Source organism: Mytilus galloprovincialis, chromosome 7 (genome assembly GCF_965363235.1).
Source record: "Mytilus galloprovincialis chromosome 7, xbMytGall1.hap1.1, whole genome shotgun sequence".
NCBI classification, from domain to species: domain Eukaryota; kingdom Metazoa; phylum Mollusca; class Bivalvia; order Mytilida; family Mytilidae; genus Mytilus; species Mytilus galloprovincialis.
Genome location: NC_134844.1, coordinates 4,620,701 through 4,689,399, shown reverse-complemented (window position 1 = coordinate 4,689,399; position 68,699 = coordinate 4,620,701). Strand labels below are relative to the sequence as shown.

Genomic DNA, 68,699 nt, shown 5'->3' with positions numbered 1-68,699 from the left:
ACGACCGAATATAAACTTAAAATTCAAATGAAAGAATCACGAACTGTCATAGCCAATATGAAACTGATTCAAAGTTTTTAAATAAGGATTCTAAGCTAAACCAAATTAGTTTTGGGTCTGTTTTTCATTAAAAGTATTTTGAAATAAAATCTAATAGAATACTGATAAGTGCAAAGAAACAGTTGTTGATTGATTGGTTGATGCTTTTTTACTTTCTTGCTAACCGTCCTGTTGCAAATATTGTATGCACCAAATAAGTCCAAATCAGGAGTCAAAGATATCAGACACAAATCCTCTGACCAACTTCCATACCCCAGGATGGAAACTTCAAACCCATAGGATAATGTACTAAATACTTTAGGATCAAAGTATTACTGTACAAACAACGATTTTTGTTGCGCGCATTACCATTACATTTGCGCGCAAAAATCATTACGTTTGCGCGCAGCTTTTGATTACATTTGCGCGCATTTTTTGACAGGTAAACTCAGGTAAAATACAGATAATAATACTTATTTATTCATTCATTTGTTCAATTCAAGTAAACTCCTCCATTTGTGTATTCAAAAAAATGAACATGGGACTGTTTACGATGAACTGATATTTAATCGTGTTTACGGGTTTATTTTTTTACTTAAACTGCAATATTGATGACCCCTGTTTTAGTAATCTAAAATACAATGTAAACCAATATACCAATTTGCACCTGGGAAAATACATTGGTAAAGTTCAGACCAGTCTAGCGTACTAAAGTCTCTTGATATTTGTAGATTGGGTACAAATTAAAGTGTAACTTGATCTTCTTTTTCACATTTAATTTTGTGCATCGTTATGCAATGAAAAAGCAATCAAATGTCAAACGACTACATAGTAATTATTGTATGACATTTTGTGAGGTCAGAGGTCGTTTAAATATGTTATGTCTAATTAAGCACATTAGTTTAACATCTATCTCGACGTGACAGGTTATAAAAACGTGGGATCTTTCTCTTCCAAATTGGATGTTTTCACTGGAAAAAAAACTTTCAATATTCATAGTGACTCATAAATAAAAATATACAGTCTATGATACGTTTCATGTTTATTGTGACTTATAAATAAATGCATATATAGTCTTTAAAATGCAACTAAAGTAATCTGTTTTTTAGATTGATTTTGAACGTTTGTTTTGTCAGCGACAAGTCCGTCTTCAAACACTGCACCATGCTTGGTGAGACCCAAACATAACTTTATTAATCAGTCTTATAAAACTGCTTGGTAAGACCTAAACATAACTTTATTATTAATCAGTCCTAACACATAGCATGGTGAGACTCAAACATCACTTATCAATAAAAAAAAAAAAACACTTATATTTGTAAAATCCTATTCAAAGTAATCTACTTTCCAAAAATATTGTAACAAAAATGTATACATGTATTGATGGAATGATTGATACATGGAGTTGTTTAACTTGCTGCTGTAAGTCCAGTGGCAAATATTTGTAGCGCATCCATATTTGACGAGATAAAAGTCAACGAAACATACACTAATGAATTAGATTCTGCAAAGTGGGTCGACAAAAGTTAAGTGAGAGAAATTTGGATTGTGTATGTTGAATAAACGGCAGACATATTGCCTTTCATCAGACCACCAACCAACACCTCGGTAAGTTGTGGTAATGACGCTTAACGCCAAGTAACTGGCACTCTCCTTACATGAGGTTACAATATTTACAACCATTCTTTTCATTCACCAGATGTCATAAATGGAACTATGAAAAAGATTTTGACCATAAAACATGATATGAAGAATGACAATTCACCATTTAAGTTATAAAACCTTGTAATTGAAATAGTATTTATTTCTGTATTTACATTTGTCAGGGAAATATTTCTATAAAACTTAAATATTAATAACGAAAAATATCTCTAAACAAATGAGGAAGCTACTTTATTTTTACAAAACATGACACATAGAGATATTTTTATTTCAAGTCGTCAGCAAAATTTGTTAAAATTTCATGTAGATAATTCACTAGGATATATTAATTTTATTATAAACGACCTTTAACGTGAAATTTTACAAAGTTCACTTTCATACTTTTATACAATCATTCATAATTAAATGGTAAAAAGCACGCAAAATTGTTTTTATATGATTATTTTGTACCAGCTTGTCTTAAGAACCAAAATTTCTCTATTGAAATAAAAGTGAAAACGACTTATTAATTTCTATTTATTTCTTAAAACTGCCAATAGTTTAATTGAATTGAATTGAATATTTGCTGATTGAATCTTGTTTTTAAAAGTGTCAACCGTATATAATACGTCTGCGGCTTTATTTTACATCTTATAATTGATTATTGGGGATGTACGTCATCGTTCCTACCTCTTACTACTATTCTTACAGTAACAATGTACCTTTAACACAGACACTCATTCTGTATGTACTAATTTTAGGTCAATATTAAAATATTGGGATTTGCTCATTGTGGAAGGTCACACGGTGACATATAGTATTAAATTCTATGTCATTTGGTCTCAATTAGAAAGCTGCTGCAGTGCTATTCATGCCACATCTGATTTTTGCATCATTGATATTTCGACGAAAAAAATCTTAATGTTATACTCCTTGCAATAAAATTGAGAATGGAAATGGGGAATGTGTCAAAGAGACAACAACCCGACCAAATAAAAAACAAAAAACAACAGCAGAAGGTCACCAACAGGTCTTCAATGTAGCGAGAAATTCCCGCACCCGGAGGCGTCCTTCAGCTGGCCCCTAAACAAATATATACTAGTCCAGTGATAATGAACACCATACTAATTTCCAAATTGTACACAAGAAACTAAAATTAAAATAATACAAGACTAACAAAGGCCAGAGGCTCCTGACTTGGGACAGGCGCAAAAATGCCGTATAGCAATATAATAGTAAAGACTGGCGAATTTAATAAGGTTCGTGGTACAGAATCAACCAAATCGGCGTTCAAACGGTTGACTGGGATACACGTACCTCCCGTTCCGTCAATTAAACCCTCGGTCTTCTGTTTGCGTGTGCGGGATGTATAAATACAAGTGCCAACTCCGTTCAGCATGAGAACGAATATCAGCAAGTTTGGTACCAACTTTTTTTTTAACAAATTCTAACGTTAGTAGATGCAGTTGATGCAGAAACGACAGACGTAACAAAACAAATAAGACGAACAAAGGATTTTTTCTTATCTTTGAAAGACGTGTATAATAATCGCGAGAAATAAATTTAAAATGTACTCTTTATATATATTTCATTTCATATAACTTGTTTTCTTTCTTTTCTTCTCTCGAATCAGGCGGTGTTTGAATGCACCTACCCCCATCTAACAAGGGACAGTAGTGTAACAGTACAACATAAAAAAACTATTAAACAGCCAAAAAAGGCTTAACTCATTTTATTAATACCGGCGGAGGAAATGTATCTAACACAAATACCGTGAGGATGTGGCAGGGTACTTATACATCTCCACAACTAAAAGATGGTACTAAAAGTAAGTACTGATCTGAGTGTACTCGTAGTTTCTACAAATATCGGGACGAATTTACTTATGCATTTCTAAAATATGTATTTACTTTTGGTTTTAATTGACTGAAATTACATGATGAAAACGCATACCAGGCTTATAATTTTAACGTACAACGCGTTTTTCATCTTCATTGTATACGACTCGTCATTTGAACCTAAACAGTTGGAAAGCCGAATCAAAAACGTTGTTTAGGGCATAGGAAAGAGAAATTCCCAAAATCTTCGATTGTTCGAAATACCGACGACGAAGGCCATCTACATGTTTATGCCAGAGTGGGGTGTTAGAAAACCTCGAATGTATCGAATGAAAAAATATTACAATTAATAGGTAATCATTATTTGTGTTACTTTTTAATACCTATTATTTTGGTCAATACAATAACAGCAATCATACCACAGATGTCAAATTTAGAAGAAAAAAACATTTCAGACATATTTTAAAGATATTACAGGATTTGTAAACCATAAATTGACGAATGTCTTGGTTTTTTCTCACGGGTAATTTTATTAACCATTAAAATTGACGTCTATCTCAACTAATGTAATAATAAAACTGATTATATCGTTTGCAGGTGCGATCATAATCAATCGATATTTTAAAAAAATATAATAATTGAAAACATTTATACTTTATATTACTAACTAAAATTTAAACCAATTAAAATTAAAATCCATTAAGAGTTTGGTTGCAGCCCATTTATCGTCCTTTAATCATATACATAAAGTTTCTGGTTGCAGTTCACTTCTTTCTTTTAATTACTGGCACCATCAGGTACTACACAATTTTTATTACGCATGCCTCAAGTTAAACAGAATATTAAAAAAAAACTCTATCATCGAAATAAAGCGTTTTTCACTGTTGTTTGACTTATATTTTTATAGGTACTGTTTGCAATAGACTTGATAAACTCTTGAAATGATAGATTGGCAGTTGATTGCTTAACGTCCAGTTAAAATATTTCATGCATTTCCAAAATTAAAGAATATTCAAAACATATCAATTAGATAGACAAATGGGTCGAACCGATGAAGGTAGGGAAAGGGGGACTGCAACTGAAAAAGGCTGTTTGATAAGATTAGATAGTTAGCTTTGTAATATATAACTTACGGATCACTCAATTGTCAGAGTTCTTTTATGCACTGAGAGTGTACTACTCATTCAGCAGGAGGGAAAGAATTCAACGTCCTCATTCCGACTGAACGTGTAGCGTATTTATACATCATATACCATAAAACTACCATCCACTTAGACTGGTTCCCGATCCCAATATTCAGTATGTGACACATATACCATAAAACTACCATCCACTAAGACTGGTTTCCGATCCCAATATTCAGTATGTGACATATATACCATAAAACTACCATCCACTTAGACTGGTTCCCGATCCCAATATTCAGTATGTGACACATATACCATAAAACTACCATCCACTTAGACTGGTTCCCGATCCCAATATTCAGTATGTGACACATATACCAATATAACGTACAGCGTATGGCTATCAGCTAATACCTGGAACGTAGTACGGGTCTTTCTTTGTGACATGCAGTTCGGGTGAACAAATAGTATGTTATAACTGTTCTTTATCCATATAAAGCTGACTTCATACAGGAGCATCTTAGGAAGAAAGAGCAGAAAGTTGCACTCACATTTTAACTTCACTTTCTGTCATATATATGATGTTCTCTCACTTAATAATTCAGATGTTGATAATATCGGATTTGAGCAACACAGAGTGTGTCACATGTGGAGTTGGATCTGCTTACTCTGCCGGAGTACCTGAGATCACCCCCTTTTTGGTTGGATTATTTTTTATCAGTCTTAAGTTTTCTATGTTTTTTTTTTGTACTGTTGTTTGTCTTTTGTCTTTTTTTTTTTTGCCATTTCCCTGTCAGTTTATTTTCGACGTATGAATTTGAAAGCGACATTCTTTGAATAGATATCTTTTGCCTTTCTTTTATAATCCTTGGGATCATTAAAAATTAGTAAATATAATTTTTGTTTGATTTTTAATTGTAGTTTCTTTTATGTATTTCGGAGTTTAGTATGACCGTCCATTTTTACTGAACTAGTACACATATATTTGTGAAGGGGCCAGCTGAAGCACACCTCGGGGCGAGATTTCCTTGCTGTATTGAAGACCCATTGGTGGCCCTCGGCTGTTTTCCGCTCTTTGGTCGTGTTGTTTACTCTTTGACACATTCCCCATTTCCATTCACAATTTCATCTTGATAATCCTTGTTTCAATCCATCTGAGGTCATGTTTAGCATGTAGTGTGTCTGCCTTATTTGTGTTTATGCCAATGTTTGTGTTTAGCCAATGTTTGTCTCATTATATACTACTATTTTGTCTGTCAGTATTTATTTTTACTTTCATTCATGCCTGGATGTGCTTGATTTTTTCTCATGTGTGTCTGCCTGTTCTCTCTTGTATTGCGTGTGTATCTGCATGTCTGTTCTCGCTTTTATCTCATGAGTGTCTGACTACGCACTTTTCTCGCATGTGCGTCTGACTTAAAGTTTGGTTTTAATCCAATGTTGTTATTTGTATTAAGACCTGTTTAAAGTCACTTTTGTAAGCTACCGTCATATTACAATTTTACTCATTGCGTCTGATGCCTGCCGCTAGTTATTTTTTTAAAGGTTTCATTTCAGAAAAAAAATGTAATATGAATCCAGACCTATTTCTCTTTCTAATTCCCTCTTTCTAAATTTTTTTAATTACATCAAAATTGAAAGTCCTACCGTTTAATATATATAGTCAAAATATTGACACTCAAACACTATTTACATAAAATGTTTCAAGATTTGCATTGATTTCAGTGCAGTATGAGTATAACATATCGATATAGTTATTCTACAGTTAATATTGATAAACAATTAACTACATCAAAGTTAAATTAAATATCTTTTCAAAGTAGGTCAGTTGATATTGCTGTTTGAAAACGACGCTGCGGACGTCACTAACGACTTTGAAGTCCTTTTGATTGGTACAGCGTAAAAAATCACCAATGATCCGTTCAGAAATAATTTCCAATAATTAATATGATTGAATTACAATCTTTGCATGTCGTTTGTCGTTACCTTTGTACAATTTAATTTAGCTGGTTAAATTATTTTATTGTGTATCAATGCATGGAATAATGACACTATTTAAACGTTAGATGGACCATGTCGCTAAAAGACGGAAAACGGTCGTCTTTAATTTTACGACATCAATCTATGCATCGTATGAGAAGTTAATTCCTATCATCCTGCAGAATTCTTTATAATATTGAACAGATTGCTTATTAAATTTACCACCGAAAAGTTTCTTGAAACATCTGTTAGAAGATACACTTGTTTCACTGATCAATGGATACTCCGTGTAATTGATCCAGTAGAATGTTAACAAGACTACCCCACCCATCATGTGTTCTTCATTTTTACCTCTACATCTCAAGTTTAAACTTCTATAGCAGTAAATTACTAGTCTTTCGTATTGTGATTGTTTGAATTTGAAGTTCAGGAAGTCGTACTATTCTCAAATTAATTGTGTTTTTTGGTGGTTTTTTTTTTGCTTTTTACATATATATATAGATCTAAATTTGCTCTCTTTAATTTGGCTGTCAATTTTCTATATTGATTCCTTCACATTTCGATGTATGGGATTTTCTCACCTACGGGTTGACCCCTCGCATTCGATAGGGTAGTGGCCTAGGAGTATAAAAAGATGTTGTGTAATATAAATAGATATCTACAAGGTATATCCATTTTGCCATACAGAAGCATAGGCCTTATAGAATGTTTAGAATATAAAAGAAAGTATATTTACTATAACGCGCAGTTGCTTTGAACGTATTGAAGTACATGAATGCAATGGGCTATTGTATATCTTCTGATATATATATATGCTTACTAGGAAACACGTGTTGCAAGAGCTACAATTACAAAAAAATGTGCATATACTAGGCTTCTGAAAAATCTTATTTATTTCTCATTAATCTTGATTAATGAATATATCGTAACTGTAAAATACTTGACGCGTTTGTGTAATTTAGTCTGCATTTAAAAGAATAATAACCAATTAGATAGGAAGTGGGGAAAAGCTGAGAGTATAAATAGAACAAATATTTATCTCATGTATAACTTGCAAAGTAGCAGAAATCTCTATCCACAAACGAAATAAACCGACATATTTATTGCTGTAGATACCAAATGATCAATATAAAAGCTCTTCGCGCGAAAAGCACCTCCCAGCATAATTAATTAAGTGTATGTTCATAACGGGTCGATGCTGAGGCTAATGTTCTGTTTGCTAAACATTGGTACCGCATTGTCTATATAATTGCTCTTGTTGCACCATAGGGTGCATGAGCTTGTAAAATAAAGTTATCGTCAATAAAATAAAGTTATGGTCAATAAAATAAAGTTATCGTTAGTAAAATAAAGTTATCGTCAATAAAATAAAGTTATCGTCAACAAAATAAAGTTATCGTTAGTAAATTAAAGTTATCATTAGGAAAATTAAGTTATCGTTAGTAAGATAAAGTTATCGTTAGTAAAGTCATCGTTAGTAGAATAAAGTTATCCTCAATAAAATGAAGTTATCGTCAATAAAATAAAGTTATCGTAAGAAAATCAAAGTTATCGTTAGTAAGATAAAGTTATCGTTAGTAAAGTCATCGTTAGTAGAATAAAGTTATCGTTAGTAAAATAAAGTTATAATTTCTGGATTTATAATACTCGAAATAAGTTACACATCGTGTATCTCAGATGGAATAGAAAATGCTTACATGAACCTTTATGGAACATCAAGTTTTTCTTTTCGTTTTTGTTTTCTGAACTTTATGGCCACTGTGATTGTGTGGAAGGGTGAAATTTAAATGGTTTGTATGTATATAGTGTTCTTTCGACCATAATGTCATCTGTCTTTTTTTTTATTGCCGAAGCTAATTGTTAAAAATATTAATTTTTTCAGTTTCTTGTTAGAAGACCTAGTTGACATTTCAAATTTATTATATCTAAAACCTGTGATCATAATTTACAACACTTCTATTTTGTTTAATTAGCTTTCCTTCTGAAAGATAAATTATTTTCATTTATTACTTTATGGCATGCCCTTTAAAAAGTTTAAGCAATACGACATATATTTTATTAACAAAACAGATGAAGTTATTAGTGTTAAAACATCTACATTTTCAATAGAAATCCAATTTATCAATTAGACAACTACTACAAAACGAATATCAATAAACCGGAAACTCGTTTGTCATGTGACAATGACCCAGATTAAAATCTGTGTCGACCAAGTGTTTATGTAGACATCTGCAATTGCAGCGTAACCACCCGATTGACAAGATAATCGATAAATTTGACACGTGATTGCAATTTAAAACCTCGTATCATTTCAATCTACAGGACAATGTTTGTTTTGCGACCTTAGAGTTACCTTCCCAAACATAAATCTACACTGGACAATAGTATTGGTTGAACCGCTGATATCTAAGATTGGTACTAGTGCCTAATTCGGCTGTAAATCTCCTAAGAAACAATTATTGTACAGGTGTTATATTTAAAGAGGTTTCCAGTGCATAGTTTTCTGATTGAAGATGTAATGATAATACGTTATTTTATCCCTATATAAACGTTATGTAATAAGACGGGTTTCATTCAGTTATTAAGCTTATTGTGTTACAGAACAAATTATTATGAAGATGATAAATGTAATTTAACAACCGCAGAGTCGATTTAAGTAATGAACTGTAAAGAAGATCTTTCGTGGTTTATTCTTAACTCAGATACAAAGTTAATGTATTACTTGTGCATCAGTTGTTACTATGTAGCTAAGCCTTTAATACTAGGTCAATTCTATTTGCAAGGTGATTAAAAGGTCCAATGTTAATTCAAGAGTTAAAACATAATCTCGACTATCAGTTTCAAAGGAGTCAATACTCGTGAAAAGTTGGTAATGAAACCATTTCACTCGGTTATTTTTCAAAAAGTCAGAACATAAATGACTTAAAAATAAAAAGCCTACGCCTATTCAAAGGCTTAAAATTAAAAATTAAGGAAATAAAACCCTACAAACACATACATCGAGCGTGAACTAGAAAATCATTTAAAAACGCATCGAAAATAAATCACCAAAAACAGAAATAAACACGCACACATCCCCCATAATAAAACGATGAAACGCCACCAATAACAGTGCGAGAAACAACGGACAACCAAACACTCTTAAGGAAAAACTAAGCAAGGATAACCACACCTCATGTTTTCAGTACTTTTAATAAAAGAAACATTGTCGTGGAACATATATGCATCAACAGAAATTTATTTGCCTTTAGCTTTTCCTTTAATTTACTGATGTCCAAATACTTTTCCATTGCAATGTATGTGGTATATCATTGGGAAACAAACATTTCTACATTTTACATTGATATTTCCATTTTTTCTTTTAAATTTTGAAAATCTTTCAATCATCGAAAACGTCCTCGAAGAAATGAAGTCTGATCAGTATTAAAATCGAAAAATTAACTCACAGTGTGGTATAGTCAAAACTGTAAAGTGAGAAAATGTCGTTTTACGAGACGACCTTTTTGGTTATTTGTAGTATTTTAGTAGTCACATCATGTTTAAACAAAACTATTTATATTCTTACTAACAGTGTACTGCATACATGATATTACACATCTTAAAATATTTGTTACGGGTACATTTTACATTGTTAAAATATTTGTACCGAGTTCCTGTGTCTTTACTTGATTTAGGTATAATATGACACATACTACAATATGAAGCGTCAACATTTAATGTGTGCTACAAATAAGACAATTGGATTTAAATCACGACTTCTGAAGTATATGACATCTTCCGTTAATAGGTTATATATAATTGAATGTATTAATCAGGTGCGTGGCAAACACTTCCGCCGGAAGTACATGTAATACGAACGAGGATGACGAAGTTGGAGTTTCCTTATCCTGGTATAACTTTTCATGAGGAGTGATTGAACAAACAATTTAACCTTGGTGACTAAAATAAAATCATCAATTTCATTCGACAAAAATGAGATGAAGACCGCAGCAAAAACATTTTTGCGGCAGTACATGTATGTTGGCGTTTGTTTTTGTGGCCTCTGTTTTAGTTTGTAACCGTGATTTATTTTTTCGCTAAATCGATTTATGACTATTGAAAGTCGGGTAAACTGCATTACTGTTGCCTTTATTAAACAGTATAACAAAATACATCTGAGGGTATTTTTGTTTGTATCAATGGAAAAAAAAAAACAGTTTTAAAAGCAAATTTCTCTTCAACTTTGTCATATTTCATTTTTCGCCTTTCGTCTGTTTTGATTTGAGCGCCTCCTTGGAGTCTTCGGTAAAAGAGACTGGGTACATATATATTTTTTTTTATTAAATATGAACCTGGTACATTTGATGCAAACATCCAATTATTAAGTACTTAGTATCTTTATGATGGTATACATGGTTTAAGTTATAACTGTGTTACATACATGTATGTTACGAATTGGAAGACTGAAATACTCATACATAAAATGTATTTCATGATTACATTTATTACAATCAGTTATCTCTTTATATCAGAGTATATCTCGTAAATCGACATTGCCATCCTTATTTGGTGAAAAGTATCGTAGACTTAAAATAGAAAAATATGAACAACTGCTTTTTCATGTACACCTTTATGTGTGTGTACCTTTCACAGAATAGAAGGTTATTGCGTATATCTTTCTCTAAGTAGAATATAAAAATGAAGATTTGGTATGATTGCCAATGAGACAAATCTCCACCATAGACCAACTGACACAAAAAAATAACAGATATAGGTCACCGTATGGTCTTCAACAATGAGCAAAGACGATACCGCATAGTCAGCTATAAAAGGCCCCGACAACAAATATGTAAAACAAATCAAAAGAGAAAAAAAAACGGACTAATTAATGTACAAAACAATGAACGAAAAACAAATATGTATCACAGCAACAAACGACAACCACTGAATTACAGGTTCCTGACTAGTGACGGGCACATACATACAGAATGTGGTGGAATTAAACATGTAAGCGGGATCCCAACACCCTCTCTAACCTGGGACAGTGGTGTAACAGAACAACATAAGAACCAACTTTAAAAATCAGTTGGAAAAGCTTAACTCGTGAGATGGATACATATAGAAATACATCTAACAAAAACAAAGAGCGCCCGTGGCCAGGTACTTGTACATCCAAAAAAAAAACCAACACAAAGTACAAATCTGAGAGTACTCGCAGTTACTGACAGCTTGTCTAAGCTAATAATAACTAATTATGAAAATTCATCATCTAAAACTAACTAAATCTAAGTTACAAATCAGTTCACATCCAACAACCAATAGATTTAGTGTAAAAACGTTTATAAACAGTCTGAGAAAAACATGAGCTTGTGCAATGCCAAGATACGGGAATCGACAGATTATCGATCTACGAAGAAGGTTATCACATATACCCTTCTCTGACTAGAAGGTTATTGTATGTACCTTTCTCCCACTAGAAGGTTATCGCGTTTATCTTTCTCTGTTTGGAAGGTCATCATGTGTAACTTTCTCCGATAAGAAGGTTGATGACTCGTATGTATGTGTCTACTATATGCCATTTATAGTACGACTCTTGTCATTGTGTTATGCTGGGATCTCCGTACCTGACAATACTCTACATATCAATGGCAGTAGCACAATTAATTAATATATAATATATTACATGCAAAAAAAGTATAATCCAATTAAAACAGTCATAGCATTGTCATTCACGTAAAATACAGACTTTTAAAGCTGGCTATCACTTGTCTAGTACACAATTAATCACAATAAATAGATGTAAACTAATTTTCTAACATTCATGCGTATCAAATAATGACAACTACATCATCTTAAATTATCTGTCTATTAAGCATAAATTATGTTGTTTTACATGTAACAAATAAATTATCTCACAAAAACTTTGGACTTCTATCTATACGATCACACTTATAGATTTTAGACAGGTGCGCGTCTTGTTATCAGTTACTGTTGTCATAATTATAAATAAGTACTTGTTATGTCATCATAATTCATATTTAAGATTCTTACTTTGATAAAGCAGTTAAAAGTACATACTGGCTAGGGATCAAAACCACATGACATACATCGAAGCAACGTGAAACACAACGTACGTATATGCTGGCTAGAGATCAAATCCAGACATAAACGTGAAACTTATGGTCAGGAAATCTGTAGTTAGGAGTGAAAAAATTGTAATTAATAAGCTTACTGAAAGTTAATCTGACGGATAGAAAGAGAAAGGTGTTATACATTTATCTTAAATTAATTGGCTATGGTTATATCTGTTACATATGGTATAACCGAATTATACAAACATATGTTTTTAAATGTGTTGTGAAAAATCGCCAATACGTAGGAATTTGTGTTTTAATAGTACAAAATGTTATTGAAAAATTTCGAATTGTTGCCACATTCGCCCTATATTATAAGGGTACAATGTAATGTAATCTTTGATTGACTGTTTCTTATTATTATTTTAATGGACTATTATAAAAAATGAAGATATTGTATCAAATGATTTATCATCAAGCTGAAATTTTGTTCTCCTGTATCATCAATTCTTTTCTAAACAATATACACCCTATATGTAGCTAGCGTGTCTTAACTCATTTGACATTATATATGAGAAGTCTAAAGACCGATGGGGATATATGCCGATATTAGGCGCCAGGGAAACAGAGGGGACAAAAATAATTGTAATAGTTTATATAATAGCATCCCAGCAATTTGCTGTAAGACATTTAAAACCAATGTTTTTGAATAATCTTATTTGTACGTCGTGTTGTCTACATGAAATCATAGTCAGACACGCAATCTCTATATAATATCACACAGACAACGTTCTCGTCAATTTCTAACAATGTCGATATCAATTATGAACTCAATCATTGTTTTCTATTGTCGAGAAGTTCTCAAATTCAGGATACATACATGTATACGTATAGGTTGTTTCGGATTTATAGAACAACCCAATCTGATTATAAAGTACATGTATCTTATATCAGCGTTTCGCTTACATGGAAAGCAATACTTGTATGTAGAGTGTTGACATTGGATTTGTATTTCAAACAGATTAAATACTACAATTCCTTGATGAGGAACACTGATAAACATGCAAGGTCTTTTTGAAAATGCATTGTATTATGTAATGCAAGCAGTTGACTTTTCATCTTGTCTGTTATTTTTCTAAATTTTGTTATAATAGAAATTTTATGTTACAGTTTATTATCAACTAAACAATACTGATTTGAAACATAGACTAAGTTCTCTTCCTGTACTATTTTTTTTCTTCATAATGTTCCTTTTGTCATTCCCCTTATGGCCTCAGTAACCGAGTTGTCTAAGTAGTCGAAAACTACTATATCACTAACCGGTCAACACTGATGTTGTGAGTTCGAATCCCGCACGTGGAAGATGCGCTCGACTGCAATATTAATTGAATAGGATTGCCATTTTTCAATCCGAAGTTCGATAGTTCTCCGTGATTTACTCCACTCACAAAAAAAAAACTGACCGCCACCAAATAGCACAATAATACTGAAAGTTGTGTTAAACACCAATCAATCAAACATTCCACTAACCGATTGTAAGGGGAAGTGTAAGATCTTGAAAAACTATTTCAAACTGCATCACGTTCAAATGTATTCATCAAGTCAATCACCCTCTTGGTTACTGTTTTTCCGACGTAGTCGTTATAGTTTCGGTTTGTGCTCTTTGAACTTAAGTACGCTTAACTATGGCAACAGAATACGCATGCTCGAAAATCCTTTCTGTGATTGGACAAAATGTTGTCATGGTGGGTGATTTGGTTGTGTTTGAAAAAACCGTCTCGTTAATTATATCGTGATGGAAAGCAAGTGAAAAACTATAAATATTTGAACTAGATCTTACAAAGATTTATATTTTTATTAAAATAATTGTTTCTCCAATACCTCTTTGCATCCGTGACAGCTGTTTATTCGGGGAAATTATATAATTTTTAATGTAAACTTTGTTGTACGAACGTACATGACTTTTAGAACGCACCTACGCATGTGAGATTTCCGAGGGGTTTTGGTGAATGTAAACAGAAAGAAACGAGGACCGAGAATACTGAATACAAACAGAGAAAACGTTATTTAAATGGTATCTTTGTGCTTCTGAAGGTTATCGAAATGATAGTTTTAAACATATACTCAAATTTAAATACGTCGGATATCTTTTTTAAAGATAGTTCTTGTTAACTGTATATTGTAGATGTTGTGTCTTTCGGAAATCCTAATGAAACGATGGTAGATCTTTGGAAGTCTTTTGGTCATATGTTGTTGTTTTTTTTGTTGTTATGTTGCTGTCTCACTGGAATCTAATGAGACATAGATTGTAGATGCTGAAGTTGAGTATCTTTTTCTTTTTAATTAATTTTTAGTTTACCATTTATTTATCTGTGTGCTATTATGTGTCTTGGTTGTATGACTTGGTCTTAATTAGTATTTAAGCATCCAGTCCAGTTATCGGGTTTTTGACTTTGGGTGTTCCTGGTGCACGTGGGTTCATATTTGCGATTCGGACGCAAGAGGTTTTTTATTATTTTGTTGTTTTCCTTGTTTTTATATTGTTTTCTACTTTGTATGTAACCAAGAGAAAGTACATACTATATATTGTATGTACTATCAATTACAAAAACCTTTTTGTTGACATCTTTGTCAAATGTACAATTAAATACAACTTTTTTTATTGGTGTCTTCGTTACATTTATTTGTATGAATTTTTAGTCAGTTGACGTAAGTCGTATGTCTGAAATGTATTTTTACACAATTTTAGCTGCTTTCTCCAAATTATTGTCACATTAACCAGTACTAGTAATTGGGTTGCTCACCAAATGTTATCACTAAAACGTAACTGTATACAACTGCCATACAGGTGGAAGGTTTAGCTAATTATAAAACCAGGTTCCACCCACCATTTTCTCCGGGAAATGTTCGTACCAAGTTAGGAGTATGACATTTATTCCACTCGTTCTGTTAGTTCATAAAGTTTCAAATTCGATTTTGTTATTTTTATGGACTTTTTATGGACTTTCCCTGTTTGAATTTGAGTTCGGTATTCTTGTCAATACTTCTATACTTTAATAATGACCAAGAGGTAGAGCATATGTACACATCTACAGGTCATCGTACAACCTTCAACTTAAAAGAGCTTCCCAGACATTTTCATATATGTTGGGAAGTGGGGTTTTTTTTTTCGTGTGTGTCGTTGAACTGCAATCTCGTTAAAGTAAAGAGGTTTCCAGGAGGTGTGCTTTAGTTGGCAGAAGATATTACCAGAAGCAGAAATGGCTTTATATGAGTCGATTTAATATAATGACATTGATAAAGAACACGCAGACGAAATTCAAGTCTACATGCTTCGTGAATCACAAGTAAAAATGAAAACACATGTTAATAAATTCTAATTTTAATAAATAAATCATTCATTTTGAATGTTAACAGATGTAAAAAAAATAATATTTACAAATACTGTTTTTCATATAAAAATATTGTAACAAAATACAACAAATGAGACAACAAAATAGAACAATGCTAGCGCTATCACAATATACATACAAAAAGATCATAACAGAATGTCAAAAAGGGGCATTTTAGAATGTAAGTTGTCTCGACAACCGTGTACGTAGTTGAGTTTTTATTTTTGTGTTTTTTTTTTTAATAGTTCTATGTATTATTGCCGAATTCAAAACTTTCAATTTCACCTTTTGAGTGTGTTTACCTTTTGATTGAACGATTTGGAATATAGAAGTTTATTTTCGGTGTAATCATTTGTGAAAAAAAGCAATAAAGAATATTTAAGAGAACCTAAACATTGTCTGGTATATATATTGACATTCATCACTTGTATATACAAAATAAATTATAGTCCACGATGATATATGTACACATGCTTATTGACTTGACAATTATATGTTTTTTGATTAATAGCACGTCTCTTTCCAAATTAGAAATAGAGACGAAGAGCATACATGTATTTACAAAATGGGAAACTTGTCTCGCTCTCGCTCTCACTATGTATAATGTTGTTTTCACGCTTTGAAATGAACCATTGCACATAACGAACATGTCGCTGAAATCGTCATTGTTTTGCATAGCACTACACTGTGACATTGTAAACTAATTATCACATATGATTTCTGATTCTGCTCCTCGCGTTGTCAGGTAAATGCATTGCATGGATAAATGCTACACGAGTTCAACCAGAAAATGACTTTCCATGTCCTTTCTCAAGCTTGAAGTAACTCAATAAATGCTTGAATGGAATGTCCGATAATTACCAAATTCTGTTTACCATGCAGAACTTCTCAGTGGATTTCTTTGTGTTGCATTTTTGCGTATAAATCATTAGCGTGTGGTAGGTTAAGTTGTGAACATACAAGTTTATTTTTCTTGTCAATATGACATTTTTTATTGTACTCCTGCATCACAGTACTAACCCAGTCTGATATCTTCCACAACGGAATGAATTTAGCTTGATTTATATCATGGGACAATGATGGTTGTAAACCTATACCGGCTAGTTGTAAATTGTTCTGGTGTCCAACATACAGAGGTGATCCATTCAATAACATATCTGTTTTCTGTTTTGGTTTCTTTAAATAGGAACACAGATAGTCAGTTTCTTTACACGACCGCACTAACTTTCCTTTTCGTATTTTTAGTTTTGATTTGGCGCCTTTTCTTATTCGTGCTGTGACAGTAAATCTTGGAATTATTTTTGTAATGGTTTTAAATTGCCGTTGTGTAAGAAAACACGGAATTGTTCCATCAAAGTCATTAATTTTATCTGGTCCCAACTGCAGTAAAGCAATGTCGTAATTCTGCATTTTCAGAGATAGTAATGGATGTTTGATTACGCTCATTACTTTGGCCTTAAGTTTGCCATGGCCTATTTTTACGATTATTTCATTAACTGGTACATGATCTAGAGCTGTTGCTCCAACTAGCGCCCAGTTTTCAGCTACGAGAATGCCATTGGAAACAGGAGCGTTTCTCCAGTCGTAAACTGTCACGTGCTTATTTATCAACTTTCGATTCATTGCTCTGAAAAAATAAAATAAGAAGAATGGGTTAGTCCTAACGTCTGTGAATTTAATAATGTCACATAACTTACAATCATGTACAAAGTTATTTGCTTATGCTTTAAAATGTTAGTTTGATTTAAAGTGATAAATCATTTTGAACAGGAAAACACTCTTGTCAGATATTTTGATATCTTTAAGTTTTTAGTGAAGGTTTCGCCGTTTCTATAGCGAAGGACACATAAGATAAGGGAACATCTGCATGTTTCTCGTTGGACTCTGAGTAACTTTAAGTACCTGAATGTTCCTCAAAGATAACTAACACAATATAAAAACATTGAAAACAGCGGAGATGTCTACACCCTTATAGCGTACAGAGACTAGAACTAAATAATGAATTGATAGATTATTGTTTTTATTTTTCATTCCTAAATGCCCAGCGGCATTCATTTAATGCATATTCAGAACAAGATAAGCAATTAAAACCATAGGTAAATGTAAATTCTGTAAGGTACAGTGACCGGAATAAAAGGTGTAAATTTGCCACAGGAAAGAAGGATATGTTAGATAGGGCCAGAAAATTTGTCTTGAAAGAGGTCATCTACGGACTCTAACACGACACCTACAAATTCCTTAGAGATTGCAAATAATCTTCGACGTGCAGTGAGCGTAGAAATCTCTGTACACGAGCCGTTGGATTCAGCTTCCCTTTTTATTTTTAAATACGTGGCTGCGTATATATAAATCTCGCGCACAGCCAAATAGTCATCCAAGTTTAGCAAATGTTTTACTGTCGTAAGTCCACGGATAAACATAGTTCTATATCCAAGGCAACAATTTGGGTTTCTTAATAAAGGAAGATGACAATACATATCCGAGAGGAGTAAACTAGAAGTGGTATATCAAAATTTGTCATTTGAATAAAGTTATTTAAACAGTTAGACGAAACAACGTAACTATGTCCCTTAGACAGATAATATGCATGCAGATACCAATACAAGAAATCTTAACAGTTCATAAATATATAGTTAGCGATCAGTCATTTTAACATTTTACAAACTTACAAGCGTTTGGTTTAATAATAACGGTCTTTCACGTTTAGTCTTATAAAATTACATAAAGACATAATTAAAATAGAACTTGGTTTCATATTTCAAACTATATTTAATATTAGTCATTAAAGTACAGTATGATGTCCTAGTGACTGAAATTAATTGTATCACATGCTACAATGATTCTTTACCTAAGAATTTGAAATAAATTGCATGCATTTCGGTATAATAATTGTCTTATACTGTTTACTCGAATTTTTACTATTGTATGTAAGCTGGAAAAAAATCCCTACTGCTTTTCAAAACCGTCTTCTGTTATATTTAGAGTATCAAATTGAATATGTTTTAACATTAATTTGCGAAGATGTGATTGGAAGAAGACAGCAGTCCAACAAAAATAAAGTAAATTGTGTCAAATACGGAATGTATGGAGTGAATATCGACCAGGCAGTCCACATCACAGTTATAATTTATAGGTTGTATTTTAATTCCCTAGTTAATAGGTTAAACATACTTATTTTAAATGCATCCTTGCGCTTGACCAGGTCGGTGACCTTACAAAAGTATGATTAGACTTAATGATTAAGCTTAGTAGTCCTGGTAGTGCATTTCACACCTATATAACTATATAACGTCTAGTTGACGTTTGCAGTTCGACCAAACTTTAAATTTTCAAATATAGGTTGATTGTTGATTATTTTTGTTCTTGTTTTGTCTATAAGTGACGTCATACATTTCGATTGTTCAACAGGTGCTGTCTGCCTCCTTATACATCGATTTGATAGTTAGTTAGTTGTTTCGATAGCGTTCGACCCACCTTCGTACGAACAGATTAGCAAGAAGATGGAGTTTAAAGTTTGTATTTTAATTCACAGGTAAATAGGTTAAAAGTACTTATTTAAAATTAAAATTGACGTCTTACGCCTGATCAGGTCGGTGACCTTACAAAATACTAATTAGACTTAATGGACCGACCTAATCGTACGTAAACGGCTGTTTAAACAATGTATGTCACAGTTTTCTTGGTCAAACAAATTATCAAACTGAAAACAACATTACTAATTTGTCACCGAAGCAGAAAATAGTAATATGCCATAAAAGTATTACAACTTAAATACACAAAATAATAAAATACTAAGGAAAGATAAATATGGGTTTAATAAGGAGCTTCAATGTAGTATACTTGGTCATTTATTTTCATGGATCAACAGAATGTCAACCAAAATTCCAAAATAGATATATAATGAACTATATTGTAAAAAACAATGAAACAAGACCAAAAGCAAACCAAATAGTATAACAATGAAACAAGACCCAAACCAGACCAAATAGTATAACAATGAAACAACAACCAAAACCAACAACTAAACAACAACCAAAGCAAACAGTACAAAAATAAACAACAACCAAAATAATAGTGCAACAATGAAACAACAGCAACAAAAAAACAATACAATTAAACAACAACCAAGCAAACAGTACAAAAATGAAACAACCAAAGCAAACAGTACAAAAATTAAACAACAACCAAAATAAATAGTACAACAATGAAACAACAGCTTGAAAAAAAACCAATACAATAAAACAACAAACAAAATAAATAAACAGTAAAACAAACAAACATATAATACAACAATGAAACAACAACCGAACCACACAAAACACCAATAAAACAACTAAAAAAAAATCAAACAATACAACAATGCAACAAAAACTAAAACAAACAGTACAGCAATGGAACAACAACCGAAACAAACAGTACAGCAATGGAACAACAACCAAAACAAACAGTACAGCAATGGAACAACAACCAAAACAAACAGTACAGCAATGGAACAACAACCAAAACAAACAATACAGCAATGAAACAACAACCAAAACAAACAGTACAACAATGGAACAACAACCACAACAAACAGTACAGCAATGAAAATGGCAACTTATCCAAGGATTTCAGGAGGAATGTGGATTATTTATTGTTACTATGCTAAATAGAAACTTACTTTTTATCATTGAACGTCTTTTTGTTGAATGGTCCATCACTGCACGTGACATCTACTCGTGCTCTGTCGTTACTTTGTTGTTTACACGTGAAATCTTTGGTGGTAAGATCTGAAATCTGTAAAATAGTTGTCTGTTATACTATATTCAAAAAACGTTACTTACATTGTACTACAGTTTAATTAGAAATTCAATACACGGATAAAAAAAAAACACCATGTTTAAAACAAAATTTTGATACTTTGCACGTGTGTGGTAACAATAAGAGGTATTTTTTTGTTAAGAAATATATATACATATGCTAGAACGTATTTATATGTAAGAAATATTACGTATATTAAGTTCAACTAATCTTTGTCTACTAAGGGCCATAATTTGCTGGCACATAATGTCAATGAATCAAAAGAAGAAAAAAACAATGGCATGTTTAAAATATGATAATAATAAAAACAACGTATACCTTCCATCCATGGAGTTTTGATGGAGTCTTACACATGGCTTCGTCTAACATGTCGAATTTCACCCGTTTATTAATGGAGGGATCCATTATCCAGCCAAGGTTACAATCACACTTCCATGGATTCCCTTGGATAGACATTAAGGATGACGATCCCAGCAGGTTCACTACTCGCTTACTCATCGTCTGCAGATTATTATGGGATAGGACTAAGTCTTTCAGTCTTAAAAACAAGTTAGCTTTCACGTCCACCCAGAAGATTTGGTTATTACTCAAATCAAGTGTAGCAATCTGAGGCAAATGTTCCAGGATTGTAAAATTAAAACTAATCAGCATATTATGTTGTACGTCAATTTCTACGGCGTTTGGACAACCTTTGAATGCATCTTTATCAATTGATCGAATTTGGTTTTTACCAATGTCTAGTTCTTCTAAATTGTCAAGTCCGATAAACATGTTGCCGCTTATTTGTTTCACTTTGTTTTCTGAAATATCTAAATCTATTAAGTGTTTAAGGTTATGGAAAATGCCATTATTTAGGTTCTTAATCTTGTTCTTACGTAAAGAAAGTGAGGCGAGTTTAGTGAATTCCACAAAAGCCATGCTATGCATTCGTCTGAGTTTGTTATTTTCTACATTTAACACTTTCAGATTCGGAATACCTCGGAAAGTAAATGCGGATAATCTCTTGAGATTATTGTTAGCCAGGTTAAGTGAGGAGAGTTTTGATAAATGATCTTTCTCATTGAAATTAAATGCCTCATTTTCTATAACGCTGACGAAATTGTCATTTATTTTTAATTCTTTTATCTCCTTTAATCCTGTAAATATACCCTTGACGATCTTCTGTAATTTGTTATGTGATATGTCTAGATATTGAAGTTGTCGTAGGGGTGAGAAGACTCTCTGTTCTATTCCTCCTATGTCGTTCCTAGAAACATCTAATCGGATAAGAGTTTCAATCTTTTCAAACGTTTTGTTCCCGAGATTTGTTAGTCTATTCGAGGAAAGGTATAATTCCCGTAGTGCATTTAAGTCGAGAAGATTTGCTTTCGACACTTCCGGTAGATCATTTGTTGACAAGTCTAAAACCTTCAAATCCTGTAAATTTCTAAACGCACCTGCATGAATTAGACTTATATGGTTCGCAGATAACAGTAAGTCCTGTAAGTTCATCAAGTTCATAAAGGAATCCGGGTATAACTGTGTTATTTCGTTACCTCTTATTGACAAGCTCTGAAGGGCGTATAAATTCTTAAACCACCTCGGTCTGATCATCCATAGCCGGTTACCATCAAGTAACAGCTCTTTCAAAGCCATGTTCTGATCAAACACCTCGTCATAGAAATCAGATATGTTGTTCCTGGACAAATCAAGTTTTTCTAGTTTTGTCATGGAAGAAAACAATTCTTTTTGTACGGATCTGAGCTTATTTCCATTTAGATATAGAGCCTTCATATCGACAAGGTATGTAAATACAGTAGATGGGAGGAAGCGGATCTTATTATCACTAAGTTTCAATTCCTGTAGTTGACTGAGTCCGTTAAAAACAGCAGCCGACAAATGTTGAACATTATTGTTTTGAATGGATAATATATTCAGGTTTCTTAATCCATGGAAAATGAATGGGTACAGAACGCCAATATTGTTCCCAGATAAGATTAATTCTCGAAGCAATGCATTTGCACGGAACGCATGTCTGTCGATATATCGGAGCTGGGTATCTGATATCGTCTTCGATTGCTGATCTCGTGGGGAATCGCGCTGTCTTGATTGCTCGGCCACGTGACTGCTATCCCCGTAGATGACCATCTTAGTGACGTCTGAAACAAAAAGTTACACATATTATAGACAGTGATTAATTTGGTGCCATCAATATTATAGACAGTGATTGATGCCACACATATTATAGACAAGGATTGATGCCACCAATATTATAGACAGTGATTGGTGCCACACATATTATAGACAAGGATTGGTGCCACCAATATTATAGACAGTGATTGATGCCACACATATTATAGACAAGGATTGATGCCACCAATATTATAGACAGTGATTGGTGCCACCAATATTATAGACATTGATTGATGCCACACATATTATAGACTAGGATTCATGCCACCAATATTATAGACTAGGATTCATGCTTTGAATACAAAAGGAGCAAATATAGTAGCCGGGATTGATACATTGAAAGCTTATTTAGTGACCAATATAAAAAATACATGACAGAATGTGTTTAACGTAGTGTAAAATAAGGATATCTGATATGATCGGAAATGAGACAACTATCCATTAGAGTCAAATCGAGTGGATGTAAAAATATTAAAGCCGACTGTGTGACCTTTCGCAATGAGTAAAATAAGAATCAACTAAAGTTCAGCGTAAAACAAACAAACGACTAGGGAACATATTTTAATTGGTGTTCTTTATTTTAAAAGGCTAGTCAGTTATTTTTCTACTTATATGCTATGAATTGATACTATTTAGTGAATCAAAAATCATATTATGGTGTATTCGCATTACATATCTAATTGTTTGTGGATCTGCTGCTGTATTAATACAATTAATATGAATTTATTTGTAAAACCTTATTTTTCTATTTCAGTGATACAATTAAAGTACATTTATAGAGATTTTAAAGTACAGAACTCTATTCAGTTGTTTGTATCGTTAAAATAAATTGTTTTGTCATATTTATCGCCACCTTTATTTAGGATGTCAACTTTTTTGTATGATAAGAGTAAATAGATATGAATAAGCTCTATAATCGGTTATATCTTTGTGGGAACATCCAATCATAGCATGCTTCACAAACAATCAACGGCATTAATATGATCTGTCTAAGTACCAAGGCTTCTGAAACATGATACCAACAACGATAACGGCCAAATAATCGCTTGAATGACAATTTTTATACGGTAGTTTCATTCATAAAAATGTATATCAATAGTATGTAAATTTTCATTCATAAATTAGTTTTTGTACAATATGTGTGACAAAGTACGTTAAGATTGTCGTGATAACTATTAAAGGGGTAGATTTGTAATGTGTAACAAAATGGAATTCGAAATCCTATTTCACGATTTAATTTGTTTTCTAACATATATCATTATTAATGTTGCTTTTCGAGAGAACATTATTTTTTAATGATAGAAAACTTTAATTAAACCAGGTTTTATGGTCGGTTTCTTATCATTTTATTGGGATATAAAGAAAAATAAGTTTTACTAATATTAATTTCATTTCAATATTTTCTTCTCATATTTCAAAATGACATAAAAATGTCCTTGTCTATATTTTAAAGAGTCTTTTATAGTCCTAAAAGGCAACACTCCAGTTCAGAAAACAATCTATGTCAAATGATATCCAGTTTTATAGCTAAAGAAATAAAATCCAGACAGTTTATGCATATTTTTGGAAGCTCGTCAAAGGCTTGCATGGAGGATAGAGAATGCGCCGGACATTAATTTTCTCCATGTTAAAGTGTCCTCATATTTTACAGTTTAACTGTCATTTAGATGAGAGCTGACACCAATTTCTCCCTGGCAGCTCAATATGTGTCAGCTTCTGTAAGGTAAACCTTCTACCTGCCACCTTAATCCTATTGTTAAAAGTCAAAATGTCTAAAGTAACCCTTAAAGGTTAAAGTATTTCTTTCTCTTTAAGCTGTCATTTAATTAATCCGCCTATCTTAATATGAATAATTGTAAATTAATTTTCAAATAATTCTATTATATATGCTCTTGTAATTCCATCTGAAATATGTGTAAAACATTGACCAGAGGTGTATTGGTTTTAATTTTATATGATCATGTATTAGTCCCGGATGAAATTCATATATCTTAATATACTAACTTAGTTAAAATCTAACTTGGGGCTCATAAATAATTCTTAATTAATTATTAAATGAAACAACAATACTAATCCTAATGGATTAATTTACGATGTCAGTATAGGTGTTGAAATCCTTAAAGTCAGCGCATATAAAACAAAACTGATTCCATGATATCAATTAGATTTGTATATTTCTATTTTGCTCTGTACTTTGATTTTAATGTTTTAGTGGCCTTCCAAAGAATTAAAACTATACTACATATAATAATTATCTTTTATTTAGTTATAATATTGTGAGGTTGTGGACTGTAAACTTACAGACATACAGTCAATAGTTTTAAGTTTTTTATCAGATATATTTCCATATCTACACTAGATACCCTATATATCAAGGTTGGTGTTTTTAAGATGAAGTGACGGTAGTATGTATACACTTGGCATATCGTTTTATTTTGAATTCTGGTTATATTCCGTCTCATTGTAAATAAGTTGTCAATGATAATTAATAACATGCACCTATACATTGTACCAATCTTAAAACAGGGGAGATGTCAATGTATTGCTGCCTATAAGATTACTTCACCAAAGACAAATGTTGAAATATAAGTGCCTGTCCAAAGTCCGGAACCTGTAATTATATGGTTGTCGTTTGTTTATGTGTTACATATTGTTTTTCGTTCATTTTTTTTATATAAATAAGACCGTTAGTTTTCTCGTTTGAATTGTTTTACATTGTCATTTCGGGGCCTTTTATAGCTGACTATGCGGTTTGGGATTTGCTCAGTGTTGAAAGCCGTACAGTGACCTATAGTTGTTAATTTCTGTGTCATTTTGGTCTCTTGTGGAGAGTTGTCTCATTGGCGATCATACCATCTCTTCTTTTTATATATTCTTATAACTCTTTTTCTAACTATTACAAATACAAATTGCACTAAAAAAACCACTCAGAAGCAATCGTAAGGCTGATTAAAATCATTACGAGAATATCAAAAAAATATATTGCTAATTAAAACGGCTAAATATGTAAAAATACGATGCTCGGTGTTAACATATATAATTAAGATAAGTTCCGAAAACCGCAGTCTGGTCGTGGCATCAAAGTTGGCACCCGTAATAAAAAAAAACAAATTACCCGTCTCCTCATTTTTAACTTTCTTTCTTTTGTTGTTATATTTCATATATTTACTTTTTAAATCGGTTAATACAGGGGTATAAACATTGTATTGTAAAACGTGTCACAGAGGGGCTTAGTACACACAATGCAGGATTTTAGTTGAAAAGATTTGGTGAAAATCATACTGAGCCCTGCACTGACATCTTTTGTTTACGATCAACACCTCGCAAGAAAAAGGTTGGCTCTCGAGATGTTAAACCTCAAGGTATATATGCCATGTGACCTAGCTGATCTAGAATTCAACGAAACCCATGCAAGGTCGTCATACCTCGTATACATTTTATCGGAACGAAATATTTTTACGTAGAAGTTGTATTTTGAATTTTTTCTACATAGGAAGGTTGACTTTAATTTCCTATGTCTAGTATAATAGTCTAAATACAAATCCGTGATTCATCGTCGTCTGTACTGAATGTGTCCTTGTTATAACTTATTATGTACAATGTAGTCAAACCAAACGTTCACTTTTTAGAAATTGTTAAACAATAAAGTTGCGACATCTTGTAGTCAAAACTGTGGAAACAATGAATTTTCTGTAGTTCAGAAGATATATCTGAAATCAAATATATTTTCATCTTTAAAAAGTCTTCAATTTCATGGTTCCTTACAACTTTGATTTTGTTGTGTCGGTGAATGTAATCGTTGTGTCGGTGAATGTAATCGTTGTGTCGGTGAATAATGTAATCGTTGAGTCGGTGAATGTAATTGTTGTGTCAGTGAATGTAATCGTTGTGTGGGTGAATGTAATCGTTGTGTCGGTGAATGTAATCGTTGTGCCGCCTCTCTTGATACGTATATATTAACTCGGATAGTGTGTTCCTTTAGCAGGAGTTCCAATTTTATCTTTCGTCCCACCATAATTACAAATCATCGAATTTCACCCAAAATTTATCAATTTCAAAGTCACCAGACAGTCATAAAGACCAACACTGACCAACATCCGGTTTTATATGAGAGTCATATCGCTCAATCTTACTATTTGTTTTAATAATCGTATGTATTCTAACTAGTTTTATATAGAAATTGTTTTACAGTCTCTCATAATTCTTAATAGAATGGTACTTGTATATTGTCTGTTTTATATTGTGTATATACTCTGTATGTACTGTATATTTATGTATTGTCTGTTTTATATTGTGTATATACTCTGTATGTACTGTATATTTATGTATTGTCTGTTTTAGATTGTGTATATACTCTGTATGTACTGTATATTTATGTATTGTCTGTTTTATATTGTGTATATACTCTGTATGTATATTTATGTATTGCAAGTAGTGAGACTTTAATAAAATATTGAATCTGAATCTGTCTTATTATTCTGATAATAACTTTGTCCCTTTCTTTACGCAACAGTTGTGTCAGTCCTTGCACGATCTATGATGTCTAATTGCATCCTTTTATATTCAAATTGTTTTGTTGTAAGGTGTTTAGGGAATTATCTAATTAATTTGAAACTTGTAAGTTTTTTTGTTTCGAGTATTGATATTGAGCTGTTGCGAGGAACGATCAATATTGATTAAGACAAGATCATATAAGTCATACTTTTAGTTCGTTTGTCTAAGGCAATGACACTGGGAAGAAATATTTTCCCTTCGTTTCATTTAGAATTATTTATACTTTAGGTGCCAGGATATTCATTCTATCATACTAACTTTTGTCAGATTATTTATTTTCGCTTTTTGTCACATAAGTTATTTCATTTATAAAATTCCAACTCCTCCCATGAAGCCATGCATCCGTTTACCGTAATAATTATTACCAATTATAGACCTTCGCTGTTACACCATGCCGACGGGTATAGCAGACGCTACTTTTCTTAAAGTTTGTGTTTCATTATAAAAATGGCGTTTTAATTTCACGATCTTATAAACTTATTATTTGATTCAGTTAATTTGCTTAGCCATTAATACAATATTTTTCCAATGGTAATGATTGTTCATCAACAAGCTTTTACTTTATTAAATGAAATTATTTTTTTCTTTGTAATTTTAGTGATTAAAAAAATCATTTAATTTATAAGAGGCATTAATTTACGGTTTAAGAGGTCAAGTTTTCATTCCTTAGCTATGAAAGGATTATATTTATGATATAGATTGTCAAGATCAAGTGGTTGGTGAGATTTAAGATGTCGTGTTGGGAACGGAACAAAGCCCGCTCTCCATTTAATGTGGTATTGTTTATAGAAAGACTAAGCTGCGTAAACAGTTAACCGCCGAGACCTTCAAGCTGTTGATACTGCCGAGACGAGGCCGAGACATTAAAACGTCGTCCTTCTTGTTTTGTCCTCTTTTGAAAACAACAACTCTCCTGAACAATGCTTAGTGATTCATGTATTGTCTGAATGAACAGACTAATATTCAAATTAAAGGTCAACAAGAGGTTAAAAGAGATTCTGGACTTCAAACTGGACAACTCACTTTTTGTCAGTGTATTGTAACAAACGAATGTCGAATTGATATGGGTTTTTTAGAGGGCACTTTTTGTCTGTTCGGGTTTTAGACGGCGCTTTTTTGTCTGTATGAATTGTTGAAATGTTACAATTTGTTAGACATATATACATTTCCTAAGAAGTTTTTTAACAAAGAAAAGTCATCTGATGTATACGAAGTAAAACAATTTTAAGTGTCCCTCCTACATGTTTTATTTTAATAGTGAGTTCCTGCTTCAAAAGTTGCACCGTGTACCAACGTAGCTTTTTAAACTGAACCAAACGGATAAATACTTGACGGGCTAACTTTGTTGATTACGCATCTGTCAAAAATAATGATAATCAGAGACGGATGTAGAGGGGGCCCGCCCCCTCCTCTTTTCTGGAAAATATTGGTTGCTTATATAGAGAATCACTGTAGCATGACCTAAGCGGGTCCCTCATAGGCAGTCAGTAGGCCCCCACTTATGAAAATTTCTGGATCCGCCACTGATAATGTTTCTGTAGACATGTAAAAAAGTAAATAAAGTACCTTATTTCAATCTGAACCTTACAATGTATAATTAATATGTTATTCATTACAACAAAATAAGTTAATATGAAGCATTTTAAAATTGATATGCTACATGTACCTTGCTTTGCATACCAATACATGTAAGATGTCTGATTTTTGTTTATTTTTGTCTAAAACATTTCATTACATACATGTATCAAGATTGGTGAATTATTATAATTACACCTACGCCTACGCTCCTATATATCTCCTTAATACATTATAATTATAGGTTAAAAAGATCTTGGTATAAGTAGTAACAACAGGATATTTACACTTTCAAGAGGTCTCGGTTATATAGAAAGGAAACATTCGTCAAACATAGGACTTAGACATGGATTTAGTTCTCTCACCTGTAGACAGGGATTAATTGTGTCTTACCTGTACAGGTGCAAATTAACGACATGCTTATTGTTTGAAACGGATTCTGTCAGTTAATATAAAACAAAGAACTGACCCATCAAATCTACGTGTAGACCTTAGGAGACCAATGAAATGTAATTTTATACCAAACCACGTTGACTTATCACTTGTAGGTGACTTTAAATGACACTTTTATGTAAAAGAATTAAGTTCTTTGTATATATCAGTTTACCCGTTGAACTATTGAAACCCCCTGCTTTCTGTTTGAGTTTTATCCATAACTTTATACCCTAAACAATACATCAATCCAGAATGAAATTGTCACGGTTGTGCGCTGCGGTTAACTTAAATTTGTGGTTTTAAGTACGATTAGTTTATAAAATCAACACTATAGTTAGGATGATCGATGACTATGCCTCACATAGAGTGCGGTGCTTTATATTCACTTAAATTGACAAAATTAATGTCATAGATCTTACAAATTACCGCAATGATTACACAAATGATTATTAGTATTTTACAACATGTAGCCACAATATGTGTTTACAACATGTTGCCTCAATATGAGGTCTGAGGAGGTGAAGTCATGTGTTGTTTTTTTGTTTTTTTTTATTATTAAAAAGAGAATACATGAGTGGCGGATGAAAGATTCGAAAAAAGAACGGTCGTAAGATGGTAAAATAGCAACGAGCGTATGGAGGGAGGCACTTTTCTCTCTCTATTGTATGCCCCAACAAATGTTAAGAGGGAAATCTTCCTCATTCGTGAAAAAAATATAATCATTTACGGTCACGCCATATCATAGGCAGTGCCTTAACTTTTATACACACGATGAACCTTCGCCATTATAGTACAATTTGTTTAGTAACTTCCTTATAAGCAGTAACTTGCTATTTCAGACTAATTTATATCGTGAACTTTCCTAAGTTTTAGATAATCCCCGTTGATAACCTTTATACAATAAATCTGACCCTTTAATTGACTATATTTACACCAAGTTTTCCTAATTCGATGGTGTATATCAATTTAAAAAGAAAGAAGCTTTCCAAATGTCGGACCCCATGCACACTAAAAAATCACAAATTATTATTTACATAGCGGAAGCCTATATTTTACAAACGAAAACAAACTAGATGTCAATGTTAATTTGTCATGCAGGTCTATGCTTACAGCCATAGCAGGGGGCCATATTTAGATACGTTTTCTCACTGATTATCTGATAAATGTATCACACTTTACTCTCCGTTGTTCAATTTACAATGCGATTATGCAATAAAATGTTTGTACAATAATTGAAGTTTGAATTAAATTGTCATAAAAAAAGAATGATTCATGCATAATGTTGTAGGTTTTTTCTAACGTTCGGTTGACACTATTTTTTTTTAAACTGTAAATGCTAATACTTTATCCTGTTTATAATCATGTCAGTTTCATGTTAAAAACCACTTTACACCAGTTATTATATGAACACTCTTTTTTTTTTTGAAGTCGATGTTTATTATAATAATTTATTAAGTGTTTTCGAATGGTAAATTTTATAAAATTTAGTCTGCAATAATTGATTCAGACCAATTTATTCTGCAATAATTGATGAAGAATAATTTGTAAGATACAGTTACTGATTGCCGAGAACCTGCACCGTTCCTTAGCCTTGACATACAACCTGATACCATCTAATAAAAATACCACAAATCATCAATAATGATGCACTTCCTCATCTCCAAGTACAATTTACCTCCCTTGAAGAAGTTAAGTATATTGCCCTTAGAATAATAAGTGTTGCTTTTGTTTGTGTGCTTGTATATATAAAAAGAAGATGTGGTATGACTGCCAATGAGACAACTCTCCACAAGAGACCAAATGGCACAGTTTTTTACTTGCTTTTCGATACCGAAAGTACTCTGTCATCGAACCTTTCGTTGTGTCTATTGTCTTTTTGTTCGTTTTTTTTTTTAGCTTCGTGTCGATGAGGAGTGAAAGCCATTTGGAACTATTTTTACTTTTTTTTGTTATGCTGTGTTGTTATATCACTGTCTCATGATGAGGATTGAGCCTCAATACACGTTTAACCCTTTAACATTCTATATAAGCATGTCTCATGACTGATTTTGTTTCACAATTGAAGGACAAAATGATTTGTTCATGCGCGTTCACAATAATAGTGTTTTACAATAATCTAATCAAGAACCCATTAAGGGCATCATTTTACAACAATATGATTGGCTAATACCATACTATAACGTTATGAACAGGATCAGAGCCTAACACAGCATGTGTCTTGCATTACTACATGTATTATATCAAATATATAAAAGAGACATACGTTCAGGTTGCCGGTGTTTGAACTTTCTAATATATTTTCGAAAATTAGCATAGATCTATATGAAAATTAGCATAGATTTATAGGAAAATTAGCATAGATCTATAGGAAAATTAGCATAGATTTATAGGAAAATTAGCATAGATCTATTAGGAAAATTAGCATAGATCTATTAGGAAAATTTTAATATTGACACACTTTATACATATTTTTTCCCAAAAGTAAAGTTTATTTTAACAAGTTAATTGGCGGAAATGGCTGGACCAGTCAAACACAATAATGATCAATAGAATATATTGGCAGCGCACATTATACTGTAATTTAGAATGAATTTAATTGCAATAAATGGTTATAAACATATAAAGGTCATGACCTAACTGTTTGATCTAATAAATGATGTTGTTTATGCAATGAAAATGACAACCAATTACGAAATGTTGCAAAAGATTTGTACACGAACACCATTTGCCAATGAACACTGCGGGGCTACAAGATAGCTGTTGAAGAATGTAGGTTTTTGGCAGTGTTGAGACTTTGATTTACTGTACGTTAACAGTTTCACTTTGTTTAATTGTCATTTCACAGATTCGATTAGTTGCTAGCTACATGTCGTTCAATCAAGTTGAATCATTTCATTACTTTGAATATTACAAACAAGTTATCTGACTGAACGTAACTCTTAAGAATCGCAGATACTTTGTAACGATATGGCAGTTGCGAATAAAGAAGTCATTTTTATACCAGGGGGAAAATAAAACATTTACAAGCAAGACTTTGCATTTATTTCGTTATTTTATTATTGCGTTCTAATTTTTCTGATAAAATCCCCCTCCCCTCGGAAGGTGTATTTAGCGATCATGTATAAGAATGTAAAACGTTGAAGGGAATGTCTTCTGTAGAATGACTGGCATTGTTAGTATTATAAATGATGAAATGTTGTAGGTATGTTATATAATCATGTAGTAATTATAAGTGACAAAACTGTATAATATAACTGCATACTCTATGTAACAAATCTACACTTTTGTTTTCATCAGTAGCTTGCTAATTCACATTTTTTTTTTTTTTTTTTAGTTCGAACGTAATAAGGCTTAATATATAGCCCACTGATACTTGATTAAGGAAATTCGAAATGAAAAGAGTTTATATATATACTTCTAAGACACGACACAAACAACGTTATCCTTTAATGTAATGGGGTTTTTTTCTGTTTTTTTTTTTAAATGTTGTACGTATGAACGTATATTAGAATAGAAAACAAAGAGAGAAAAAAAAAAGAAACGATCTCAGCGGTTATCATAAATGATTGTTTATTAAAATGATTCAAAGCATTTATGTGGCAGTTATTAGTTGTTGAATATAAAAAAAAAAAATTATCCTAATGGGAATATAATTATTATGGGTTACTTATACTTGAACTCAATAACTACATTTAAGTTGTCTTTGTGAAAAATGTGATTACAGACGATTTCAGTTCTGTTAACAACGTTTCCCACAGATTTACCTTCAATGAGGACATAAAAAGCCCAAAATGTGGTAAAATGCGTATAGAAACAGCAATCAAACAGGCTTATTTTTATCAATGGCAGCTATAGGAATGGCAACTATATATGAATCAAATACTTGCATGGCAGTTTTTACTAAAGAAAAAGCAGTTCAATTAAATAAAAGACAAGAATACATATTAAAATGAAATTTCTGTTTTTTCTTACCTTTTGGAAGTGGTGTTGGAAGCTGACGTAGACCCTGACAGATCATACTACGTCCTGTGGTCTCTGAGCCAGAATCCTGCTGATAATTTATATCTAAAGATGTCTTGGTATACCAGGGTTCATCACTTGCCCAGTCTGAAAACAAATCCCGTGGGCCTCTAGAATTTAATGTTACACACTGACACTGTGAAGGACAATCCCCCCAGTCGCTATCCCGGGTATAACGTCTAGGGTAGGTACTGTATCCGAAGACAATAGGTATGATAAGCGCTAAAATGCAACGTTGTAATTCCATTTTAAATATACAGTTTAAATTTATGGCCATGAAAAATGCAGACTATATTAATTACATCTAATTTAATTCCCAGTTAATATGCAAATAATTTATATGTTATCAATAAAGTATACACATCTTCCCATATCGACACTGAGAAGGCTGATACAACATTAATTTCTGTCTAGTTAGACCCTCTCATATATATCGGAAGCGAACCTTGTTCCGAATGTCAATCATACTATCAAGCGCACGCTTGATCGAGTCCAGTATATATATTTTACCTAACGTAGGCGACAACCACTCTTCGTATAGTTCATTCATAGATTTAAAGAAATATATCTGCAATGTTTTTACCTGTGTAGTTTTAAAAACACGGCAGATTTAAAATATTTTTTTTATCAAATAGGTCGAGATATAAGTGTCCTTATTGAAATTAGTGGTCGACAATGAACGAGTAAATATCCCGTAACATTGAGAAACTTAATATTTACTTAAACGATCAAACACAATCTTATTTAAAACATGACCGATATTTTTTTCTATGAATGTATTTTACATAGATTTTATGAATGAATTACAGTTTATATACAGTTTATTACAGTGGGGTTTACAAGCTTACGAAGATTTTTCAACATATAAATCATTAGTTTTATCAAGGGTACTAAGATAAAAGTATATAGTGTTATCAGCCTTTTATGGACAATTCTAAACCACATTTTATTTTGAAGGTAGATTACCTACACATCCCAGGAAAATTATATATAAAAATGTTTTACGTTGTAAAAATTAATCCAAGTGCACACTTGAGTATAAGAATAAGACATTTTGTTAAAAAATCGAATTGGCGAAATTTCTTAGGACAGCATTGCGTTTTATTCTGCATTTGTGTAGTCTCGAATTGTTTAAAGTCTGTTAAGCCCCAGTCCCACTAGACCACGATCGCACCACGCTCACCGCGATCTAAAATAAATTCAGATCGTGGTGAGGTCGCAGTATGAGCGGCATGAAAATGTAAATTTTCGTTTCAATCACGTTGATTCTACGTCCTCGTTACGATTCTACAACGATCCCGCTACGATTTAGGTTGGTCCCTTTCGTAATACATTCAGTATGCCTTCGGAATATACAAATATTAAGTATTGTCAAGAATTTCAATAACGGCCGGGAAACAGACTAGCTACGATTATACCACGTTCTCACTACGCTTATTCTGCGACCTCACTACGATTATCACGATCTTTCTACGCTCATCACGTCCTCACTACGACCATACCACGATTCATCCGATTGCAACACGATCTTACCACGCTTCTACTGCGATTATAGCACGCGCTTACCACGATCATACTACGAGCATAACACGTTCATACCGCGATATTACTTCGCTCCCAGCAAAAACGTCAATATCGTGTTCCATATATATAAATACTGTATCATTCCTTCTATTTCTCATTGATACGTAGAGTTCCTCGAAAACAACCCAGTCATGCTACCAAAATCTACGTAAATGTAAGGGTAGAGGTAGAGACAGAGGGAGATCTGATAGTAACGAATCTTGATCCAGAAGATATATGTCGGACCGACCAATACAACCTGAATCACAACTTATTGCTGTTCCATCAAGATCAAATGACGATGCTTCAGTGAACGATAGTAGGGATGACACAGATGTGTCAAGAATGATTGAGCCGTTGGCGATAAAGGACAAGAGGTCCAAATAACATACAGACAAACAAAACCTGGAGAGCTTTTATAAATTTTATATGACAATGACAATGAGCATGATGATCGTAGTATGATCGTAAGAACAGCGTGATGAGGACGGCATGGGCGTTCTAAAATCGTACTATGGTCTTGAACAGCGTGGTATAAGCGTGGTATAAACGTGGTATAGTCATCGTTGAAGCGTGCTTGTGTCGCGGTAAGAACGTGATAGTCGTAGTAAAGTCGCTGTGAGATCGTAGCACAGTCTCCCCGAATAGAATCGCGCTTTTGCTACGCTGTCGCTACGATGGTACAGTGACCTTTGCGATCTTACCACGACCTTACTGCGCTCTCACTACGCTTCTACTACGACCGGATTTCTCCACGACCGCACCACAATTGTTTTGAACATGTTCAAAGTTGGCCAAGCTCTCACGATCACGAAGACCTTACCACGACCGTACTACGACCTTACTGCGATCTGCATGCACGATCGCACTACGATCGTCAAAATTTTCATTTTTTTTAACAGATCGTAGTGCGACCGTGGCCTAGTGGGACTGCGGTATTACACAGTCATGTGTTGACAACGACATTTCTATTTTTGTTTGATAAATTGTTGTTTTCTTTTTGTTTCATTAAGATTCGGTCTGTTGCTGTATAATACTATTGTATACGATGAGCTGACAAAAAAGATCAATTACACTCTAGTGATAACGCGTAAAACGAATTTTGATTTCCATTTTCCCTTTTGCTGGCTTATTTAGTTTCTACTATTTAGTGTGAATCGACTTTAAGATTTTACTTAAGAACTATTTTATTGTTTAGTTTAAACATATTTATTTATAGTGGTTGGGACACAATTAAGTTATTTGTTTAGGGGACAGCTGCATGATGTCTCCGGGTGCGGGAGTATTGCTGCAGTCAAGACCCATTGGGTGCCTTTATTTGTTGTCTGCTCTATGATTGGGTTGTTGTCTCTTTGACACATTCCCCATTCCCCATTTCCATTTTCAATTTTATTACAACTTGTTTTAATCCCTTTTCACTTTGCGGGTGCGAGTGCTGCCTTGTAGCAGCATTAGCCGCTCTTTTTCGAAAACTGATGTTTAGAAACAGTATTTGCATAGTAAAGTGTTTTATATTTTAAAGCGTTTTTAGCTTTCTTGTTGGCGTTTGCTCCACGTCTTATTTGTTAATATTTGGGTGTTGCAATGCCATTTACGCAAACAATGATCAGTATAAATAAATAAAATTGAGAATGGAAATGGGGAATGTGTCAAAGAGACAACAACCCGACCATAGAAAAAACAACAGTTATTTTAAATGTTTATTGATTTAACACAATAAGATGGTGGGGGTGAACGTGACATCGGAAATGGAATCAAATTCGTCCTCTTCGTTGATACACCCATTCCCAAGCACTGAATCCATGTCAAACATCTTCATGTTGGTATATCTAATTCTATGTATTTGTATGTTTAAGTATAGATAAGTGCATCTTTAAGCATATATTTTCTGACTAATAACAGAAGAGCTGGGTGTTCTCTCACCTCTTCTGCTATTATAGAACAAGAACAGGAAGTAAGATGAAAGGCTTTGATATGATTCTAGTACGAAACAACCAACGCCTTCTATTTATTCAAACTACAAAAGTGTCAACAAACGCATTTATATGCAAATACATGTAGTTCTAATTTTTTTTTTACGAATCTGCTTTATATACTAATTGTTACATATCACCTTATGCCAATCAGTCGCTGAGTACTATATGGGTAAGTATCACATGACCTCATCCTGTACAATAGGATAGTATGACACTATAGACGACAGTATGTCCTTACATTCAATACGATACAGAAAATGTAGCTAGTACTAGAACCGAACAAGGTAAACAAATCCAGAAGTGTAGATCTAAATAGTGGACAGACTGTGGATAGCACAGTGTCGAACAAACTGTAGATAGAACAGTGTCGAACAGACTGTGGATAGAACAGTGTCGAAAAGACTGTGGATAGAACAGTGTCGAACAGACTGAGGATAGAACAGTGTCGAACAGACTGTGGATAGAACAGTGTCGAACAGACTGTGGATAGTCCAGTGTCGAACAGACTGGATATAACCGTGTCGAACAGACTGTGGATAGAACCGTGTCGAGCATACTGTGGATAGAACAGTGTCGAACAGACTGTGGATAGAACGGTGTCGAACAGACTGTGTTACAAAACCGTTGGTTTTCCCGTTTGAAGGGTTTTACACTAGTGATTTTGAGGCCCTTCATAGCTTGCTGTTCGGTGCGAAGGCAGTACTTGCCTATTATGGCTTTTCTTTTACAAATTGTGACTTGGATAGAGAGTTGTCTCATTTACACTCATACTACATCTTCTTATGATATCTAGACATGTTAATTGTGATCACGTTTTTACTAACTCCGAATTGCGTTTAAAAAAATCTAGTAAACTGTAATTTGGAAATTTCCGTAATGACAAAAGATAAAGTAGGAGATAATTGAAATGAAAAACAAAGTACTTAAATCTCTTGAGTGGGAACATATTGGTCTACAATGTTTAAACAGGGATAAAGTCTACATGTTCAATCTATATATCTTTATCATTTCCATTTGGTTTAAAATACTGTTTAGTACAAAAAGACTTCCTGTAATTTAAGAACTGCATTATCGTGTTTATAAGTTATCTAGCACGTGACAATAAAGAATGGCTGCCACTCCCACTCAGCGTTTTTTGTTAGAGGAACTTTTCTATTTGAATCCATTTAATGGGTGAAGCCTTTTTCAACTGGTTTTTATAGTTTTTTCTTATCTTGTTCTGTTACACTACTGTCCCAGGTTAAGGGGAAGATTGAGGACCGCTAACATGTTTAACCCCGCCACTTTCTGTATGTGCCTGTTCCAAAGCAGGAGCCTGTAAATCGGTGATTTTCGTTTATTGCCGTGTTATATATTTGTTTTCTTGTTTGAATTGTTTTACATTTGTCATTTCGGGACCTTTTATAGCTGACTATCCGGTTTTGGCTTTGCAAATTGTTTAGGATATATCTGAGTGTGAAAAAAACACACACACACAGGATATATATCGCAACATTAAACGTCAGTACAATAAGAAGAAGAAAATCTTAATTACAAATAAGCAGGATATGGGGTAATCATGTAATCTCAATTCTCACATAATATTTGGTGGTAAAAAAATACAAGATTATGGACATTTGATTTTCAGGAGGAAAGGAGGGTGGAAAGGAATATGGTGACTTGTTAAGAACTGAAAATAGTTCCTCTTAAAAAGAAACATGATGAGAATGACCATTATCCCTATAAAACGCATAATATATAATTGTGTAGAAGTGCGAATCAACGTCTGCTAAGCATTAGTTAATAAACGTACTTCCATGAACAAAAACACTCCTCTAAAGCTAGGATTCCGGACTGTTTAGTGATTGAAACCTGTCTATTGTTGAAGACCGTGTGTTGACCTCTTATTGTCATTTGCGTTTGTTGTTTGGTGACTATTGCATTGACGTACACTTCACACCTTCTTGAAAGATTAACTTTATTTTATATGCTTTTAAACAACCTGTGATATTTGTCAACAATGTTAATCCTAATGCATTCTCCTAAATCAGTAAAATGGTTTACCCAAGAGCATGATTAAATTAGGATTTAATCTAGAAGTGGGTTTACAGAATAGAAAATAAAGGAAGTACAATTAAAAGATCCTAGAACACACCCGCGAAATCGCGGTCATTTAGAGCTTAGTTGAAAGTATGTAAACTGTTGTTGAGAGAAATTTTGTAAAAGATTTTATGTCTAGAGAATATTAGGAAAGGTATCAAAATTCATAGGTACTTGGAGACAGGTCAATTTTTTAAAGCCCTCTCCCTTTTTTCCAAAGTCCGTTTTTTTAAATTTTGTTTTCTGTTAAATTCTATTATTTTCGCGTTTCTATATACTGTGAACATACGTATACTATAAATATAGTGTATTTGCCATAAACTATCGGCAATTTCAAGTTTCGTCACCACTGCGATCACTGCTGTATTATATAGAGAGTCTATTGTCCTGTCCCAAAATACTCTTATGAAAAGTATTTGAAATTTTAAAACCGGATGTCTTGTATGACTTAAACGTTAGTCTGATGACGAAAACAATATCCGGACGCCTTTATTTTCGTTTTTCTCCCAAAATAACATAAACTTAATAGTCATAAGAATAGATTACAAATGCGACTATGCATGGTACCTATAGAACACAGAGGCATGATGATTAATTTATTGTGGAAGGAATAGAAGCGACACACACAATGAGGTCTTCTCGTTTAATAGTATAGATTTATTGTGGAAGGAAGAGAAGCGACACACACAATGAGGTCTTCTCGTTTAATAGAATAGATACAGAAATTTATAGTTTGTACCCCCATCCAGATCCTCAAAATTGCCCATGAAACCACATATGTGTATATTTGTACCATATTTCTAAAATGTGACAGGTCTGCAAGTGTTGCATGCAGACAGGAGCCAAGGACAAATAACTCTACTTAAAGTAAGAGGTGTATATGAGATTCAAGGACACAAGCGTATGGAAATATTCAATAATACAGCATTGCGATATTTGCTGTAAACTATTAATTTTATAACGATAGACTTTTTTACTCAAGCATCATAGGACTACATAATCAAGTTAGTTTAAATATTTGTTTTTTAAAGCTCACATAAAAGTATTGCAAACATTAATGGCTGCACTCATATTTTGGTGCTTAAATTAACGTATACAAGTAGATGTAAAGAGTATACGTCAATATCACACAGTTCACATTACAAATCCAGAGTATGAATGAATATTCGCTGGGTTGACATTTGTGATTTATGCAGAATATTTTTTTTTAATTTTTCAATGAAAGTTTGTGGGGCTGTTAAAGTCCCAACTTGTAAATCACCGAATTTATCGGGTATAAGATAAAACATACAATGTTATCTGAATTGCGTAAGAATTTAAAGGATGAATTCAGTAACTAACAGGAAAGTTGATAAGTCATAGATTATTATGTATTGTCATATTTGAAAGAAAACAAATTAAATTGTCTTTCAAATTTGTACAATATAATACCGACATATGGTATTTGTCATAAGTGACTGATGCGACAAAAACTAAATAGATTGGCGTGTAAAAACGATTGGCCTAAAAAAATGCACATATAAATGATATGATCCTGCACTTTAATATACACATCTAACAAGTTCCAAATTATATGCACTTGTTTTCACATAAAGACAATAGGGTCTAACATGTGTTTTTGTCTCCCTGGTTTAACTGTTTGTCCCCAGGCAGCTTATTTGTTATAATCAGCTATAATTGACAAAATCATAAGGATTCAAATATTATTATTTGCAATTCACGCTGAAAGCAACATGAAGTCAGCAGTCTGAATTCAGTGGTTGTCGTTTGTTGCTGTGATGTATGTTTGTTTTTCGTTCATTATTTTGTATGTATATATTAGGCCGTTAGTTTTCTCGTTTGTATTTTTTACATTTGTCATTTCGGGGCCTTTTGTGGTTGACTATGCGGTATACGCTTTGCTCATTGTTGAAGGTCGTACGGTGTCTACAGCTGTTGATTTCTGTGTCATTTTGTCTATTGTGGCGAGTTTCTCATTGGCAATCATCATAATTATATACCATATCATCTGCTTATATAAGTGTGGAGGGATGGCAGATCTTCAGGAGTATGATTTCACTGTATACATTCCTAATGGCCGTTGAAGTCCGTACCTTGACCTATAATTGTTTACTTTTGTAAATTGTTACTTGGATGGAGAGTTGTCTCATTGGCACTTATACCACATCTTCCTATATCTATTAAATAAAAAAAGAATATATTGGGTAGACAGCAACAAAACAATTACAAAAATCAAACAATTAAACTAAAGGTTTACATTTTGTTTTATGTACAACAGTTACTATGATTGAACATTATCATTACGACTTGTCAAGCATGGAATCGTCCATATTATAGTATTGAATTACAGTCATACCTGTTGTGAAGCCGGTCACCATTGGGACCAGAGCTTACTTTTGAATTGAAATTCATGTGTATTAATACAGCTTGAACACAAGCGTAGTATATGTGTGACATTTAAAGCAGATTTAGCTGTATTATCGAGATTTAAAATTGGTACCAATTTTACAAAAAGAACAACACGAAAGGCTAATGACAACTACTGAAAATGTAAAACGAATGAAGGACAGTTTTGATTTAATTTTCAATTCTCCTGATTTTAATATAAATCACCGAAATAACAACGGGTAAAAAGAAAAGTATTAAATATAAGCAGTTCAGAAAATCAACACAGCTGAAGATTGAACCGATTTGAAGATTAAGCAGTTAAAGGAGACATTCCATAACAAACAAGGCCAAAAAAAGTACAAAAGTAGCACAACCAAGAAGAAAGGTAGAACAGGCGTGGTTAAAGCTTCTACAATAATTATATAAAATGGATTCCCAACAAACAAAGTACATATAAGATACTACATATAAGGGGTTATATTGTGACCTTATTTATGACGTACTTGGTACTTGTATTAAAAGACACTATGAAAGATAAAGAGCTTTAAGGACATAAGAGGTTATCTATCATGATATATAATAAAGAAACTCTCACGTTCAAAGTAACTTTATATGAACAGTGATTTACATTGTATTTACTTGTCATATCATTGATAAAATACTTCGGAAACCATCCTTACTACTCGGAACAAGGCTTATTATACATACCCTTCAACTTTTTTCAGTTGATCCGATTCAAAATTGACAGATTGTACAATTACTAGTGGTTAAAAATATCCTTTTAATATCGTAAAAAAGAAATTATATATTCACGAGCACATTATCACCAAGGTGTAAAATATATATTATTACATCAAATATAAATACGGGATAGGTCTTGTTCCTTGTAAGTATATTTGTTACATACTATTGAAGAAAATGCCCATTTATCCTACGACAATATTTAATAATATATAACCTTGCATGAATATTATATAATACAAATGATCCGTATTCAACTCCTACAACTTTTCATGGCTTCACAAGTATTATACGGTTCATCTTTATCTTGGGCTTATATTGTGGTGAAAATAAGGAGATGGTGCAGGATTTCCATTGAGATTAGTTTTCATGAGAGACAAAGTGACGTATTAAAAAGTCACCTTTAACAATGAGCAAAATTCATACCTCATAAAAAGCATAAAAGGTTTCGACATGACAAGTGCAAAACTTTTTTTGTGCGCACACATTTTAATTACTTGTATACTGATGAGTTTCTATTGTCCTTTTGGTGTCTTCTACCTCGTGGTTAATCTCTATTGGAACTATCAGACCTAAATCTATATTGGAACTATCAGACCTAATCTCTATTGGAACTATCAAACCTAAATCTCTATTGGAACTATCAAACCTTAATCTCTATTGGAACTATCAGACCTTAATCTCTATTGGAACTATCAAACCTAAATCTCTATTGGAACTATCAAACCTAAATCTCTATTGGAACTATCAGACCTAAATCTCTATTGGAACTATCAAACCTAAATCTCTATTGGAACTATCAGACCTAAATCTCTATTGGAACTATCAGACCTAAATCTCTATTGGAACTATCAGACCTAAATCTCTATTGGAACTATCAAACCTAAATCTCTATTGGAACTATCAGACCTAAATCTCTATTGGAACTATCAAACCTAAATCTCTATTGGAACTATCAGACCTAAATCTCTATTGGAACTATCAGACCTAAATCTCTATTGGAACTATCAAACCTAAATCTCTATTGGAACTATCAGACCTAAATCTCTATTGGAACTATCAGACCTTAATCTCTATTGGAACTATCAGACCTAAATCTCTATTGGAACTATCAGACCTTAATCTCTATTGGAACTATCAGACCTAAATCTCTATCAGACCTAAATCTCTATTGGAACTATCAGACCTTAATCTCTATTGGAACTATCAAACCTAAATCTCTATTGGAACTATCAGACCTAAATCTCTATTGGAACTATCAGACCTAAATCTCTATTGGAACTATCAGACCTAATCTCTATTGGAACTATCAAACCTAAATCTCTATTGGAACTATCAAACCTAAATCTCTATTGGAACTATCAGACCTAAATCTTTATTGGAACTATCAGACCTAAATCTCTATTGGAACTATCAGACCTAAACGTTTATTTCTTAATCTCTATTGGAACTATCAAACCTAAACGTTTAGTTTTTACCTCGTTGTTAATCTCTATTGGAACTATCAGACCTAAACGTTTAGTTTTTGCCTCGTTGTTAATCTTTATTGGAACTATCAGACCTAAACGTTTAGTTTTTGCCTCGTTGTTAATCTCTATTGGAACTATCAAACCTAAACGTTTAGTTTTTGCCTCGTTGTTAATCTCTATTGGAATTATCAGACCTAAACGTTTAGTTTTTGCCTCGTTGTTAATCTCTATTGGAACTATCAGACCTAAACGTTTAGTTTTTTACCTCGTTGTTAATCTCTATTGGAACTATCAGACCTAAACGTTTAGTTTTTGCCTCGTTGTTAATCTCTATTGGAACTATCAGACCTAAACGTTTAGTTTTTACCTCGTTAATCTCTATTGGAACTATCAGACCTAAACGTTTAGTTTTTACCTCGTTGTTAGTCTCTATTGGAACTATCAGACCTAAACGTTTAGTTTTTACCTCGTTGTTAATCTCTATTGGAACGATCAGACCTAAATCTCTATTGGAACTATCAGACCTAAATCTCTATTGGAACTATCAAACCTAAATCTCTATTGGAACTATCAGACCTAAATCTCTATTGTAACTATCAGACCTAAATCTCTATTGGAACTATCAAACCTAAATCTCTATTGGAACTATCAGACCTAAATCTCTATTGGAACTATCAAACCTAAATCTCTATTGGAACTATCAGACCTAAATCTCTATTGGAACTATCAGACCTAAATCTCTATTGGAACTATCAGACCTAAACGTTTAGTTCTTAATCTCTATTGGAACTATCAAACCTAAACGTTTAGTTTTTACCTCGTTGTTAATCTCTATTGGAACTATCAGACCTAAACGTTTAGTTTTTGCCTCGTTGTTAATCTCTATTGGAACTATCAGACGTAAACGTTTAGTTTTTGCCTCGTTGTTAATCTCTATTGGAACTATCAGACCTAAACGTTTAGTTTTTGCCTCGTTGTTAATCTCTATTGGAACTATAAGACCTAAACGTTTAGTTTTTGCCTCGTTGTTAATCTCTATTGGAACTATCAGACCTAAACGTTTAGTTTTTTTACCTCGTTGTTAATCTCTATTGGAACTATCAGACCTAAACGTTTAGTGTTTGCCTCGTTGTTAATCTCTATTGGAACTATCAGACCTAAACGTTTAGTTTTTACCTCGTTGTTAATCTCTATTGGAACTATCAGACCTAAACGTTTAGTTTTTACCTCGTTGTTAATCTCTATTGGAACTATCAGACCTAAACGTTTAGTTTTTACCTCGTTGTTAATCTCTATTGGAACTATCAGACCTAAACGTTTAGTTTTTACCTCGTTGTTTATCTCTATTGGAACTATCAGACCTTATAAACGTTTAGTTTTTACCTCGTTGTTAATCTCTATTGGAACTATCAAACCTAAACGTTTAGTCTTTACCTCGTTGTTAATCTCTATTGGAACTATCAGACCTTATAAACGTTTAGTTTCTACCTCGTTGTTAATCTCTATTGGAACTATCAGACCTAAATCTCTATTGGAACTATCAGACCTAAACGTTTAGTTCTTAATCTCTATTGGAACTATCAAACCTAAACGTTTAGTTTTTACCTCGTTGTTAATCTCTATTGGAACTATCAGACCTAAACGTTTAGTTTTTGCCTCGTTGTTAATCTCTATTGGAACTATCAGACCTAAACGTTTAGTTTTTGCCTCGTTGTTAATCTCTATTGGAACTATCAGACCTAAACGTTTAGTTTTTTACCTCGTTGTTAATCTCTATTGGAACTATAAGACCTAAACGTTTAGTTTTTACCTCGTTGTTAATCTCTATTGGAACTACTAGACCTAAACGTTTAGTTTTTACCTCGTTGTTAATCTCTATTGGAACTATCAGACCTAAACGTTTAGTTTTTACCTCGTTGTTAATCTCTATTGGAACTATCAGACCTAAACGTTTAGTTTTTACCTCGTTGTTAATCTCTATTGGAACTATCAGACCTAAACGTTTAGTTTTTTGCTGTTTTATACCCCATTCCTACACTTAATCTCTATTGGAACTATTAGACCTAAACGTTTTGTTTTTACCTCGTTGTTAATCTCTATTGGAACTATCAGACCTAAACGTTTAGTTTTTACCTCGTTGTTAATCTCTATTGGAACTATCAAACCTAAACGTTTAGTTTTTACCTCGTTGTTAATCTCTATTGGAACTATCAGACATAAACGTTTAGTTTTTACCTTGTTCTTAATCTCTATTGGAACTATCAGACCTAAACGTTTAGTTTTTACCTCGTTCTTAATCTCTATTGGAACTATCAAACCTAAACGTTTAGTTTTTACCTCGTTGTTAATCTCTATTGGAACTATCAGACATAAACGTTTAGTTTTTACCTTGTTCTTAATCTCTATTGGAACTATCAGACCTAAACGTTTAGTTTTTACCTCGTTCTTAATCTCTATTGGAACTATCAGACCTAAACGTTTAGTTTTTACCTCGTTGTTAATCTCTATTGGAACTATCAAACCTAAACGTTTAGTTTTTGCCTCGTTCTTAATCTCTATTGGAACTATCAGACCTAAACGTTTAGTGTTTGCCTCGTTGTTAATCTCTATTGGAACTATCAGACCTAAACGTTTCGTTTTTACCTCGTTGTTAATCTCTATTGGAACTATCAGACCTAAACGTTTAGTTTTTACCTCGTTGTTAATCTCTATTGGAACTATCAGACCTAAACGTTTAGTTTTTACCTCGTTGTTAATCTCTATTGGAACTATCAGACCTAAACGTTTAGTTTTTACCTCGTTGTTAATCTCTATTGGAACTATCAGACCTAAACGTTTAGTTTTTGCCTCGTTCTTAATCTCTATTGGAACTATCAGACCTAAACGTTTAGTTTTTGCCTCGTTCTTAATCTCTATTGAAACTATCAGACCTAAACGTTTAGTTTTTGCCTCGTTCTTAATCTCTATTGGAACTATCAGACCTAAACGTTTAGTTTTTGCCTCGTTCTTAATCTCTATTGAAACTATCAGACCTAAACGTTTAGTTTTTGCCTCGTTCTTAATCTCTATTGGAACTATCAGACCTAAACGTTTAGTTTTTTACCTCGTTCTCAATCTCTATTGGAACTATTAGACCTAAACGTTTAGTTTTTGCCTCGTTGTGAATCTCTATTGGAACTATCAGACCTAAACGTTTAGTTTTTACCTCGTTCTCAATCTCTATTGGAACTATCAGACCTAAACGTTTAGTTTTTTGCTGTTTTATACCCCATTCCTACACTTAATCTCTATTGGAACTATCAGACCTAAACGTTTAGTTTTTACCTCGTTGTTAATCTCTATTGGAACTATCAGACCTAAACGTTTAGTTTTTTGCTGTTTTATACCCCACCCCTACAGTCATCGAGACTAAAATAGGGAGGACTAGTACTGATATTGTTAACAACAAGATTCACACCGCTACATGTCGTCAGCGTTTTTGTTATCTATTTTTGTTGTTGTTTGGTCTGATTACCATGTTTCAAACACTTATTAGACTCAGTTTAATTTATTTACAACTTCATAGACTCTGAATATTTATAGATTGACATATGGTTTAGATACGTCTGTGTTGTCAAAGACTATATTGCCCTCTATAAGACTTTTGGTTTATTTAAGTCGTTAGAAATGAGCAGAAAAATTGCATTTGTGAAAAAAATACCATTGCTTCAAATTAAAATCTTTGTATTGTTGCATTGAAATTGACGGTACAAACTCGATGCTACTTTATTTTCTCTATTGTCAACTTCCCTTTTTTGGGTAAAACAAAATCGTCTGCTCAAGATTATGGTAGGTAAAACTCTGTGGCCTACTTCGATTCGTCCAACTCGGGTTGACTCGAGTTTAAAAATCATTGCTAATGCGCATGTGCGCAACCTTTCCGAATCAAAGTCAAAACTCTTCCATCGAGTTGACTACCAAAAGGGAAGTGAAAAAAATGTATCTACTGAGCATTAAAATAAATAAAAAAATACATTTATGTGTCAGTAAGAGAAGTCCTCAATCCTGTGTGCTTTTGATAAAAAAAAAAGTTTGTTAACGAAAAAAAAATGAGAAAAAAAAACGATCCGAGAAAAAAATTACAATTTTGTTTTATTTATAAACATCACCGACAGTTGATACACACATGCACTATATTTGTTGATTCAATAATACAGGCAAACATAAATTCCCATTGTCAGCCAGTTTCTTCGGCTGTATTTTGTCAAAAAACATTTATTTTGTATCATTTTTGTTGTTGCAATTATTTGACGCCATCTTTAAACTCGACTAAACCTGCCCCGACCCAGGGTTGATGTAGAGTTAACTCGGGTAGGTTCAAAAGGTCAAACTCGGGTGGTTTGGTTGTCAGTCGATGTAGATTACCTGTCTCAATTTTGCTATTGTCTCAAAACGTTGTCGAAATGTTCTCACACTGTTTCTGCCTATTTGTGTACTGTATCCTGGTTTACTGAATAAGTTCGCTGGAATACTGTATAGAAATTTTGATGAACTGAAATACTGAATAACATATGTTTATATATATTGTAAAATTTGAAATACTAATAGGTCAAAATATAAGAAACTGACATTGCTTAAACAGGGTTGACATGTGGTCAGTCGCCGGTGAAGACATGACTGATGTACGGCTAGAGACCTCCAAGGTAGAATTGGCGCCACTCGACACGTGTACATGTAAGGTCGTTTCATCTTATTATAATTATAGATATTTAACGACTAAAATTAACAGATATAGCTTGTACCTATCGTATATGTTGTCTTTACTGACGGCTTCATTATTTTCAAGTACCCTTGAAGTCATAAAATTTATCATGATTCACGGAATATTAGCTTGTCCAGTCTAGGTTTATACTTTTATTATCGTTCATAAAGAGATGGGAAGTGATATGGGCTGGTCAATCATGATTCGGTGTTGAATATTTGCAGCCGATTTGGATGGTTGAACTTTTGATATCATGAGCCCACACACAAGTCAGCAATAAAAGTTGTATCACTTTTGAAATCGATAATTCATACTTCCAAATATTCTTTTCAACTTTTGATGTTTGTTTTTATTAGGATTAACCGAGTCCTGAGAGAAATTTTGAATTTGAAACAACTCTAGTATTATAAAAGGATAATCATACAAGCAAATATTTTGGAATACTATTAATGAATGCATTTACAAATAAATATATAAATAATAAAAGTTTTTAGTGTTAGGTCAATAACATAATTTATATCTTCATCGCGGGAACTAATTCACGTATTTAAGACTGATTACACTAAGTTAGTTTTAATAAGAGAGTTATGAACAGTACTGTAATGACCAGTTAATACCCGTCCTATACAACTATGCATGTCCGAAGCCGTCATCAAAATTCCAGTTTTTTTTTTGCAATTAACACGATTAATCTGTTTCTCAAAATTAAATTGAATATTATTTCGACAGTTTGATTATACGTTTGCAAAATCCCTTTTCTGTTTATTTTTTTTCAAACGTAACTATTCGTTTACCCTTTTACAATTTTGATATGAAAATGGAATTGATTTAAATGTCAATAAGACGTCAACCCAACGGAACTCCCATAAAGACTCATAATTAAGGGGTTAACATGTTTTGAAAATTAAGATGCCTCATAATGTTAATCCAGATTTTGGATGTTATATATATATCAATATAATCTTTGACTTTGACTTAATGTTAGTTCCAAATAAAAGAATTATGCTGGAATATCAATCGATTTATATTTGTTTCCTACTGAATAAAGGTATAGTATATATATGTGTTCTAAAATTATCAGTTGTGGCTGCAAACTTAATAACAAAACTTCAAGGGGACATCTGTGAGAAGGAACACACATACGTTGGTAAATACAAAAAGGTTTATCATAAACCTCACAGTGTCTATCTATATATATATACCCTATTTTCAAATATAGAGCTCGAAAAAACAATTGAACTCGACATAGTATTAACATATATATATATATATATATATATATATAAGGTCTCTGCACAATGCTAGGCGGTGTTGTCGTAGAAGTTAGAAAAAAAGTACAGGTTCTAGCCCCGGCGCCGGGGAGGAAGTTACGAATCAAATCTACTCTAACATCGTTAGGTTGATTTTCTATGCACTTTATATATATATATAAACATAAGCTCTGATGAAGTTATACAAAACAAATAAAATAAAACATCATTCGTGACATGTAAAGCAAACAGCCACGTAAGTTAACAATTAAAATACACATTTTTAACAAGCTTATACTGAAGTTATCGCACGGATCACCATGATACATCTATACCATGAACCTTTTATAAGTTTGAATCCAATCTTTTGGAGTCCTTAAATAACAATAGACATCGAAATATCATTCTATGAAAAATAAAATATTTTGAAAAAATACATCTGCATGCAACATGATGTATACGTAATTAATTATTAGCCCATTTCTTAACCAAAAGGACAGTTCTAATTTAGAATCAAATCACTGAACTCTGGTTTGACGAAAATAATTTATCTAAAGAACGAACAAAACTTTAACTGAAGAAGAAAATAAGGATGAAAATTAATCAAATGATAAAAACACACGAGAAAAGTTATCTTGTTTTTCAATTTGATCATGTTCCTTCATTTTTTTGCCGCTCTTGAATGACCTGTATAATTCATTTGTATAACGTTGACCGAAGTCAAAGACTACAAATGTCACAATATAAACATCGTATTAAGTCCAGTTTTAATACATTTTGTCACTACATTAAAATGACCGGTGATAAACATAATAGTTTCCCTTGTACTTATATACAAGTAAAATGAATATAAAACGAATAGTTTTCCAAAAGAGTAGATTATTTGGTTAAAGAAAATTACAAATTATCATCACAGTGTTTAAAACTTTAAAAGACAAGCTCAAAAACATAAGTACTCTATTTACCTAGGTCAGATTGGTCTAAATAGAAATAACACAATACGCAAAAGAAACGGGTTTTTACCGAAATTATTATCAGATCTAATTTTACATTGAAGAATATCATATTACAGCATATTCGATTGCAATTTAAAAATAAATGCTATAAATTCGTAATATTCTAGGAAACGTATCTCATTAACCAAGTTTAACTATCCGCTACAACCATTCGCCAGTTCCCCTCACACCTTAGTTTTGAGAAATGAGAAATACTTTATTGAACGGGACGGATTAACGTTACATGTAACCAAATTATCAGATAAAATCAACAAAATTAAGTCGAAATATAATTTATTTTTAAAGGGAAGTGTTTAACATTACAGATACTAATCTGAATCTAGATGTCGTTAATTTAACATTTATAGTGGTAAACAAAAATAGTTTGTAGTTTTAAATGTCCTAATCCTATCCTGGGTACTGTTTACAGCAGATTTCAGTGAGTATGTAGCTAATTGTAATATCTTTGGTTAGCTTGCTTGTTAGCTGAACCGTGAAGTCATTGATAGGTAAGGTATACTACCCTTCTTTTAAAGTAGCTTAGTCCTACAGAGAGATAGATTGGTTATCTGTTGGGCTAGTCTACTATTAAAGGAGGGTAGTTTACCTAACCTAACAATGACTTCACGGTTCAGCTAGCAAGCAAGCTAACCAAAGATATTACATTTAGCTACATACTCACTGAAATCTGCTGTAAATTGGAATGATAAAGTACATATTTAAACGTTTTAGTATAAAGAGTTCAAATTATAAAAGACGAGTCAATAACTATCAAACATTGGGAAATGGTGGCGTGTTTATTGGGATCACATACTTTGCCTTCGATCAGGGCCCCCCTTTTTTTTACCGTTTGGAGCAATTTTGAAAAAGGAACGTAAATATTTGGCTTTCAATAAGAGACAATGATCGAATTTAACGTCCCGATTCTGACAAGAGGTTACTGTTTATTTATACATATATTTACTGTATAACAATTCCAATACACCGGATTCTTATATCAGACGGGACTATACCTGTATTTCCCAGTAGTTTTATATGTTTCTGCGATACGTCTATAAGAAATGTCAACTTTTGATTAAAGAAAGTTAGTAGATATAAAATGATCCTCTAAAACCTACGGATTTTTAAAAAAGACGAAAAATTTGAAGTTGGTTTAGATAGTACCAGATTTTTAGTGGGGTTCGATAGTATCAGATTTTAAGTGGGGTTCGATAGTATCAGATTTTAAGTGGGGTTCGATAGTATCTGTTTGAATATGTAATGAAGTAAACAGATAAATTTCCTGTTATTTCACGAAAGTCAAGACGTTGATCATGCATATACGTATGTTATGTAAAAGGAAATCCAAACATTACCAACCTTGAGACACGGGTTATCCTCTACCTTTTAAAGAATATAATTATAGTTGGTCTTCACGTGGTGGTTTATTCTATCTTTTTCATGTTTTCTTTCGTACGCCTTTAAAGTCTTTAAAAACGTGACACTATCAGTTACATTAGGAATTGGTTTAGCAACATTTGCAACGTGGCTTAATTTTTTTCATGGGTTCTAGATCCGGCTTTGCATTCGCTTGTTACAACTCGAGATTTGAATTAGAAATAAATTTTCGAAATTAGAAGTTAAAAATGTTTGCATGTTCATATTTTTACATTACAAAATATCATTATGTCATGCCTACAGCTTCTTACGACCCAAAACTACAAAATGTAGCTTCTTACGAGCCAAAACTATCATTATGTTATGCCTGTAACCATACAGTTTCTATCGAGCCAAAACTATCATTATGTCATGTCTGTAAGCATACAGCGTCTTACGAGTCAAAACTATCCTTTTGTCATGCCTGTAACCATACAGATTTTTACGAGCCAAAACTATCATTATGTCATGCCTGTAAGTATACAGTTTCTATCGATCCAAAACTATCATTTTGTCATGTCTGTAAGCATACAGATTCTTACGAGCCAAAACTATCATTATGTCATGCCTGTAATCATACAACTTCTTACGAGCCAAGAACTATCATTATGTAATGCCTGTAAACATACGGCTTCTTACGAGCCAAAACTATTATTATGTCATGCCTGTAAGCATACAGTTTCTTACGAGCCAAAACTATCATTATGTAATGTCTGTAAGCATACAGATTCTTACTAGCCAAAACTATCATTATGTCATGCCTGTAAGCATACAACTTCTTCTTACGAGCAAAACCTATCCTTACGTCATGCCTGTAAACATACAAATTCTTACGAGCCAAACCTATCATAATGCCATGCCTGTAGGCATACAGCTTCTTACGAGCCAAAAACTATCCTAATGTCATGTCTGTAGGCATACAGATTCTTACGAGTCAAAACCTATCATTATGTCATGCCTGTAAACATACAGATTCTTACGAGCAAAACTATCATTATGTCATGCCTGTAAGCGTACAACTTCTTACGAGCCAAAACTAACATTATGTCATGCCTGTAATCATACAGATTCTTACGAGCTAAAACCTACCATCATGGTATGCCTGTAAGCATACAACTTCTTGCTAGCCAAAACTATTATTATGTCATGCCTGTCAGCATACAGATTCTTACGAGCCAAAAAATATCATTATGTCATGCCTGTAAGCATACAGCTTTTTACGAGCATAAACTATCATTATGTCATGATTGTTTTAACATGCAGCGTTTATCGATCCAAATCTATCATTATGCCATGACTGTAAGCATACAGATTCTTACGAGCCAAAACTATCATTATGTCATGATTGTAAGCATACAGCTTTTTACGAGCCAAAACTATCATAATGTCATGTCTGTAAGCATACAGTTTCTGTCGAGCCAAAACTATCATTATGTCATGTCTGTAAGCATACAGCTTTTTACGAGCCAAAACCTATCATCATCTCCATGCCTGTAAGTTTACAGTTTCTATCGAGCCAAAACCTATCATTGTGTCATTCCTGTAAGCATACAACTTCTTACGAGTCAAAACTATCATTATGTCCTGCCTGTAAGCAAACAGTTTCTATAGAGTCATAACTATAATCATGTCATGTCTGTAAGTATACAGATTCTTACGAGCCAAAACTATCATTATGCCATGCATGTAAGCACACAACTTCTTACGAGTCAAAACTATCATTATGCCATGCCTGTAAGCATACAGTTTCTATCATCATGGCATGCCTGTAAATTAATAATCTGTTATATCAAAATAAATAATTTGTAATATCAAAATCGAAAATCTAGTATCTAATTTATAATTTGTTATATCAAATTTATAATTTGTTATATCAAATTAATAAGTTGTTATATCAAATTGATAATTTGTTATATCAAATTATAAAAAGTAGACTTGCACGGCCCTAAAAGGCTTCCGTAGATATCAACAAAATAGTTATATTATTCGAGTTTCAGCATACTCAATTAAAAGGTAAATCTATCTAAAGACATTTACAATATATGGGACATAATATACAGTAATGGATGACATTTTGTTTGAATTCTAGTTTGGGTTTCTGAATCTGGGGTTCTCTGTGTAGTGGTTTGTGAGAGAATATTTTGTCTTCTTGTTTATTTTTCAATCTATAATGATATTTTCTCGCTTTCATACATTGTTACAATTGTATGATGTTTTATTCTAAACCCAACCCATACTGAATTGCTCTGACAATTATAAATATAACGACCAAGGTACATAGTAAGTTAGTACTAAATGCCCTGCATGCAGATTTATTCGTATAACTCGTAAAATATATTAAAACTTGCAAATTTAATTGCTGTCCTGACTAAGATATAGACATAATTCAGTAATCCGAGCGGAAGCAGATGCAACAAATTAAACAGTTCATTGCATATTTATTCTATAATTAAATCTTCATTTTTTATGCTAAAAATGAAAGATCCTGTGTAAATATAGGTGGTTGATAAAATGCATGAAACAGATATATTACAAATATCATCAAAATGGCGCAGGTGGATTAATGATGAGAAAACATACAATATAATATGTTAAATATATGTTTACGTCAAAAACATGTAGATATAAAAAAAGAAGATGTGGTATAATTGAGAGAACTCTCTACAAGAGACCAAATGACACAGAAATTAAGAAGTATAGGTCACCCCACACCACATTTCTAACCCTAACCCATGGAGATTACAGTCTTATTTAATTGTTCTTGTTATACAAATGTTCTTGTTCTGTGCATGGCTGAAATATTTGCAAAACGCAATTAGTTCCCATTATATATGCGTCAAATTTTATCCTGTTGGAAACGTTGGTGGTCTAAATAAATAATACGACAAAAAGAATAGAGTTTGCACAAAACAATCTATCATTTCATCCGTATTTGTTTTTATAAATGTGAAAAGAGAATTCGTCTTTGACAGAATGTAACACGACAACAGTCATATATGGCTTACAATAACACATGTTCATCAACTTTCTAATCTTTCCGCCACTTTCATGCTTTATTCATTTTTTTTTTCTATCTAACATACATCTGTTATCCAAATTAACATAAATTATATTATTCAATTAAAGGTAAATTATATCATCCCCAATCAGTGAATCCTTTTATATATTATGTATACTTCGTGTCTACATCTGATAATATATATAAGTCATTTACTTTACGAGACTTTTAACCCTTGACCCTTTTGTTATTAGGTGACAGTATGGCCACGGTGACAATTGTTATTACTTTGTTACGTCATTAATTTCAACAGAAATCTTGATCTTTATCTAATCTGTCGGCTTCGTTAAAGAGAAGTTTATGTAATGATCCTGAAACGCCTCATATTTGAATGTTTTTATTTACTACTAAAATGAATAATGCAACTTTTATCTGCTCAGTTATACTTAATGGGCTTTGTACCAATTTACATGTATAGTATATTTGAATAATTTAATGTGCACATCGTACGTTACATCGATAACCTTTAGAATTCAAAGTTTTAAACTAAGAGAAAACGTTTTCTCTTTGACAACAGTAATATTTTATAGTCACATTTGTTAGACGTAAATGAAAAAAAAAAACATTTTCCTATGATTAATAACTGAATATGTAAATTTGAAAATAGTGAAGATTTAATTCGGCGGTTATTGTAAACACGGATTTTATTACAAAATCGATATAATTACAACTTCAATAACCAAGTATAATATCATTAGATGTTCTCGAAAAAAAAAAGCGAATGCAGGATAATGAAAAAGGGTGAAGAAAATATGGAACATTAGGATTGGAACATGTAAAAAGTCTTTGACTTAATCATAATATGTAGACACATTAGGGGAGCCAAACCCTGCCGACCTCTTCCCCCTAAATTCACCTCTGTATTAAGGTGGTAACCAACACCTTGGCTGAAATTAATTTGGCCATATAATTTTCATAAATTTTTGTCAAAGTTTTTATTTTGACCCTTTGACGTATATATAAAAAATTCAAAATATAGGAACCAACCATTTTATCAGAAAATTTACACTGGTTACATAGCAGTTTTACAAACACTAATTTTGATCATTGAGAAGCTTTATATTTCCTTAACAATACAACGTAATTTAAACGTTTTGCTGATTATACAGAGTTATCTCCCTGTACTTTTAGGTACCACCTTAAACATTCAATTCTTCATTGATTGATCAATTTCTGTTTACGTCCAGTTGGAAATATTACTTGCATATCAAGAACGGAGGTAGTAAAGAAATATTCTCCAAAATCGTTGACGAAATAAAGATACGGACAAACCAGATAGCTAGGTAGTGTGGCGTGGTCAATTATATCAAAGATTTGATGGTCAATACTTAATCAGTTTAATGATCGGTCATTTTGATTAATGTGACAGTTTATATGGTACATGGGTTGCACAGAAGAATTGCAATAACATTTAGAAGTTTATCAAAATACTGCATAAGACCATAAAGCAATGTTTAACCTAATTCAAGAACGGATGTTTGTAGCACGATCTTGTGAGAAACTTTATGTATTGGTCAGTTAGATCGGAGTAGTAGCTTGAGGTATCAAGATGTGATATAGATGAGAATGAAGTAAGAAGTTAATTTGGAAATTATATCGTGAACCTATATATTTATATCATACATGTGCTGCTATATGAATATCTATACGAATAAACATGTGAACATTATACAGACTTCGTTATACATACAGTGTGCTTATGGTGAAATATATGTAATAGCTATAGTTCCCTATTTTAACGGGCAAGATGGATAAAGATCCGAAATAATGTGAAGTCCTAAAACGATCAGATTAAAGCTCCGTTATAGTAGCAACAGTGGCCGATATGATATCTATCCATATCAGATAGCATACTACAGCACCTCGATATTAACTGTACGACCAAACTAATATTTTAGGAACAACGTATTTAGAATTTCTTTGGGTTTTGAAGTTAAATTATTGATTTGCCTTACTATAAAAAAAGGGACGAAAGATACCAGAGGGAGAGTCAAACTCATAGATAGAAAATAAAATGACAACGCCATGGCTGAAAATTAAAAGACAAACAGATAATAGTATACAAAAGACACAGCATAGAAATCCAAAGACTTTAAGCAACACGAACCCCACCAAACACTGGGGGTGATCTCAGGTGCTCCGGAAGGGTAATAACTGTTCCTTAAAATACTTTTTCGGTTATAGCTTACATTTCCGATGAATAAAAACTATAAAATCATGTATTTGACGATATTTTGTGCATTTGAAAGAAATGGCCGGACCTAACTGTTATCTTGCCTTAGCATACATGTGCTTCTTTGTTTCATATTTGTTTGTTTTATAGTGATTAGGATTATACGCAATGTAGACTGCTGTACCACTATTTTGACATTTGTACCTATTAGGTCTGTTTGTATTGTTCACACATCGTTGCCATTTGGTCAATAAATCAATAGAAACATTAACCTTTCACAATGGTTGAAATATTTGAAATTATAAATTATCCTTTTGGAAAACTTAATTATATTCAAAAAGGTGAATGCCTACCCAAGAATACCAGAAATCACGTTTTTATCGGCATGTATGTTAACTTTAGGACTTGATGTGATAACAAATTGGATTTGTACAGCGGGTATCCTCATGATTTTAATAACCAAGCTGGTTTGTCAACATCTATATCACAAATCTAACCCGTTACTTCTTTAATGTGGTATGTGGAAAAGGTGAATTGATTTATTGATATATAGGTCACGTCGAATGTCTGAGATCTAAGGACATTGCGACATGTGTCGAATTTTTACGATACCCAATAAAATGAAAGGAATGTTCCTTTTTTCTTTAACTTCTTATGTTTGAGGTAAATGTCAAACAAAGTCTATTAAACGTGACTTCACATTCGTAAACAGTATTTCCTGAACATTTGTAACTGCCTTATACTCTTTAACCAATTATGTCTCTGGTTTGTTTTCTTCAAAACCCTAGTTAATTGAACGGTTCCTGGAGTTATGCATAAGCTTTATTCTTTATCCATGTGTACCATCGGAGACTCTGTTACCACTAAGTAATCCATATTCATATGAAAAATCACAAACATTGTAATATTTATTGATAGTAATAATCTTACAGTGAATGTTGCTAACCTTTATCTGAAGAGTTGCTGGAAAACTCTAAAATGTTTCATTAAAAAACAGTTATTTGTAATATTCATTAACTTGTGGGACCGCAATCCCTTAATTCACCTTAAGTCACCTAATGCAATGCCCTTTTGAGAAAATGAAAGTGTTTTTCAGTATCCTGTTGTCATAATGCTAAAATACAGCATTCATTAGTTCAAAAGAAAATCCTAGCTCAACTTCTTTAGATTGGAATGTGATCTTACAATTATCAACACAACCTTCAGAAATTTAATAAACTACTTTAATCTGTCAGATATGCTGACCAGTTTAAAGATAAATGTCCTCCAATTTAAATATTTGTTAAAGTTGTGTGAAAGTTTGACCGTTGCTAATTCCTGTTGATTTTGATGTTATTCTGTATTTACTGGTCAACATTTACCGGCTACTTAATATGTACTGTCCAGCGCATCTTTATTGAAGTTTGACCATTTGTTATTCATGGATTAGTTAATCTATTGGTTTCTTTGTTGACTCTTCACTTATGACTTTGACATCAAGTGGGCTAATGTACAACACGAAATGACCACTGATGGTCGTCTGTACAAACATTACAACACCACAAACTGACCACGGATGGACGTCTTACAAAACAGTAACCTTGTGTAGACAACGGTAACGATAGATGCTGACTTTCTTGTTATTTGGCTTTTGTTTTATAGCTTTGTCATATTCAATATAAGTAATCTTGTTATAGAAACAAGGCCTATGAGAGATGCCTCTTTAGCCCTCATACCACATCATCGTTATTTAGCTTTTGTTGTATAGCTTTGTCATATTCAATATAAGTAATCTTGTTATAGAAACAAGGCCTATGAGAGATGCCTCTTTAACACTCATACCACATCATCGTTATTTAGCTTTTGTTGTATAGCTTTGTCATATTCAATATAAGTAATCTTGTTATAGAAACAAGGCCTATGAGAGATGCCTCTTTAACACTCATACCACATCATCGTTATTTAGCTTTTGTTGTATAGCTTTGTCATATTCAATATAAGTAATCTTGTTATAGAAACAAGGCCTATGAGAGATGCCTCTTTAGCCCTCATACCACATTATCGTTATTTGGCTTTTGTTGTATAGCTTTGTCATATTCAATATAAGTAATCTTGTTATAGAAACAAGGCCTATGAGAGATGCCTCTTTAGCCCTCATACCACATCATCGTTATTTGGCGTTTGTTGTATAGCTTTGTCATATTCAATATAAGTAATCTTGTTATAGAAACAAGGCCTATGAGAGATGCCTCTTTAGCCCTCATACCACATTATCGTTATTTAGCTTTTGTTGTATAGCTTTGTCATATTCAATATAAGTAATCTTGTTATAGAAACAAGGCCTATGAGAGATGCCTCTTTAGCCCTCATACCACATCATCGTTATTTATCTTTTGTTGTATAGCTTTGTCATATTCAATATAAGTAATCTTGTTATATAAACAAGGCCTATGAGAGATGCCTCTTTAGTCCTCATACCACATCATCGTTATTTAGCTTTTGTTGTATAGCTTTGTCATATTCAATATAAGTAATCTTGTTATAGAAACAAGGCCTATGAGAGATGCCTCTTTAGTCCTCATACCACATCATCGTTATTTAGCTTTTGTTGTATAGCTTTGTCATATTCAATATAAGTAATCTTGTTATATAAACAAGGCCTATGAGAGATGCCTCTTTAGTCCTCATACCACATTATCGTTATTTGGCTTTTGTTGTATAGCTTTGTCATATTCAATATAAGTAATCTTGTTATAGAAACAAGGCCTATGAGAGATGCCTCTTTAGCCCTCATACCACATCATCGTTATTTAGCTTTTGTTGTATAGCTTTGTCATATTCAATATAAGTAATCTTGTTATAGAAACAAGGCCTATGAGAGATGCCTCTTTAGCCCTCATACCACATTATCGTTATTTAGCTTTTGTTGTATAGCTTTGTCATATTCAATATAAGTAATCTTGTTATAGAAACAAGGCCTATGAGAGATGCCTCTTTAGCCCTCATACCACATCATCGTTATTTATCTTTTGTTGTATAGCTTTGTCATATTCAATATAAGTAATCTTGTTATAGAAACAAGGCCTATGAGAGATGCCTCTTTAGCCCTCATACCACATCATCGTTATTTAGCTTTTGTTGTATAGCTTTGTCATATTCAATATAAGTAATCTTGTTATAGAAACAAGGCCTATGAGAGATGCCTCTTTAGTCCTCATACCACATCATCGTTATTTAGCTTTTGTTGTATAGCTTTGTCATATTCAATATAAGTAATCTTGTTATAGAAACAAGGCCTATGAGAGATGCCTCTTTAGCCCTCATACCACATCATTGTTATTTAGCTTTTGTTGTATAGCTTTGTCATATTCAATATAAGTAATCTTGTTATATAAACAAGGCCTATGAGAGATGCCTCTTTAGTCCTCATACCACATTATCGTTATTTGGCTTTTGTTGTATAGCTTTGTCATATTCAATATAAGTAATCTTGTTATAGAAACAAGGCCTATGAGAGATGCCTCTTTAGCCCTCATACCACATCATCGTTATTTAGCTTTTGTTGTATAGCTTTGTCATATTCAATATAAGTAATCTTGTTATAGAAACAAGGCCTATGAGAGATGCCTCTTTAGCCCTCATACCACATTATCGTTATTTGGCTTTTGTTGTATAGCTTTGTCATATTCAATATAAGTAATTTTGTTATAGAAACAAGGCCAATGAGAGATGCCTCTTTAGCCCTCATACCACATCATCGTTATTTAGCTTTTGTTGTATAGCTTTGTCATATTCAATATAAGTAATCTTGTTATAGAAACAAGGCCTATGAGAGATGCCTCTTTAGTCCTCATACCACATCATCGTTATTTGGCTTTTGTTGTATAGCTTTGTCATATTCAATATAAGTAATCTTGTTATAGAAACAAGGCCTATGAGAGATGTCTCTTTAACACTCATACCACATTATCTTATATATATTCTAAAAATGATATCAAAGGGGTGGGGGTCAGAAAAAAAGTCTGACAACATTATGGTGAAAAAAATAAAGAAACAAGAATGTGTCCGTAGTACACGGATGCCCCACTCGCACTATCATTTTCTATGTTCAATGGACAGTAAAATTGGGAAACTCTTATTTGGCATTAAAATTAAAAAGTTCAATATCATAGGGAACATGCGCGTATATGTGTATCTAAGTATCAAGTTGTTCGGACTTCAATTTTATCAAAAACTACCTTGACCAAAAAAATGAACCTAGCTGAAGCAGGACAGACGGACGGACGGAACGAACGGACGGACGCACAGACCAGAAAACATAATGCCCCTCTACTATTGTAGGTGGTGCATAATCAAAATGAACAAAATTTGAGCGATCTGATTTAAATACAAATACTTTATTCAAACTTTGCTTACATGGGTCTGAAAGTATTCTGTTCTTCCTTCTAGTATAAAGACCGTTTATAGGATCCTCTGGTTTCAAAATCGAGTTAAGGAAAAGATAGCGTCTTATTAAATTTTAACAAGTAAATAACTGATATAAAAGAAGGAATAAAAAAGGATATAAATAGGTGAGCAAATATAGAACAATATTTCATGACCTCAATTACCTCGGAATTGCATCTTAAAGCATATTATACAAGTTTTGAATGTACTAGTTTATTATACAAAGCTATTTGAGGCTATTTATTTAAAAATAAATATTTACTATAGATCGAACGTAAATTCATAAGTACTTGATCATTTGGACATCAAATATTTACATAACGTCAACAAGAAGACGATATGACTGCCCTTTACATATTATACAGGATTCTCTCATAACGTGGTATTTAGATATTTCCAAAGATGAGAATAGACAGGTACTCGATAAATATATCTCCAGTATCTTAAAGCTGACCATGAACTATTTTTCCTGTTTTTTTTTTATCCTTACTCTTTATACTTTAGGCTAATAGCCTATGGTGTCATACCTAACGATTGTTTAATTATTCCAGAAATCCTCGTTATGAGGACGACGTAATGTGACTATCATAGGTCCTATATAATTACATATATTTATTTAATAAATAATTCCTAGCAATAAGGGCCATATGGCAGTCTTCTTCCACAAAAAGAAAAACAGGTACGCTTGCCTCGATGTCGACATTTTTAACGTGATAAGCAATCACCCATCAACGGCTCCAAAAATAATTGAATTCAATAAAAGATAAAGCATAAATTATGTCTGTTTGCTTATTATCAGATACTTCTAAATAATTAGATAAATTATAATTTGTGGTTTATCTAATACATCTTCTGTTAATTACCTTTTTTTTTGAAATGACTGAACTATTTGAGACGATAAAAACAAGTTGTAAAAAACAAAGCTCCATTATCTGATAGAATTAGTGAATACTGGCTTTCTTTACAGCCCTTAAGTCTTCTGTAGGATTTTGGTTACATATTTCAAAGTCAAATGAAAATGTGTCATTATTATATAATGTTTATAAAGCTAACAAGCAGTTAAATGATGGATTTGGTTCAAAAGTTAAAATGCTACTTTCAAAATTGAATTTCAGTCATGTTTGGGAAAATCAATGTACCTTCTCTAAAAAAAAGATTACTTTTAGCCATTGTGAAGAAGCTCAATGAAAATAACATTATATTTTGGAGAAATTGTCTCTTTAATGATGATAATTCAATAAATGGAAATAAACTAAGAACCTACAGAAAATTTAAAGTAAAGTTTGAACTAGAAAAGTACCTTTTATTGAATTTAGATAAAAATGTTACAAAAAAATATGCTAAAATAAGAATAAGTAATAGTATGCTGGCTGTTGAACGTGGTAGATACAACAAAACAGCTTTAGAAAATAGAATATGTCCTTTATGCCATAAAGAGGTGGAAGATGAATTTCATTTTATCATAACATGTTCAGAAATTAATAAAACTAGGATCAAAATATTTGATGAAATATCTAGTATAATTGTCCCCTGTTTTAATTCAATGAGTGAAGAAAACAAATTTGATTTTATATTTTCCTGCGAAGAATGTGATATTTTACTTATCATTGTTAACTACATAATTAAGTGAAATGTATAATGAGAGAAACACTTATAATGTCAATATATGAACTGTGTAATTGATGGCTCAACTTATAATGTTATATATATTATAACATATTTTTTGTAACATAAGCATAATATTTTAATTGATAATTTTAAAGAGGAGGCATGCTGTCAAAAATAGTATTATAATTAATACTAATAATCTATGTTTTTGTTTTTTCTTTCAATGCTACATGTTTGTAGTGTTTAATGACTATCGTTTTGTAATTAATATGCCACTGTCTGTTTGTTTGTTTTTGTTGTATATTTTAGTAACAATCCTATTGTTTGGACTTTAGACTAATAAAATTCTTATTCTTATTCTTATTCTTACGATTATAACTGTTATCCTTGCGGACGTCAAAAGCTCACGTTATATGGTAATACTGACAAACAGTAACACATTGAACTGGTTATGTAACGGGAATTAATGTCGTGTGCTGATGACCAGCTTGTTAATTTACGACCTGACGGTCATGGTGAGGTTCCGATCTGATAGATATCATATTATCTCATTAAGTAGGTGGTAGTGACCTCATTAAATTTAAATAATGCGTTGTATAGCGGATCAAACTGTAAAAAAAAGAGAGTATAAGTATAGATTTTGTAGATTTTAAATTTGCAATTTGTAGACTAAAGGTTCGAGGTTTCAACCCTCCCCACACCTGAAACAGCCCTTACAGCCCTTCCGGAGCACCTGAAATCACCCATAGTTTTTGGTGGGGTTTGTGTTGCTTATTCTTTAGTTTTCTATGTTGTGTCCTGTGTACTATTGTTTGTCTGTTTGTCTTTTTTCATTTTTAGCCATGGCGTTGTCAGTTTATTTTCGAATTAATAGTTTGACTGTCCCTCCGGTATCTTTTGACCCTCTTTTACAGGTGTTAAATGCAGTTGTTCAAGATCTATTAAAAGTTCAATCTTCATTAGGGGACGAAAAATCGATTGCCACGTGTAAAAAACAGTTCATCGCATCGATTTACCCTTTCCTGCATTTAGGGTTTAAGTTCCAACAATCAAATCTTAACGTTTCAAAAAATACCGGAGCCGTGACAGGCGTCTAACTTTAAACAACCTCTGAAATAGCATGTGTAACTGTCATTTTGTTTCTAACATCCTTTTTAAATATACACCTGTCTGAAATCCGTATATTTTTACGTTTTGTGGAGGTTATTTACCGAAGTGACCCAATAAATTCACGCTATTTTAATTAAATTTTAGACAAATTGTGTTTGATGTCAAAACAAATGTCCCATTTGTAACGTCTTAATCTTAAAAGTATTTGTACAAATAAACAGTATAGGATTTCTATCAAAATAAACAGGTACATCTAAAGTACGTAACTTTAACAGAAACAATATTATTGATTTCAAACGTAAACAGAGTGTTACATGACTTTGATAGGTTGTAAAAAGGGGTGGAATTTTGTAATTAAACTGATAAATCTTTAAAGAAAAATAAATCATTTGACATCAAACATCGTAAATCGAGGTCAAAGACTCCAAAACCTTTATTCTGTTTCAACTTTGAGGTTTGTTCTCTGGACATGAAATTCTTGAACTTCATTTAATTTCACCTTGCTTTTAGATCTGTACGTTAAAGTTTAGAACTCAATTCTGCTGCAGCTTTGAGGTTTGTGATCTTAAGATGAAATTCTAAAACCTTCTTGAACATAATTATGTTTTGACTGGGCGTATGACATTTGCTCCGATTTAAAAAAAAATTTGATCTTTCATTTTCGCCGATTTGATTTTTTCGTTTCCGCCGATTTTTCACATGTAAATAACAGATGAATGTTATTTTGTTATTTATCAATATAAACCTCTCCCGTTAGTCAGTTGTTCATATGTTATGAATTGTCAGTTATAACATGTATATACATAGTTTATGTTGTCTCCTGCAAATAGATTGATGCTGTTTCCATCTTGCTAAGAACTGGTACCGTTAAGGAAAGTCTGCTGGGCTACACACTGAGTATACAGACAAATAAATTTACACTTGTAAATGGCTACCATTCCTTCCCCCAGATGAAATCGAAAACTGCTTTTCGTTTGTACGAGGACGAATGACAGTCCAGAAACGTTTAATTCACATTACAATAAACAGTTCTATTAGCACCACCCTAACATATAATGATGAAATTATAAGAAAGAACATGTTTAATTTATAATGATTAAAACAAAAAATGTACACAATCGCGATCAGTCAGGTACATGTACATATAAAGAATACAGATATGTTGTAAAATTAAAGCCCAATGAGATAACCATCCATGCACCAGAGCATTCAGATACATGTATATATAAAATAACATGTGGTATGATGACCAATTAGACAACCATCAACCAGAGACTGTAGGAGGTATATGCAAGCAACTATACAATGAGAAAACTCATACCAAATTGTGAGCAATAAATGACATGGACTAAACAACACAACTGTCCTCATGTATGCACAAAACAATTAAGGAAGAACAAATATGCCAGATAACGACCAGCGACAGACACTGATTAACGGGTTTAAGAATGTATTGTAAGCACATGTTTTTGTTTAGGGGCCAGCTGAAGCCCGCCTTTCGGGTGCGGAATTTTCTCGCTGGGTTGAAAACGAATTTTTGCAGTTTTGTGTTTTTTCTGGCTCTTTGGTCGGGTTGTTGTTTATTTGGCACATTTTGTATTTCCATTCTCAATTTTATTAGACTATTTGCGATCTGAGTCTGATTTATGTCCGTCCTGTACAATTTTCATCAAACCATCACTTGAGGATTTAAAAATTAAGTGATAAACATTAACGTTGGAGGATCTTTGTAGTATGCATTTGTTTAATTAATAGATGTAGCATCCTATGTTAATGATGGAAGACACATAGATTAAACATGTAACTTTTCAACCTATTTGTATACCATGTGCATTAATCACCTGCAGTGTAAAAAATGTAAAAGTGATGCATCTGCTGTATGTAATAACACATTACAGGTACATTGTTTATATATAATCACGTAACAAAAACAAATCCGGTCTCATAGATAACACTTATGTGTGAGGAAATTACCCAATCTGTATAAAATGTTAAATAATGATTTATAAACAATTAGATAATTAGAATCAGCTGGTGAACAGTAAATTATACAAAGGTATTTCATAAAAATGTTTCGTTTGTTTCATTGAATTTCAAATAAACTACGAGATGATCTTTTGATGTAAATAGCTGTTTTTTTTGTTAATCATTATTTCAAAGAATTAAAGTTTACATGTATTAACTATGCTACCGTACAAGCTGAAATCAAAGGTGTCCTAAATAAACATTATGTTAACCGAAAAAGCTTTTTGTAAACTTAATTTATTTGTATTATCTCATTTTTCATTTTTTGGCTGATTTGTTTAGATTCCAACGATTAACATAAATTGATAGTCCAGTACCTTTGAACTTACAGATATGATGGAACTACAAAATGTTAATTTTACCAGAAGAAACTATATAATGTATTTATGTTGGAAAAAGTCATAATCGAAAATACGAAGCGATTTCAACCCCAGCAGAATAATTTCTTTGGTATGAAAATAAACGATTGCCACTATTCGCCAGAACTCGCACTCTCTAAACTATCTGATGAAGTAGCGGCGATCACTATTTTGTTTCTGTGTAGAAAGTTACGATGCTATACTGTATAATATAGTTGTAGATATAAAAAAAGAAGATGTGGTATGATTGCTAATGAGACAACTCTCCACAAGAGACCAAAATGACACAGAAATTAACAACTATAGGTCACCGTACGGCCTTGAGTTCGATGTGTGCGTTGCTAGTGTTGCGTCTGATGAGAAGAAGACAGGACCTATGTCAAACAGATTGAAACCCTGATGTATCGAGATAACAGTTTCTGAGCTTTATTTTCATGTCTGGACACTTAATTTTGTTAAACAGAACCTTTTAATAGACTGGACGATTACCGATTTTATTCATTTTAGTTTAAATTCGAGGATATTTGATATAATAGAACAATTTTTGTCAATCCAAGATGGCGCCCACAGAAATCTCCGTAACCGAATCTTCAGTTGTGTTGAATTTACTACGTCGCGTACGATCAAAGAAAAAGACTGTAAATGGGAAAGATTTTCATTATCGGGCCAAAGCTTTATTACAATCCACGGAGATGAAATTATTATTGGATCTACAAAAACTTGGTAAAAAATTGGCAAAACGGGATGGTGAAAATGTCGGAAAAGAAATTTATGATGAGGGTAAAACAAAATCAGGTGGTAACGATGATATTTTATCTTTAAATTCGTTTTTTCAGAAGCTTTATAATTCATAATTTTTTATAATTCAAACGTTTTAATGTTTTCCCACCATACGTGTTCAAAAATTTCGCGATTTGTAACAATGAGCAAAACCCATTCCACATAGTCAGCTATAAAAGGCCCAGAAATGACAATGTAAAACAATTCAAACGAGAAAACTAACGGCCTTATTTATGTAGAGCCAATCTTCGCTAGCCAAAGGTTGCGATCACTTCCTAGGAGGTTTAATTTTAGTTTAGTTTAAACAATATTTTATTCAAATAAATTGAATTGGATTGGGCAACAGGCATATCCTATGTAAGCCCTGCCCTCTCCACAGAACGAGGTACAATATATTACATTCAAACAAAGCAACACATACATAAACTTAATGACAAAAAACAGAATTATTTTTTTCGAAAATACCTCTTAGCTGACTGGAATGATGTTTCAAATAGTTAACTCAGATCAAAAGTATGACTATTTTAAAGATGCTTCAAATGTTAACTCAGAAAAATTAATAAAAAAAATAAATTATGAAAAAAAGTTTTAATATTCTAGGTAATAAACTCCAACATTGATTTAGAGGTCTCACATTAAATTTAATGGTCGCCAGTCAGCTATTTAAAATAATAAATTTAATAACAAATTTTGAAACAACATGTTTGATATCATGTACTTATTTTTACTAAATTATTGCACCTGAAGAAAAACGACAGCGAGTAGTAACCATATTGATACATTAAAGAATTATAATAATTTAAAAAAGAATTTAGAATGTTAATAATAAAAGAAGAAAAAAATAGATTTAAGAAATTAAAGATATACAAATTGAATATATGAATGATATAGAAATAAAGGTGCATTTATTAGCTTTT

General features: G+C 32.5%; 1 protein-coding gene across 1 annotated transcript; it reads right to left on the bottom strand.

The window, feature by feature from the left end:
- Positions 1-16,237: 16,237 nt before the first annotated feature.
- LOC143082161 (uncharacterized) lies at positions 16,238-34,033 on the bottom strand. The gene is made up of 4 exons (XM_076257721.1): positions 33,579-34,033; positions 21,189-23,008; positions 20,731-20,846; positions 16,238-17,697 (listed from the first exon to the last, which is right to left on the bottom strand). The coding sequence occupies exons 1-4, from the start codon at positions 33,901-33,903 to the stop codon at positions 16,959-16,961; spliced, it is 3,000 nt and encodes a 999-aa protein (XP_076113836.1). The 5' UTR covers positions 33,904-34,033; the 3' UTR covers positions 16,238-16,958.
- Positions 34,034-68,699: the final 34,666 nt, after the last annotated feature.

Excerpts from the sequence above, each read along its gene's own strand:
- LOC143082161 (XM_076257721.1), bottom strand. The coding sequence starts at position 33,903 with ATGGCCATAAATTTAAACTGTATATTTAAAATGGAATTACAACGTTGC. Across the intron at positions 23,009-33,578 it reads TCCAACACCACTTCCAAAAG|ACGTCACTAAGATGGTCATC; the intron begins GTAAGAAAAAAC and ends TTTTTGTTTCAG. Across the intron at positions 20,847-21,188 it reads CAAAACTCCATGGATGGAAG|ATTTCAGATCTTACCACCAA; the intron begins GTATACGTTGTT and ends ACTATTTTACAG.